General features: G+C 41.8%; 1 protein-coding gene and 1 long non-coding RNA gene across 4 annotated transcripts; one reads left to right on the top strand and one right to left on the bottom strand.

The window, feature by feature from the left end:
• Nucleotides 1-20,608: 20,608 nt before the first annotated feature.
• LOC139826994 (uncharacterized) lies at nt 20,609-28,484 on the bottom strand. Its single transcript, XR_011737165.1, has 3 exons — nt 28,394-28,484; nt 23,104-23,256; nt 20,609-20,860 (listed from the first exon to the last, which is right to left on the bottom strand). It is a non-coding gene; the product is annotated as an uncharacterized lncRNA (long non-coding RNA).
• A 6,089-nt stretch (nt 28,485-34,573) lies between these two features.
• Nucleotides 34,574-67,137, top strand: IRS2 (insulin receptor substrate 2). Of its 3 annotated transcripts, XR_011738596.1 has the most exons (3): nt 34,574-38,560; nt 39,873-40,476; nt 64,699-67,137. XR_011738596.1 is itself a non-coding variant. In XM_065829659.2 (2 exons), exons 1-2 carry the CDS (start codon nt 35,044-35,046, stop codon nt 39,896-39,898), a joined length of 3,543 nt encoding a protein of 1,180 aa, XP_065685731.2. In that variant the 5' UTR covers nt 34,574-35,043; the 3' UTR covers nt 39,899-42,518. The 3 variants fall into 3 exon arrangements, 2 of the variants coding, with proteins under 2 accessions (XP_065685731.2, XP_065685732.2); XM_065829659.2 differs by lacking the exon at nt 64,699-67,137 and having other exon boundaries at nt 39,873-42,518; XM_065829660.2 differs by lacking the exon at nt 39,873-40,476 and having other exon boundaries at nt 34,575-38,560.
• Nucleotides 67,138-72,089: the final 4,952 nt, after the last annotated feature.

Below are 72,089 nucleotides of genomic sequence, written 5' to 3'. Positions count from 1 at the left end.
TATTCTTCTAGTAGAAAACTAGAACAAGTGTTTTTAAAGAAGTACATATTTGCACATCTAGGTTGGTTTTGGAAGAAAGTTGTGAGAAAATCACAAAGGAATACAAATTGAGATTAATTGTGAGATTTTTTAACTTTATGGGAAAAGTATTGCCTGGGATAGGAGAAGAAGGGTTTTATTTGGTATGTGTAGGTGTATGTTCTTAGTGTATTAGCTGACTCCTCTAAGTCTATGGAATTTTCAGCGTAGGTGCTGATTAAGAGCTTAGACTGATGATTACTTTATAAACAGTCATGGCAGTTTAAGATGTTTACATCTGACATGTGGTTTGATGGTGGAACCATCCTCTGGCACAGGTGTTGAGGGATCTTGAGAGGGTTTCCAAGTCACAGGTCTGGTTGGCTTAGTGTCCCTGTGGATGCCTGTGGCGAGGCAGGGGGAAATACACTCTTGGGCTATCCCTGGTGTCTGCTGAGCTCTGGGGGAAAAGACCTTCTGCTGAGGATTAGTAACAAAGCTCAAAGTGGCTAATTGTAAGACCCAGTTAGATCCAGAAATTATCACTTCTAGTACCTCACAAACCAAATTAGATGATAGAGCTTCTGTGCTTCCTCTGTTCTCCTCCCTGGATTACACTGAATTAAAATGTGATGGCATCTGGATCTCATAAGAGTTTAAGAAATTGGCCTGCTGAATGCTAGGCTTGAACTCAAAAACTGTCAAATGTATCTGCAATGAGTATACATGAACCAGGAATAAAATTCTGCGAAAAAATAGTAATACTATTATTAGGTTTGCCATTGGTAAAGTGCATTGATATCTCAGTGGTTATACTGAGCAACCACTGCCTCTAATAGACCACAAAATTGTCGACTGCTAGCTGAAAAGGAGCTTAAAATGCATACTGATTTGCAGTAATTTATTATTGGTCATTCTAGGAAAAAGCATGGCATTAGCTGAATACTTCTGTCGCTAATAAAGTCATACCAAAATGGGATTTCATGAGATTCTGCTATCATTCAAATAATATTAAACATGCTCTTAATAACCTTGCACTGTTAATAACCTTCTACTGTTAATCTCTGTATAATGTGAAACTATGAATTAAGAAGTCTTTTCATGTACAGGGGCAGAACTTCATTTAAAGACCTTGATGGTGTAAGAAGCAGACTAGAATAAATCCATATTGCAAACAGCCAGCTAATGGATGTGGAGATAAAGAAAGACTTGCGAAGACAGAAGCAGTGCAATGTCAAATCTATTTTTTGCACAACGTCCTACAGAAAATATTCCCATTAAAAGCTGGAATGTAGCAGTACATAAGTGGTTTGTGCAAGCTAAAAAATGTAAATAGTAAAAATGATCAATGAGGCTGATAAAATATAATTCCTTTTATTTGGTCAAATGGAAAATGAAGATTAATGGACTCTGATTTATCCCATATTTAACTTTGGAAAACCACTGGTTTGGTAATACTGAATATCCTATTCCATTTTTTTATCAATCTACAAGCCAAGACTTATGCTCACTGTTTGTGCTTATTTTGATTTAACTTCAATTAAATTAAAATCAAATCATGGTATTGGAGAGTTTTATTCTAAATTTTACCTATAACTCTTAAAATTTTATTTTTACGTGCAACAGTCTGATTTATTTTAATAAAGTAGTTGAAATTCAGTGAAATAATAAAGCTTATTCAGCTAACATATGCAGTTGGTGTAGCCCTGCCACACAGCCTGGACAGATCGTAGCTTTGGCAAAAACATTTTTCTGGCAGCAATCCTTTCAGACAAAAAAAAGAAAAAAAAAAAAAGGAAAAAAAAAGGGTTCTCTTTTGTTATTTTTTAGGTGTTGGGTCTGTTTAACACACACACACACATACACACACACACAATTAAAAAACAAACAAACAAACAAACCCCCACAACAACAAACAAACAACAACAACCTAGTTCTGAAATACAAGCATGACTTACAGACCGACGTGATTTAAATATTGTTTATTTCATAATTAGTTAAAAATACAATTTCTTCCTGCAAATGCTGCTGCTCTTGCGTCTTTAGCCCATCCCAGCAACAACACTACTACCACTGTTTTCATAACAAAGTAGTAGAAGAGCACGTACTGTTCAATGCATTTATTTCAAGTCTGACACTCTGCAGGCAGCGCTGTGGAAAGAGAAGACTCACACCCTTCAGCCAAATATTGGCAGGTCATTTTGTCTTGCAGATCCTCAAGCAGGATGGGTGTCCATGCTGTGAAGCACATCGCCTTGTGATCTCTGTGATACCCCAGAGGTCCAGGACATTTTTTACACTGAGGGTGGTGAAACACTGGCCCAGGTTGCCCAGAGAGGTGGTGGATGTCCTATTCCTGGAGACATTCCAGACCAGGCTGGATGGGGCTCTGAGCAACCTGATCTAGTTGCAGATAACCCTGCTCATTGCAGGGGGTTGGACTAGGTGACCTTCGAAGGTTCCTTCTAACCCAAGCTATTCCATGATTCTACTCCTGTTGGCATGGGAATTTCTTTTAGGGAAAGAAGAACCAGCAATGTTGATGATCAGGGGTCTGATGCTCAAGATGGGTTTACAGGCCTCTCCATTCAGCCTGTAGGTGGCCCCTTTCTGTCCCCAGTCCAGTATACATCCATCACTCCTCATAGGCACAGTCTTACAGAGGTTGTTCACACCAGCAGGCAGCCTGGGACATGACTTGGATTGAAGCTGTTTATGTCTGAGGGTATATAAAGCATGTCACAGCGACCAGCCTCTAAAGCCACAGATCTTCCAGCCAGAAGGGGAAACAGGGGAAGTGCAGTCAGACAGGGAATGAGTCAAAGCCAAACAGTGAAAAAACCCTGAATCTGCTTGCTTGCAAATGTTGGAAAGTATGTTATGAATATGGCAGAGAACCTCAAATGGAGGCATTTCAGTCCCTGTTTTTTCCACATTTTTCTCAGTGTCCATCTTAAAACACCTAAAGCCTATACAGCTGATTGCTAGGCACCAATAATTGCAGCAAAATTGAAGAGGAAGTGTACTTCAACCTTATGAAGGCCTAAAATTGCTCCATACTCTGAAAAATCCAGCTGGAAAGTGTGTTACTTGGGGGAAAAAATATCGGAAGACTGTTTTTACTTTTTTCAGTGTCTCCACTCACAACATGTGAGAGGAAGATAATAATACCACCAGGGTGTTTGGAAGATAAATTCATTAATATTTGCAGAGAAATAGAGTGCTGCAATAAGAGTAGCATGGAAAAGCCCATGAGAAAATGAGGGATTCTCTATTCAGTGCAGCATTCGGATGGTGTGCAGTAAATAATGGATGTGGCACACATTGAGAGATGTGTTTAAAAAGAAATATTGAACAACTACCCACTCACTGAGCTCTGTTCTTCTTTTCCTGATGCTGCTCCCTGCACCTCCCATGAAGTAAAAGGAAAATAAATGCTGTCTGACTTCAGAGTAGCTGGGCAGCCTTAATCTCACCTAATTTTAGCCTATAAAATGAGATGTCTAGTCTGTGCTTCCCCTGTAGTCAGTGAAGAGAGATAAGTACCTTAGGAAGCAATTCATCACCCTACCTCTGACACCCGTGCTGTGACGGGGTGATCACCGTTTGGTGGTGTCGATCTCTTTTCCTGGACACACACCGAGGGAGTGCAGAGAAACAACTTGGCTTAGTCCTCCAGCATTGAGATGACTTCAGTGTTTAGATTAATCCCGCCCTAAATCTCAATCTGAATGGTACAGTGTGCCATCCCAGAACAAGTAAATCATTTTAACTGCCTTGTTTTCCTTCTAGTTTTCTGTGAATCATGATCTGTTTCGCGCTGTAAAGGTGCTGAAATTTGCATTGGACTGTCACTGACAGAGATGCCATTCGTGGAGTGGCCAGAGAGTGATGGAGTAACGCCTGGTTAGATGTAGAACAGCTGCTTGTGGTGACTGGTATTGACTGGAGAAGGATCCCTCTCTTTCTCTATGCCACAGTATGTAGAAGGTTCCTTCACAGTACACGTGACTGTTTGAGGAAAGTACATGATTTAGAAACAGGCTGTTTTGCATTAGGAAACAAACATCCTTTCTTACTCTGGGAAAATGGTGTCAATCATTCATATCACAAATCTGACCTTTGTATTGTGCCAGGATGAGAAATAAGATATATTGCACAAACCTGTAAGCAAGTAATGCAGAACCAGTGAAGAAATTTTATTTTGTAGTTAAACGTATTTAATTTTAAATCTAAAATGAAATGGAGAAAGAAAAGCCCAAAGGAAACAAAGTTGGTTGCATTTAGATAAGTGGGGAAAACCAGATTCTTCTGGGCATGATTTTTTAAAAAATTAATTTATTGTCTTTAGGTTATTAAAATGGACATGTGAGAGCTTACCTCAGTATTATGAGTCTTATGATCTTCTGAGCACTGGCCTTCTAGCTTTGAAAGGACTAGAAACTAGCCTGGATTTAAATATTTTTGATTTTCATTAAACCATTTCAGAGCTCAAACCTAGACACTTGTCATTTGTTCTTTTCTTTTTTTGCTGGATTGCTATTACAAGGCTTCTTTTGTAAGCAGAGCTCATGCCCATATTTTTTGATGGTTAAACTGGAAAACTTACTTCGAAAGGACATTTCAGATTCTGTAGGAAAATACAGAATAAAGAGGTTAATTAACAGAATGCTCAACAATCAATCATCTTCAATTAAAATTTAGCTATAGTTAATGCAGTCACAAGTCTGTGTCAGTCTCTGTGCTCCAGGGACAAGTCAAATACATAATGCAAATCCACCCTACTTCTCTTCATAACATTAATATTCATCCTATAAAATTTTCATGGTAGGTGAAGTTCTGCATTTTATTTTCTAACAGCAACTCAAGAGAGCAATATTATGCTGGTCCTTTCATTTGTTTTCTTAATTCACTGAACACTTAGGTTTCTGATCAGGCAGATGCTTTGCCACCTGTGTACACCAAGCACGTCTACTGCATCCTAGAACCAGTGCTGAAAGTAAATCAATAAATAAAAGAGCTGGTCAAAGGAGACCCTATCAAAGGTAACTCCTTGGTGCTCAATGTTCATCATGGCTTTAGAAGCCACCTTAATGAAAGGCAAGGTGGCTTCCAGCTGTCACCTCTGGTATCTCTAGGAGTAGAGGTAGAACTGCTGAACATTTAAATTCCCCACTTTTAGCTGTTGCTAAGACATTGATGGTTTTTACACTTCTGCAGTGACCTGCAGGAAGTGATCACATGTAGATTGGATAAGCAGTCCTGAATTTCAATGGACTGATTTTAATAAATTGCTACTTCAGGTTGTCAAAAAGCTTTACTTGACATTAGTGTTCAGAGATGTTAGAAATGAGTACATGAATACACTTCCAGTGAAAAACTAGCTTAAAGTAGTTTAGATGGCTTTGCACTGCAGTGGGTGAAGAATACTCACATGGTTTGTATTGCCATGGGAGGGATATTGCACAGAGGTGGTGCTAAGCAGGCAGAAAGTGAAAAAAATACTGTGTCTATGTGTTCTGCAGTGAACATTTCTCCATGTCCCAGTGAGCCTAACCGCATCAGATGGTGTGCTGAAGAAACACTTTCTGAATGCTGGAATTTGTTCCATATCTTTCTGAAGGTCTGTGATGGGATGTCCCATCTGTTCAACATCCAAAACGCACAATGGCTCTCTCTGTAGTCCCATCTATTCCCAGGTTTGCGAAAACAGAGATGAAGGCTTCTGTACAACCCTTCCCTTAGCCATTATCTACCTGTACTTATATTACTTCAGTAATTTATTAAATTATTCAATTGATCCCATATGCACAATGCAAACTTCAGCCTATAAACAGACAACTCTTTCTGTGTTTTACCGTGCTAGAGCTAGCAGGGCCCTGACTTGTCACCACTGTAACACTGTCTGCAGAAGGACTCGTATGAGAGCTCTCTAACTTCTGTCAAAATTAGTCTGGATAGTGCAGACCCCCAGAGCTATGTCTATGATAAGCTATGGATAAAAGGTAGAAATAAGGAGCTGAGGATGGACCACTTTTGGCCAGAGCAGCTATTTGAACAACTATCTATGGTTGCAGAGCAGTTTAACGTGGAATGGTTGCACAAAACTAAAGAGGTCTCACAAATACTGGTACCCGGTGACACTAGTTAGGACTACTGGTGTTCCCAATGTCTGATAGCGTCCAGGATGGTTAATGGTCAGTCACCTCACCTGCCATCAACTAGCAAGTGACTGAAAACGAGGCAAAGCTTGGAGATATATAATCTTTGGGGTTTTTCTAAACTTGCCTTTCTTCTTTTTTTTTTTCTTTTTTTCAGTTCAGTTTTAATTTCAATTTTTTAGAGCAAAACAACAAACTAACTGACTAACTATTAGACTTCTAGAGTACATTAGATCAGACTTATTTTAATAACACTGTAGTTACTCGTCAGTCCTGTGTTACCCAATACTCTCTTTCTAAAAGGTTGTTTTGAAAATCAGATACTTTCATCTACTGGCAAGGTCTGGACTGAAGAGAAATGTTGCATTACATGGCTAACTGTAACTGAAATTCACGATGCAGCAGCTATAAATCAAAACTAAGTAAACAATTTTGTTTAGTGTGTAGATGTTTTTCTCCATGCTTCAGGGCCTTAATACTGATTTCTTTTATGCTGACCTTCGCTTTTGTCAATTGACTCTTCTGTCACTATCTGCCAGTTCTGTGTAACCATTCATGCCACATATACCATCCTTTCTGCTGTATTTTCCAGCTAGTCCACAGCGTGTTTCTTTCTCCTCCTCAGTTCTCCTTCTCTGAAGGCCTTGAGGAAACATCTGAATAAAACTCCAAGCTAAAAATAAGTTAACTGCATTTTTTTTTTGTCTCCTGAAAAGATTTAGAGTTTCTATAATATGTTTGTTTAACTTGCTTCCTCTGATTTTCTTTCCTGCTTTTTCCTCTGTTTCAAACTAGTCCATGTTAAGCTGCCTTAGTTTTTATTTAATGAATTAAAATGTTGGGACAGATATGTTGAGGACTTCAAGGAATCTGCGGTGAATTTTGTGAATAGATGTATTATGGGTTTTGAGTGAAAATCAGCTGAACAACAACAGCCTTATTTAATTTGACAGGGATCTCTCCTGAAACAGTCAGAAAATGTTCCAGTTTTCATCATCCTCCCAAACAGAACTACATGAAGCACCTTTTATTTTCCTGTTTTGAGCCAAAATATGTTCTGAGTTGCCAAACAGGAGAATCAGCATACAACTAATATTATTCTAAAGTAGTTTGCTGAGTGACATTTTGAATTATGTATTCCCACTATTGTGCCTAACCCCCTTCCAGTCTCTAATTGTGGGTCCCTTTTTGTGCATGTTAAGTAGTTTTTCATCTTGACTGAATTCTAATTTTAGCTGAACCTTTGCAAACATGTATGCTAATTTTATTAAAAAATAATTTTGCATTCATTTTGAAACTAGAACATGTTTTCAACAAAATGTTTCCCTTTCATAAATATGAAACTTCAACTACTCCTAGGTTTGACACTCAAAAAGTTTTTAATGTTTTATTTTTGAATGTATTTATGACATACGCATTAAATTTATCACTTGCTTTTTGTAGTTTATAGTAGTGTTCTGGTTAACAAGACAAAAATAAGCTAAAAAATATATGTATATATTTGTAATACAAGTTACAGAACAGAATACAATACTATACAAATTGAATTTAATTTTTTTATTCCAGACTAATTTAAACGAATCTTTGTGTAAAAATAGTCATAGTTCTTCTTTTATTAATTTATTGGAGCTATCAGCTATATATCCGTTTTAATTTTATGTATTTAAAATGATCTAACCCTACTTCTGATTACACACGTAATAATAGGTATTATTTTAAAATGAAAGGAGCTGCAAAGAAGATAGCTTTTTAATTATTTCTTACCTAGTACTGAAAAGGAAGGACAATGAAATACAAATGATCACTTGAAGATTTAGGCGCTTAGTCATTAAATGACTGAAAGCATAAATGAAGTAACTAATTTTAAAGTCAATTTTAAATGTGATTCCTCACTATGCCATCAGCGATCCAGACATACTATGATTTACCAATGAAAAACTCAGCCTCATATTAGGAAAGAGAAGACCTGTGTCATTTGTTGCTACACCTGATTTGCATTGGTTTTCAACAGGGGTAACTTGATGCAAGCTGGATGGAATGCACTGTTTTGAACAGTTCACAAGTTCTCTAACCTTATTAAAGAGATACAACAACAAAAAAAAAAGCTGCTGCTGAATGCATTATCTTTCAATCCGAGTTAAGATATTTAGGTCTTAACTATGGCTACAGTTCTCTTGTAACTAGAATTCATGGTGTTCATCATAGAAAACATAAATTCTGCAGTGTCTTCCCAGTGAAATGGGACAATGTGCTGTAATTTGCCATTTCATGTGTCCTGGTTTTGTAAACGGTGACACATGAAATCAAACAATTATCAGGACCATCAGAAAAATAAGGCTCTGGAATTATATTCTATTAGGGATAAGTTGGATTAATTACCTTAACTGTTTCAAAGAACAATGCAGATGTAAAATGGGTGATAGCACAACCTGAGAATTGTGATGAGGTTTTTGTGATGGCAGAGGATCCTGACAAGAAGACACAGGCTGGTTCTCCATTCCCATATCTATACTGCCAGTTTTTACAGTGAGGAAAATTAACTCGAACACATGTACTCAAGTAGATTCTTTGTTATAGAAGTTTCTGAGCCACAGAACAAACAGTATTAAGCACAACAATGACTAATAGATGAGAATCTGAACGCTGTTCAGACAGTAAAATAGTAATTAAAAACTATTTAAACATTTTCCCTGTGAAGTAATGGTACCTTTGAGAAATGTATTATTGATTTCATATATTTTGGCCAGCCTTATTCAGGGCCAAAATGACAAGCCTAACTCCTAATTTGGACACTCCTCTCATGAAATTCTGATCTATCAATGCTAAAGAAGTATTCTTCTGGCACCAGATACGTGAGATCGAACTATTATCAATATAATTAGGAACTCAATATTGATCTGAGAGCAGTTTAACAATTGTTAATTGTATAAGCTGATTGCTGACAATTAGCATAAAGCCAGCACACATGCATAAAAGTCAGGCTGAATCCCATTTCATTTTTACTGAGTAGTTCAACAGTTTGATCAAGGGCCCACATCTGATTCAAATCACATCTCTTTCACTGAGTGATACAATGAAGAGAAGGCATAGTATTTGTGATTGTAGAACCACATCATAAATATTCCAAGACTTAGAACATTTAATTATTTGATAATGTTAAAGGTTCTCAAATTGTTTCATTAGAAAGTATAGAGCTTGGGCACACAGTGTCTTTTTAAAAACTGTTCAAAAGGACTTTTAAACACAGGCAGACCAGATTTCTTTGAATACAAAGTCACTAATCAGTCATTCTGTTGAGGTGATTATCTGAGACTGCACTATTCACAAAAGTGGTCATTTTGTTCTGCAATCCATTCACGTCTCCTTCTCTGATCCAGCTGAAACACAACCTTTTCTTTTTGCTAAGATCAGTGTTTAGTGAGATCAGAAAAGTGATCCATGTCACCTTGTGTGGCAGCGTAGCAGGGGCAGGATGCACGTGTGGCCAAGGGCAAGGGGGAAGAATTTGCCCCATCAGTGGCCACAGCTTTTCCAACTGGCTTAAACCAATTGTGATACTGTGCCTTTGATGTGGCAACAGCACCTTTCTCTAACTGTGTCAGGAGTTTCAGACTGACTTTTGATGCATTAGTGAGCTCTTCTCCTAAAGGTAACAGGAACTCTGCCAGAAGAGTCTTCTATTCTCCTTCATAGACTGCCAATCCATTGGACTGAATTGAAGTAAATTAATTGACTGAAACCTACCTGATAGTTCTAAGAAGGTTTGGGTGGCCTTTTTTTTGTTGTTGTTTGGTTGGTTGGTTTGGTTTTTTTGTCTGCTTGTGTTTTAAGGAATGTTGCCACTGATTTTTCAGAAGCGAGGCCTGGTAAGGACCTCTAGCTAAAAATTTCCCAATCTCCTAAATGTGAAAAGAAGAAATATGTGATGTTCCTATCCAGGGAACCAGGGCAGAGAACACTCTAACTTCATAATGAAGGAGGCAGAGGAGGGAGAAACCACCTGAAACACATTAAATACGTCAGTGAAGAGGTGGCCACTATCTAGCCAACAGAGTTACTATGGATGGTCTACAGAACCGTTTTTTTTTTTACAGCAGTGGTAATTTCCCTAGTGTTTCCGAGTCAAAATGTATTGTGTAACGGACATAAGGCTTGTTGTACTTCACATTGTACCAGCTGATCCCTTGGGAAGAAGATACTAACATATCTCCTACTATGTCTCAGATGCACAGTGTCACATTGCTGTGACGACACTGAGAGCCAAGTACCAGACCCACCTTCTGGCTTGGGTATGGCTGCACCAGCTGCAACAGCGGTAGCTGTGCGTACACAGTATCACTTGGAAAAAGTATGGGATATCAGCTGAAAACGCAAAACAGCTGCAAATAAAATAATGCTTTTTAAAAAGAACACAGCTGGGGCAACTCAGAAGAGTATATGGCTCCTGCTGGCTGCCCTGTTCTTCTGGAAGAACTTGTTGCCCCTTTGTAAACCTGAGAGAAGAGGCGCTGTGTCTGCTTGTGAGCTGCCACAGCCTCAAGCTTGACTTGCTGCCTTGAACTGTCATCAATTCCAGTTAACCCTAGTGTGCAGGACTGAGAGCTGGTGCGGTCGGGGAGCAAACACCCTGGTTTGACTGGAGGCATCGTAACCTCCACAGAGAGGGACAGCAGAGGGCTGGGAGCACTACCTGCTCCAATTGTTCCAGCACGAATCACCGGAGGTTTCCTGGTGGCACCCCACTTTAAGGGACCTTTATGCAGTTCACTTGCTGTTCTTCAGGAGTAAAAGAGCCTTTAGCTCAAGTCTTCTGAGGATTAAGTTAGCATTAAAGAGCCTGTGGCTTGGTCTCCAGCATTTTATGTGGCAAACAAATGATATTTATGGTGACCTGGACAATCAAATCGCCTTCACACAGTGATGACAGGTATTTTCTTACCTCCCCTGTCTTTCTCGTTCAGGGCCTTACTAGCACAATATCTCCAATGAATCCTCTTCTTGAGAAGATTGGTATGTCCTCATAAGAAGACCAGTAGTGTAAAAGGTCTGTTTCTTAGTAAATTGCTGGAAAATAAGGCACAGGACAAAATGAAAATTGATATTTTCTAGAAGCTCTCATCTATTTTATCTTCCCTAAAACTTTAATCCACCCTGTTCATATATTACCTTTCCCAGTAATAAGTTTTACCTGAGTTGCCGATTTGCTCTTAATTCAAGACCATACAAATCCATTCTGGTTTGTCTAAGGTTATACTTAGAACCAACCTGTGTATCTATTAAATTGGGGGGGGAGGGAAATTTAAAAAATTCATTGTTATGGTGGGTGTTAGCCCTTGGGATAAGGTAATTCAAACTGGTTTATCTGCACCAGTGCAGGTATGCCCTGCAAACTTAAAGCAAAAGTGGAGGGTGGAGCTTGCACACTAACTGTGCAAGGTGATTGAGGACCTCTACCAAGTCAAGTGATACTCACTTGATCCTGTTCTCGCCACTTACGAGGGATGACATGTGGACTGTTGTGTATGAAGAGGTTGTCACCTGCAGCTATTTGGTCCTCCACCCCTCTCTTTTTCCTTAACCAAGGTTACAACGCCAGTACAGAACATGTGAATGATCCTCAGCCAGTTTACAGCCGACAGTGAGGTCAGCGTAAATTTTTTTGATACAGGTGAACTTAAAACAAACTGTCATGTTTTGGACTGACATGGCAACATGTGGACTTGAATTTGATTCACCTATCTCCTGGTTGGCATGTGGTTTTCTGGTTGGGCAGCTGCCACACAGGTCACGACATTGCTTCTAATGGACTTTGTTTTGCAAACAGCAGCACACTCTGATAATGTTTTAATCTCCTAGATCCTCGATATCCTCTCAGAAGAGGCACCCCTCTGTTTTCCCCCCATTACCTCCTTTAATCTGCCTTAGGTAAACTGGCTTGATTAACACAACCTGCCAATACATGGCTACGGATGACAGTAATTTCAGGCACCACGCAGACTTGGAAGAGGATGCATGTCCACAAGCTAAGACCTTAAACCAGGGAGCAAGAGTGGCCAACCTGGGGCAAGATAAAGCATTTCCCAGACATGGTTCCTGGTTCTCACCTTTACTGCGGGGATGACTAAGTGAAGCTGGTAATGACCACACATTAAAGAACCATGTATCAGTGCTGGTTTATTTTGACAGGCCTAAAAACCTTGGGGTTATGGCTGCTTCCCAAAAAGCCTAGCCCATCTTGCAGTGGAGTGAGTAAACTGAAAAGAGGGGAGAAAGCTAGATCAAAATAGATGGCTGTGAGCAGGAAACATTACAGCCATGCCAGCATAAGCCATTCCTGCTCCTGAGTCAGTCCTGTGTGAGCATGAGTCAAACCCCTTAATTGTGGCAGCACAACCACCGAAGATTCCAGGCTATAGCACCTTACTGGGGCTCCTAAGCAAAGCCTGAAGTAGGAAAAAACCTCTGTATTTAAAAATTAAACAACCGACAGAACTGAGTATTTTACAATAGAAGTAAAGCCAGGTTAACATCTAGAAAAACTGTTACCTTACAGGTACGCTTTAGTGAGGGAAACTATCTGAAGACATTAGTTTAAAAATGGTCACCTTCCTGTATGTCACCTGTTTTACTTTCTCATACTTCACGCTGCTGAAAAATTACGGACGTTCTTAAAGAAAACAAAACAAAACAAAACCATCAAAATGTGCCTGGATACTGGCCTGTCACTCAGTGACAGTAGTCATTTCAGAAATACACACATACAGAGAATTGCATATGTAAAATCGACTCAAGCTAGTATGATGAGCCGAAAACCAAAAAAGAACAGTGTGGAGAAAAAAAAAAGGGATGGAAGAAATATAGTGATTTTAGTAGGCAGGCACTGACTGTGTATTTTCTGTAAAACATGAAGAGATAACCAGCCATTTTTTTTTTTTTTGTGAATGTGGGTCACTTAAGCTCAAACAAGTTTTTCATATTCTCATGATTCTATTTTCTATAGGCAAAACTCAACAGTTCCTAAAATACATGTAAATAAGTGTTATTTACAAAGACAGTCCGGTCATAGATGTAATGAATCCAAATGGATTTAGCCTTAGCTCAGTTCAGTGTTATTTTCCAAGCTCCTCTCTTCACATGCAAGAGTCATGCATTTAGAACAGGCTGCCTGAGGTCATAGACAGGATTTAACGAGTGCAAGCCTGCTTAAGGAGGACGATTTGAACTGAGTGGATACAGAGCCTTATTTATGACACAAACATAATCTGAATGAAATTGGTTTATGTCTTGTTCGTGTTTAAGAGTACTGTGCTACCCTTATGCAATATTTGCATTGGAAAATAAGAGATTGGCATGGGAGTGAATCACTAAAATTATTCACGAGGCGTTACAAGATTTTACAGTGGATCTTTCATAAGGGAATCAGGATGGATACTGTGGCATTGACTTTAAAATAAAATTTGGATGCTATGTGTGAAATTTTGTTAATTTATTTTAGTAAAAAGTCTGTCTCACCATCATTCTGAATTTAAAACAGAAAATCTCTTAGCTTTTGCTCCAGAACACTTGCAACCTATCTATCTGCATCATGGTGTTAGTGCAGGCATTGAACATGGAGAAACAATTTAGGCAGAATGAGAAAGCAGCGTTTGGAGCACATAAGGTCATCTCTTGAATAGGAGGATTTTCTGCTAGCAGCTGGCACTGCTGAATCTTACCAGTGACTGGAAGGCATCATGCCAGAAGCCAGGACTTAAAAAGATCTTCAGGCTGGGGAGAACAAAATTGAAACGGAGAGGAGCTGATCAGCTTTTTTTCTAGTTTTAGAGATAGGTCAGGGAGGTCAGTGAGGCAATGATTGACGGGGCTGGCACTTCTGGGTTTGTCTACAGGGTAAGACTGCACTGAGGTATATTTAATTAGCTTTGAGGCCAGTATAGTTGCTGTATTGCTTATCCATGTTATGTTCCTTCTCGGTACAGGAGGAGGTTTTTCATTTTCAGCCTGCCAGTAATATATTTAAGATAAATGGGAAAACTCATTCTTACTCACTCATAGAAGTGTACACAGGAAAGTCTGCTCTGGTACAAAGTTAGGGCCAAATCCATGCCAGGAAAGATTTGTCAGAACAGACGTCCCAGCAAGCCCTCTTAAAACAGGGAGAGTCTGTATGAGCAAGAAAAGTGCTTTACCTATGAAACACACACCAGTGCAAGAGTGCAAAATAAGCTGTACCACTTTTGTGCCATGAGAAGTGGGTTTCCCCTTGGGCTTTTACCAGTATAAAAAGGACGCAAGACTAAGCACCTCACTGGCTGTTTGTACAGCTGCCAAGGGCACTTGTTACACCAATTCCTATGTCTGTTTAAATTCATATCTACCTTATTTTATACTATGCCATTCTCAAGACTGGTCCTGCCTAAAGCTACCACCATCCACACTAATGCAATGCTGTGTCTGTATCATGGTTACTAATCGTGTTCTTATGCAATAGTGAGCAGACAGAAGAACATAGGTAACACATGGTTTTGCAGAGATACCCTAATGGAGATGATTCTATTGGTTTGGACTTTACTGCGAAAAGGATTAACTACTTTTTTTTTTCAGCTTCAGAGAAACCAACATGCGTCAGCTCTCCTATGCTAAAAACATGGTCAGGATAAGGTGCTTTAATTTTGTACGGAGGTGAATTTTCCAAGGTCAGTCCCAGGCAAGAGAACAGGGCTGACCTTGATGAACTAATCTTGTGGTAAAATTGAAGTATCCAGCACTTGGCTGTGTTTTCAGTTCGATATATCTGACATTTTTGTGATTTTTATGCAAAAAAAAATATACTTTTTAGCAGCAAAGACTTAGTCTTTATAATCTGCTTTTGTGTTATCTCAGAAGCAATGATGTAGTCTACCCTCCACACAGCACAAAGCTTATCAAAGACACCTGAATTCTACACACAACTGAAATTCACTGTGGACATCTGTATCTACGACAAGTCCTCTGAATCAGGGAGCAGTATGTCCAGAGTGTTTCGTTATCCTTGGTGATGCAATTTGCATTTGGAATAATCATGTCTACACAGTACTCTGGAATCACTATGTCTACACAGCTGTTGCAACACTGCTGCTTTGCATTCTTGGAGGATTCCACGGTTTATTGCTTTGCTTCTCTATTTTTTCTTCTTTTCCATGCTGCTCATTGTGAAAGATCCCACCAGAAGGCAGTGGAGTATTTACCACAATTTCTCTCCTTTCATCACAAAGTTCGAAGTGAGCTCTGCTTTCAAAGGACTGTTGGGCATCAGGCAGGAAGCACTGAAGACCATTGAGAGGTTCCTAGTGCTGTTCTCATACCTTTAGGGACAAGGACATGTGCTGAACTGAAGCTGAGCAGAGACAACTGATTAAACTAATGCATGAAATGGTGAGACCCTGCAGTGATGCAGAACAGGGACACCCAGTAATTTCAGCAGGGTTTGGGAATATTAACTTTCAAGAGCCTTAAATGGAGAAATTGCCCCGCAACTGTAAGAATGGAACATGTCAGAAAAATTTCTCTTGGCGTGGTGAAATATACTCATTCATTTTCATCTGAAGGCTCGCTGTTCTCATTTGGTAACCATTTCTGAAGAGGAAAAACGGTCAGGATTATTGTGAAGCAGCTATGTGCAACAATTAAAAAGCTGTCTGGCTTATGTGGGTTGGCAAAGCACAGGCATTTTTTTATGTGTTTAAGTATTTGAAGGTAGCTAATTGTATTTAGGCCATTAACGTGACCTATAAGGCTCTTCTCACTTCAAATTGTACCTAACAGGAGGCAGCATTTTTCTAGGATGTAGCAAAGACAGATGATCACCATGGGAGACTTCCTAATATTAGAATGATGTGATGGGTAGGTCCAAGAAACCTACATTTTTAGAAACTCTAGGCTATTTAATGCTATTTTTTTTTAAGGGCAAATATAGAAAACAATAGTACTATGATTACTCCTGTCTCTCCAAAAGATTTAACAGACCCATATGCCCATGCTTCCCCTGTTCGTGAAGCCTTTCACTGGATGCTTAACTAAAAAAAGGCTCATTTATACCCAACCAAGTAGGGTGATTCTAGACTGTGCATTAACGATACTCCAAAAACAGATGCTTGATTGGCAAAATCTGCCTCGCGTGAGAGTTATTTCCTCTGTGTTATGCAGATTCTTTCACAGCAAACAGAGAAACACTGAGACATTTTGAGTAGTAAAAAGAGTACTGATGATGCACTCCTCCATCTGATCAGGAAGACAATAGTCAGGGATGCCCTACAATTCAAATGTGAAATGAGAGCAGATTTGTGAAAAAAACTGATGCCCTCTTAGGGCAGGAGTAGGGAAACTCATGTACATGAAGGATTTTAATATATCATACTCATGGAACTTACTGAATTCTGCAAAGCTTTTTATATAATCAAGTAACATTACAAAAAAACATTTCAGAAGATACAAGTTAGGGCAAGACAGCAGGGGAAAATACTCTGTGGAACTGTAGAAATACACTATCCCTTTGGGCAGATGAATGAGCTCACGGGAGCTCACACTATGCACATTTTACTTGTTGCTTTGCAACGTGGAATGTGGAAGGACAAACTTGTACCTGCAAACTGTTGTTAAAAGGTGCTACCTCAGTAGATATGTTGTTAAAGAAAGGCTGACAGAGTGTGGGTTTTGTCTTTGAAAAAAAAGCATATTTAGATCTACCTGCACTTTGCCTCCTGCAAAAGCTGTTTCTGTAGGTTCATAATAATTTTTCTCTACTCTCCTCTCAGTCATGCTAAATTTAACATTCTTTCCATTTCTCCACCTTTTTTATCACTTGTGTTGTGTACACAAAATCAGTAAACATGCCATCCCTTGATTTTGTTTCCTTCCTTCGTAGATTGGACAGGTGGTACACCCAGTGTCAGCACCTGTTGCTGTGGTTGCTGTGATGTGGCATGGGTGGGAAAGGTAAATTAAAGACCAGGTAGTCATGCCCAAGAAATAGCCACTCTGCCAAGAATAATAAAATTTTGCCGTTTCCTTAATTGTGCAATATCCATTACAAAATAGAGTACTATCTTTTGCCTGAAGATTTCTTTCTAATACTCATAGGCCAGTATAAAGTCCTCTGTTAAACAAACAGAATTCTGCAGTCACCAAAGATTAAAAAAAAAAAGGCTTAGAATCTCTGTAGGTATTAAAATATTTGCGTATTCAGAATTGGGTGATTTATTTTGTAACAACTCAGTCCAAAGCTGAAGGCATAGTGAAAACAAGCCAGAAAATGTATTCTAGCATTTGTCTATCCTGTATCTGCTGTTCCAATAAACTTGCCTTCTCCTTGTTAGGCCACACAGAGTTGCCACCTTGGATATGTATGACTCTGAGGTAAGTGGTAGAATGGGAAAGACAACAATGACAAAGGGCTGTTCAGCAGATTTCATCTGAGGGTTATTTTACATTTACAAGAAGTAGGACTAAGGTCTTGTACATGGAGGCTCTTTTTAGTGTTCAACTCCAAAGTTAAGTGTTTTACTTCTACTGTGGGTTCTTCAGGAAAGAAAATTCAGTGTCAACTTGCATAAACCAATGGTGTTGTTAGACAGCAGCTATTCAAAGAAGATGATATTAGTATGGCGGTCACATGTTATAGAGTCAGAGATGGATGGGCATCTTGCTATCCACCAGGAGACATTCAAGGACTGCTGTGAATTTGTGGTGAAATCTACCTACAGTCAGCTCAGTTAGAAACATGTTATTTGAGTCAAGGAACCAAAAGTGATCAGATACCATGATGCACATAATAACTCTTAGATGCTCCTAACTATAGAAGGTAGGAACACTCCAGCTAATCCTGGAGGCCAAATACGTGTGCAAAAGTCTTGAAGACTGTGTGTAAAATAGTGATGCATATGTATCTTGTAACCTTTGACAAAGCAACTGTTATGGCAGAAATGCTGTATATTACATATAAAGGAATATGTCTTTATAAGACATGGCCATGAATTAATCCTTAAATGTACTAGTTGTTGCTACACTCATTAGAAGAGGCAGCATGATTATAACCAGATTAGCACGAGGGCTCCAAGTGTAAGTACAGCCAATACCAAGAGAATCAGGAGTCAGCAGCTAGCTGTACAAACAAAAGAATTTCATACTTTATAAGTGCATCAACAAATTCAATCACTTTTGGGGCCTACACCACTCAGACAGGTGGGCAGCCCTTGGCATAATGCTTTATGCTTCAAAAGCTATCAGAGGTACTCAAGAACTTGGCACAGCTGCATAGTTGGTAATGTGATACCTGTTTTAAGACTTGTTGCTTGCTTCAAGTCCTTGGTTGTTAGACATACATTCACAATAAGAACATGGTTAAGCCTCTGTGGTATTCATTTAAAGGCCCATATGCCATGATTTCCTATTTATGATGACACATAGTGAGAAAGTTTTGGCTCGTCCACAGGTTTTGTTGGCATAGCGTGCATAAGAGGGAAACTGGTCAATATTGCAAATGCCTGAAATAATATTTCATTTGAAATATTTTCCAATACCTAGAGCAGACAAGCAAATATCATCAACAGGAAAGCTATTTCCTAACACTGGAATTTCACTTAAACATTTTTTGTAATGTATTGTTATTTCTGGAGGTCTCCTGCTTGATGATCCAAGAAGAATACTCTTTGTTCAAATTACAGGCTTAATAGCTGCCTTAATGATTATCAAAAGTATTTCCCTAAGCTCAGGAGTGAATTTAAAAACCTGTGTTGCAAAAACCAATTTCTTTTGAGGATTTCCTGTATCTTCGTCACTAGAGCAGAATTCTCAAATGCAAAAGAAATTCTTCACCCACTAGCTGAAATCTTTTTGAAGCAATCTGTGTACCCAGCTGGCTATTTGCACCAAGTCAGCTATTGAAATATTTGCCAAATTGACTGATAAGTTAAGACAAGTTATTTGAAATCAGCTGTAATGTATCCCTTCAGGTAGCTCTCTTATGGATCATCTATGCCATTATGGTTTTACTGTAGAAGGAATCAAATCCGTGTTTTGAACACATTTTAAATACTTAAGAACTTAAAAGATTAACATTTTCAAGTGTAGTAAAAATAAAAAATAACTTCTAGATACAGCAAAAAGAGATTAATTTAGTTAATAGTTACCTGAATTAGAGAATGCTGTCTTGATTTATTTAGTCTGATGCATTTGACATACAGTAACCCTAAATATCTACTTATAATCATTACTTCCATGTAAAGCTGGTAAGAACTTTAAGTTCTTTCATCAAATTTAACTAAAAGTAATTTTAAAAAGCCCTTGTAGAATCATAGTCCAGCTTGCACTTTCGGTAAAGAAAATGAATGGTTTTAAATAATTTTTGTATCTTGAAGATTCAGAGGCTCAGCTGCTTCTTTTCCTCCTTATATAACCAACTATTTATTTTCAGTCAGGAAAGAAAAATGCAGTATGGGTGGCCAGATGTAGAATTCTGCAGTGCAAAGTACTGGATCAGGACTAATCACCCTGGGCTCCTCTTATTGTCTGTGAAAAGGAAAAAAAAAAAAAAAAAAGAGAGGAAAAAGCACTTTGAACCATGATTTACACCATCCTAATGTAGACATCTAAACTAGGTCAGATTCACTGAGCTCTGAAATGTCTGCTTTTCTCTATGGACAGAGGCATGGTCACCTCAGGGAATCACTAGCTTAGATGTGGATAACTATGTTATCAAGTAAGGTGGGATGATTTCCACCCCATGTAACTTTTGTGACCAAGAACAAATATCTATAAAGAAAGAAACATTTCCTCTATAAAAAGGCTTCTAATACAATGATATGCACAAAAGCTCACATTCCCTACAATGCCCTAGATCCTCTAAAACTTATAAATTTCTATCACAAAGGAAAATGTTATAATACTGCATTATCCTTCATTCTCACTCACGAAAGCGATTGCTCACTGAACTTAAAACTAACACTTGCCAAGAAGTACACAGCAGTGATTTAAAGATATGCATGCAGAATTCAGTGCTGATTAGTATGTGTATTATTAGTGCATAAAGCAGTACCTCAGTATATTAGTGTGTATATGCATATATGTGTATATACACGCTAATAGAATGTTTAAAAGACAATTATAGACAATAACGGTAGTTAAAGACTGAAAGCCAACAGTCATATCAGTTAATAAATTTTATACATTAATAAATGCAGTTTATGAGTATACAAACTAAATATATCTATGAAAATGTAGGGATAAAGACAATACGAACTTGTCTTTGTTTTATTCAGGACAATAGAAATCCTAGTGATGACACAGTTCCATTGCTAACTGTGGAAAAGAAAAAACATTCATTGATTATTTATGTTTTGCATTTAGAAAGGAAAACAGACTGCACTGCTGAAGTATCACCTATTTTGCCATGCCCTTAATGGATGGTAAAGAGCACCCATGATTTTTTTTAATTGGCAGGACCTGATACCTTGATTTAAAGCCTTTAAAAAGAATCTTGTGTTGCTCCTCATTGGCAAAAAGCTTCGGCATATTGGAGAAGTCCAAGATGCCTGGAAAAATCTGTGTTGATATTTCAACAGCGTAAACGGGATGACCAGGGTAACTGTAGATGAATTAACTTGACCTTGGTTCCATGTAAAAGAATGTCCACAAGAATGTCCACCCTGTCCATAAGGAAATAAAAAAAATTGTAACAATTACTGCCAGTCAACATGACTTTATGCAAAACAGGTTAAGTTAAACAAACTGCATAGTACTTTTACGAGATAAGAATTTTGATTATTTGATTTGTTTAATAAAGGTAACTATGTTGACAAAACAAAGTCTTTCAGACTCCTATTACGCATTGATACCATGTGACACCCTGATTAAAATATTAGCACCAGAACAAACCCAAAAGAACATATATTAAATGAGACTAAACTTAGAAATTAAATGTATAATTGTAAAACTTACAAAGTATTGTCAGTGTGGTGCTACAGAGATCCTTTCTTGTCTGAGACACTGTTATTCAATGTTTTTACATACGGCATCAGAAAAAAACGCTAAAAAAATGTAAATTAATATAGTAATATTTCTAGTAATACACATGACAAAAGAAGGAGAGAAGTTATGAGGGCAGATTACAAACAGCATGTGATCTAGATGACTTTCTAGCTAAGCAGAAACAGTATGGATATTAATATTGCCAATTAAAGGTTATCTATTTTGGGAGAAGGACATATAGATTACACTCGCAGGACTGAGGAGTGCAATGGCTCTAAAAAAATTGGAAGATAAGGGTTGATGGTCAATTTTTTTAGTGTAAAATAGCATTAAGTTGGTTAATGTGATCCACAGTTTTACTCTGGAAGAAGTCAGAAATGGGTATGGTGGTCAGAACAAATTAAGCTTTCCATAGAGAAAGGCAGAAACAACGAAAGCTACAACCCTACAAACACACATTACTCTGTTTTGGACTACACAAACAGAGCAATTTCTCTGGAATGTATCACAAACACAGTGGATGGAGAAATGGCTAGCAGAGGTTATGTACATCTGCATAAATAAGGCGCAGAAGAACAGCAGGGAGTCTTTCCTCACTGTGTTTAGGGAAACAAGACTTTGGCTACATTATTTGTAAATAAGATTGCACAACTTTGCTAGTTCTTGTGGTGCTTTTGTTTTTGTTTGGGTTTTTTTTTTATTTTAGTAAGTGCAAAACAAGTCTCAAGAGTGAATCAAGAAGCTTGAGACAGTGCTGAAATTTTTGAGATGTTTAATGGGGAACCCTGTCCTGACAGTGTCCTGCTTATTCTTCTGTCTCCTGATACCCAAGGATTTGCTGTGTAAGAGGTGAGACAGTCCCCTCCAGAGCAGTCATTGGCATAGGAAGACAGAGCCATAGCTCCACTCCTTTCCCCAATTCCCACCCTCTTCCTCCGGTCTCTCTTCTCCAGGAGCATCAGAGAAATGAACACTAATTTTCCACTCTTCTTGTTGATTTTTTTTTTGCTTCCTGGAATGCTTTAAAAGATGGTACAGAAACTCCATAGGTCTCACCACACTCTTAGAGTTTGGAAAGGAGAAAGTATATACAAAAGCAGTTTGACGCTGACCTGATAAGCTCCAGCAGACCGCATGCAGCCAGCCCCAGCACCCTGACCTCTTGTTCTTCTCCAGTCTCCAAGGCTAGGGTTTCAGATGGAAAACAGGGGGCAGGAAAAGGGGCCACTCAGTGTTTAATTTCTGTATGGAGCCAAACCTTAAGTGTGAAGAAACTGCCTGGGGTTTGCTAAGCTGCTAGGGTTAGGCAGGCTGCTTTAGTGAAGCAGGGGTGAAGCTGAAGAGAAGTAAGTGGGGAGGCGCATATCTGTTGGTATTACTCAGTGCCTGTGGATTAGACAGTAGTAATGGCTGATAACGCAATGGGGAACCGGACTGGTGCATCAGGTCATGTTGTGAGGCAGCAACAACCCTCACACCGCCCTGGAACACCAGCAGATACCACACAAACCTAAGGGTGCGAAGTATCTTTGGTGACTCACTACCTGCAGCCTTTACTCTCTGATGTGACATATGATCCTGTATCTGATCAGTAAGACAAGGGATTTGTCAATTGGTGCATCAAGTACATCAGTTCACGGAGCAGAAGAGCCTGCAGCAAAAATCTGTGAAGTGTGGGCCAAATGGAGAGAAGTGCCCGGCAGGAGCAAGTGTACAAATATCATGGTTAGTGCAGGAGGCTGGGCAGACTGGGAACTGAGAGGCAAATGTGGGGCAGAACTGGTATCAGATCTGGGAGACTGCAGGAGTCAAAACAAATAAATTAACCTAATCTAACAATCACTGACATTTTTATGGAATGTGCTGATCAATATAGATGAAAAGGGATAAAATGTATAGATTATAAATAAAGCACTGGTACCTCTGCCCCTCAGCATCTTCAGCACCATATGAAGGATACTCTGGGCTTCTGTTTTTAATCCCCCTTCTAAATAGCTTGTAATTCTGCTCTTTCTAAAACAATGACCCAGCTGCTGGTGTCTTCCTTCTTCCTCTACCATCACGAACAGACCATCTGTGAGAAGGGAGAGCAAAAAACTGAAATGCCTCAATTTTGTTCCCCTCCCAGGCTTCCCTTGCTGGCTTCCCACAGCTGCCACGCAGCACTCAGACAGCAATGAGCAACTTCAAGGTACACACATCTCCCAGTTTTCTATTTACAGCAAAATCATCAGGGTTTTTCCCCGTAACACCCAAGCAATCGAATGCATATATTCATCTTAGCCATCTAAAAAAGAGGAGGTGTGAGCTAGTTCTACAGAGTTCCCTTACAGCAGACGGAGAGGTGCAGTTATCTCCTTGTCACACCTGTTTTAGGCCATCGTTTTGCGATCATTAATACCAGAGCTGCACATGAATGAACACAATAGACATTAAACATAACTTCAATGTTTATTTTAACACATAATACTGAGTCCATGCTGGCATTAGGGTTTTATGCTTCCACAGAAGCTCTAAAGATGCCCTAATTGGCATGGAGGTGAGTGGATGGTGTCTGGCTGGGCATAAACTTCCCAGTGCAAAATCAATGTCTTAACTCTTTGTAAAAAAAATGAATCACTAGTTGCAATTGTACAAATCAACACCTACATCATACAGCTACATATCACCTCCTCCAGTATCAACAGGAATATAAACCCAGGTTCACTATATTGTGAATAAAGTCACTATTAGGCTTCAGATCTACCTGAAGGAAGGATTAATAACTCTCTTTTCATCACTTTCAGAGGAACTCTAGGGGCTAAAATGCATTAGTCATCCAATTTTTAGACAGCTGTTGTTAGCTGAGATGACGACCACCTCACCAAATATACAGGCAGATTCAATTCAGCTGAGTTTAGAGCATCTCTTCACTTATCCCATCACTTATGGATATAACTTAATGGTCACTTGAGACCTGCATAGGAAGACTCAAATATTATAATCTAGTTCAATCACAAGTTGTTTGTGCTGCAGAGGACATCAGATCACTGAAATCTCTATAGTTTGATTTAAAATCCATGCTGCTATAACAAATACAACTTGAATTGTGAATATATATTCTTAAGTTACTTGTTAAGCCTTAAAATGTATCCAAGAAAATCAATACAATGGAATGTGCTACTTGAGAAAAAATAGGCCTTGTGGACTGTTATAATTTTTCTATAGACTTCTCTTCTGGAAATACAGAGTATAGCTGCTGCATATATGTCAAATACAAGTAGTCTATACAGTATTAAGAAAGTGTATTCTCTTGAGCTGTTTATAATGAGGGACAGAATTTAATTTACTGAAACTAATGAACTGGAGGCAAAATATTGTCAGTTCTGTGGGTTTGTTTTCAAAAAGAAGGGAGCCTCATCAATTGTTGCGTGTTCCCGAGTCTTACTGAAACAACTCAGGAGGGAACTGTTCGTAAGATGTAAGATTTTAAGATTGTTTTAAATCCTCAAAATCCAACTGGAAACAAGATACTTGTTTAAAGTAATATGTTAATTTGATGTGTATGTGCAGCATGGTTACAAAGTTGAACCTGCACGTGGAAGAGCAAATCAAAATTAATCACAGACAGCCTCCAAAAGTAAGAAATGGAACAACCGACTTTCTTTTTCCCCAACTGAAAGTGAAAAAGCAACACGCAATGAAATTAGGTTGTAAAATTATTTCAATATTATCAGGCTAAAGGATTGGTAATGTAAAAAAACCTGAGTGTGAACATTTTGGGGAGTGTGATTTTTAACTTGTTGGTATTTCTTTAAATACAGCCAACACAGGAGGGTGGCAGACAACTGTAGTTTTAAAACTTGATTATCCTGCACGAATATCTAGATCACTTACCCACTGGCATTTTTCAGCAAATGTTCAATTAACAACTTGACAGCCAACCATTGACTTTAAAACTATCTGATCTTTCCACAATCAATAAATTGCATCTGTGCAATTTATACCATTGCAATACACTTACATGTTTAGCACATTCATTGTGCTTACACCTTTCTAAACAAAGCAAAGAAGGTAATTTTGTCACAAAGAAGCAGACCATCTCGGGAAATTGTTTTAGGGGAAACTGTTGGGCAGATATATCAACTGGGAAAGGTAAACCAAGGACCAAACTATGGTGCAGCCCAGGGATTTTTCACCAGGTCCAAGTTAGTTAAGACACAAGAAGTTTTGGTTAGCAAACAAACTCAGAATGCTTTCTACCAAAAATGAAAGGTCCTTTCAGCTCACTGGATGGTGTAAGAAAAAGACACCCCTAGAAAGCTTCGTTTCTGGGGCTTCTTCCAGGTCATCAGAGAAGTCCAGGTGAAGAAACGGTTTGCTTTTGTTTGGTCACTATAAGGTGGTGGTCTGAATCTTAGCTCACCCATCCACTTCCATGACAGCTGCTTTTGAGAGATGACAGCAACTCTTGCAACATCTGTGTTTGGAGTTATACACCTCTAAAAAAATCTACTTCTATAGCCTTGAAAGATTTTAAAAGCCAGCAAGTCCCTAGCCAAAACCAGTTAGATTTCCCATCATGTCACAGAAAGAAGATGCATCCTGAACTTCCAACACACAGTCTACCTCTTCTTGTTAGATGATCTGAATAGACTAAGGAGCAATCCAAGGGACATTTCACATTCCCTGAGGGTCTTGGGGAAAATATTTGAAATCTTCTTTGTTGCATATCAATAAAGACACTGGGAAGAAAATAAAGACAAAGTGAAGAACAGAACTGAAAGATGAGATCATAAAAAACAGAAGCATGTAGGAATAAAGTTAGGCACCCAGAAACATTTCCTTCTTGTCTGATTAAATGTAAAAGATGAAATTAAAAACATGTTCATTTGCCATGATTACCTCATTCTCTCCTGTTACAAACGCTGTTTCTTTGCTTAATCAGCAGTTTAACTGAAAGCACACTCTTCACTTGTATTCGATTCTGTGGTCTCCCACTTCAGTAATGAAAATGCAATGTTCACATGAATATTTTATTAACATTAAGTGACCATTTTGTTTTGCATCCATGAGCAACCAGCAGAACATGCATGAATCTTTTTTTTCCCCTTTTGTGGGAATTACTTGACAGTAATTTTTTTAGCAAGTTATTATTATTATTTAGACACATAAATTGCCTCAAACCATGGTATTGTTTGCTACAACAAGGATCTTGCAAATACCCACTCCTCCTTTTTCTGCCCCACAACACAGCCATCAGTGGCAGATCCTGTGGTGTTTGAGCCATGATGCCCACCAACTGGGAGGTTTCATTCAACCTCTCCTGTAGGCATACCAAACTGCATAAATTTCTAGTGCCAACAGCTTTGTAGTCGCTTTGTTGTCATGTTTAGCATTCCTGAAATCAATAGTTGCATCTCAGCTGTGTGTCTGAAAAAAACACACTTCCAAAAAATATATATTGAAAAAGAAACTTCCACCTTTTCCTTCAGCACACGTGGTGCCTTTTGTGCCTTTCCCCCATTCACGTGAGCCCAACAAAACATGGAAGGTTGATGTTTTTCGGCCCTTTAAATGCTGAGCATGCCTGCAGTGCCCATCAGTCAGGCCACGGGCGAGCTTAAGCCGCCACCTGTCAGACACACCGATCACCCGACTGCAGAATCGCCTTTCTCCCACTTGGCTCCCCACGTCGGCAACCTTCCTCAATTCATTGTGTATGTACAATATATACATTAAACAAAACAGAAGGAGGCCCACCATTAATTACTCATCTACACAATGTCTAGCACAATGGGAGCCTGAGGCTCCAGTGAGTTTCCCAGACGCTGTCTAAATAATGCAGACAGATGATAATTCTCCTTGAAAGCAGCCAGGCTGTTCCGAGGGTAAGCCTTCCTCATTTTATTCACATAAAACTTCCACTGAAGGGCTACACTGGAGAAGAACAGATGAGATTTTCCTCTGTAGAGACTCTGTTTCCCCAACTGTCTCTTTATCTTCCCGGTGGTCTTGTGCCTGCACAACATAGGCCACCAAATGTTCTGCATGAGTAAGAATTCCACCAGTAGCTTATCGCAAACATTAAGTGACAATTCATGATTGTAATTCTATCGTCTTTATTTTACACAATCAAATAAACAGCCAGAAAAAGACCAAAAAAAAAGACTTTTTTTTTTTTTCCCCACCTTCCAGCAGTAATAATCCTGGGGCTATTTATAAGGTTTATATATCATAGAAATTCAATAAAACAGTACTGGAAGTAAACATGAGATCATCTAGACTATCACACTGCCCTGAGTCAGGACAACTGTACTTGTGTTATTCCCAATAAATATTTGCGCAGCTTAAAATGCTCCAGTGATGCGGACTCTATAAAAATCCCTTGACTGTCTACTCCAGGACTGTATTACCCCTGCTGTTAGCAAAATCATCCTGATGTCAAGATAAATGACAGAGGAAGTTAAGCTCCCTCCTAAAGTTTAAAAGAAAAAAAAGGCTAGAGGAAAAAGGGTTACTACCTAAAGCAGATGCAAAGGCCATCTGAAACAAAGACAAATAGCCAAAGGAATTGTAGGGCAGAGGGAAAAGCTGAATGCCTGGGATTGTTTTGCTGGGAAACAGCTTCCAAGAGCAGTAAGAAAAAAACCGAACGAGAGGCTGGAGTAACCTGCCTAGGGAAAGAAATAAATGAATAGATTTTCAAACAGATTGCTACCTGGAAAGAAACAAGAGTGGGTGAAAGCAGATCACAAAAACCCCGCTTCTGATGGAGTCCCACTGCGTTTGGACAAATAGGCCTTTGCAAATTTCCTGTAAATATTGAATCAAAGAAATATTGAATTGTATCTTTGGTCTCTTCTGGGAAAGAAATACCCTGAAAGACCCTAGATCTTGGCTGTCCAGGCAGGTCAGAAAGGTACCTTACAAAAGCGCCTTAAAAAAATAAAATAAAAATAATAAAATGAGCATTGTTTTCAATGATTCTTCGATATTCACATGTTCTTCTCATAAGCAAGTGAGGCTTACACTATTGTTTGAAAATAGTTGGCTCTACTGATTCATGAACCCTTTTTATCGTAAACCAGTATTTGTTAAATTCTATCAGGCTTTTTTTTAGATTCCTGATGACTCCAGAAGGAATGAAAGGCAGTATTTCCACCCCCAAAAAACCAAACCAAACCAAACCGAGAAAAAACCAACATGATTTAATAACTATCAGTTGATACCCGCCTCTCGGAAGAGCCCCTAAACGTGGGCGGGAGCTTTTGCTTCCCCGGCTCCCAGCGCCTCCGTGTCCCTTTCCCGCCGCTCGGGGTCCAGCGCGCACCGGCAGGGGGCAGCACGCACGGGCGCCGCGCCCGCCCCTGTGGCCACTAGGAGTGGAGCGGGGGGGAAGGGGGGAAGGTTTGGGGGGAACCCCGGGGCTCCCCCCGCGATTGCAGGGGGCGCTGCGCCTTCTCCGTGGCCGCCGACGAGGCGGGAATGTGAAAAAAAAAAAAAAGTAAAAAAATCCCAAACCAAAATAAAACCCGCAACCCAAAGCAACAACAACAACAACAACAACAAAAGATGTTCCAGGAAGAAAATCCTGCTGATTGCGACGCGCTGACGCATCTCAACCCCAGCGCGTAATCTTCGCATCAGTGGGGCGGGAGCGGGGCAGGAGCTGGTACCGCCCCCCACTCCCCCTCTCCCGGGATTGCCCCCGGGGAGGGTGAACAACAGCACTGATTACCACGCGAGACGGGAAACGCGCGCAACCCAGCGGAGGAGCGCGCTCCCCTTGCCGGGCGGCCATGTGGGGGGGATAAGAGACCCGAGGACCGCCCCCCCGCCTGGGCTGAGCCCCAGAGCCCGAAGCACCGGCCCCCTGGGGACACGCTGGTGAATCGAGGAGCGCTTCCAAACCCGCGTTCCCAAACCTGCCTTTTTTGGGGTACACCTGTCACCTGGGGAAGAACTGATTCCCTGTTCACACCACGGGAACTTTGCTCGGTGTCTTCTCCAAAATATTCCCAACATATCTACCTGCTTGTGGACTACAGGGTTCTGACCTCGGCATTTGAAATTTTAAGGAAGAAATAATCTAAACTTAGAAAAATATCCACCTCTTGGACAAAAAGTAACAAACTGGAAATAAGGCATACTTCAGATTTTCCTCAGCTTTATTCCCCTCACATATAAAAATATACAAGCTAGTAACATCTACATTGCTTCAGTACATATATAAAAAAAATTAGGAAAAGTATTATTAGCTTTTAAGAATTACTGAATATTCACAGAGTTGCATAACTGGAACCCCAGTTTATTTAATCTGGAATTTTCTGGAAATCTGTGGGCGCAATATTCGCTCAGGCGACTAATCTTTACTTGAAAAAGAAGTATTTTCAGAGTCTAAGATTTCTCAATATCTTTCCCTCAGGTACAAAGCCACTCATAAGTGTTTTCACAGCACCAGGGGAAAAAAAAAAAAAAGGCAGAAAATTGGCAGCCACTGTATCCCTTCGCATTACTCTTGCTATAGGAGGGGGGGAAACATGTTAGGAGTTACTAATGAGTAGTGTCAACAAGCTGTTTTATAAAACTAACCTGGAAAGATGGCCTCTCCTCCCTTCCAAATAATACAGACTTCACAACTGGTAGTAGCACAGTCATGGTACATTAGCACTCAAAGGAGCTGAGAAAGGTTAGAGAGAAAGAAGCTGATGGGAGTTCACGTCCTCTTACAGTAAGGTTATGAAATGTATAACCAGAATGACACTGTATCAGAAGTATGCAAATAAATGTGCGAGGGAATAAACTGACTTCACCTGTTTGTGTAGAAGTTCAAGGACATCAAAATATAAATCACTCTATTTTGTTGGAACAGATAACTGTACTCTTGATAGTATAAGAAAGTGTTGCTGACGCACATAATCTTTCTCTACGCTTTTTTCCCATGGCTCCACTACCATCAGCTCTGTGATCCTGGCAACAGGTAGAAGGCAACAGCCAAGCCAAACATCAAGCACATCCCTTTCAACTGTTACTCCTTATCCTGAAATGGAAAGATATTTCAAAATAAGGCTCAGACTAAGAACAAACAGAAATGTATTTTTAAAGGATGTGACAAATTTTGAAATTCAGCCTGCTCATGCATCCAGCCTCTCAGAAAGTGTTTAGAGAGCAGCCTCGCTGTGACTTTGGGCAGTATTTAAATACAGCTACATATTCATAGGGCCTGGTGCTCCAATCCCCCTAATATGGAAAACAAACAAACACACAAACAAACAAGTGTACATTGGTTTTGTAGAATCAAGCCTCCACATTAAACTAAAAGCAGTTGCATGCCTCTAGAGGTAATACTTTTATCTGACCATATAACTACTATTGTGGCAAACAGACTTCCCAAGCTGAATTCAGTGATAGCTTGAGAAGTTCACTGCCTGCAAAACATACTGTTGATGGCCACCGTTTATCATATATCCATGCAGTTCAGTAACCAAAACACAGAGTTTAAATAGATTAATACATAAATGAAATGATCACGCTTTTCTTTTTTAAATTTTTACATATAGCAAAGGAACCCCAAGTACTTGAAGCATGGAAATGTGAAACCAGTAGGAATCTGTGCCGGAAATACTCTATTTGCAGTATTTAAACCAAACTTCATCGTTTTCATAAGCAAGTTCTATAATTTTCTAGGCATGTCTCTGCCACGTTAGGGTAGATACAGGTAAAATTTTACAACTTGACGTAACTGATAGAAAATGCCCCTCACAAAATTAGCATATTTTGATAAATCTGACCATTACCCAGCAGCACAGTTTATTTTTCTTGGAGGTATGCTGGCAAAAGCATCATTTAGTGAGCAGGAAAGATGCTAATATTAGCACTATTCTGTTGGTCTACTTCATATATTAGCAAAGCATTCCCAGGAGAGACCTCAAACTAGAAGGTAAGTGTGGCAAAACAGGTGGGGCAGGGCGAAACGACAGGAGGTAAGGAATGGGAGAGGTAAAACGAGATCATTTTTTCTTTCATCATAATGGAATTATTCTACAGACATGATTTAAGCAAACATCCTTTGGAAAACTTGTTGCAGTTACTCGAGATGCTATTTGTCCACCCCTATGTTCTGTCTGAGATTACTTGGTGGAACAAGACAGCCCGTGCTGTGCTTCAACCATCCAAATTCAAAGCCCGCTGTTATCACTGAAAACCCACTTATTTCAAAAATTAAAGCTAATATGCTCCACACAACGCATAGGAAGAGCTGAAACGTAAGACATACCAGCCTGTAGAAACAGTGACCTGTAGCTGAGAGGTGGGATGGATGACTGGTGTTAGTACATTTACTTTAATTAAATGCCCCTGTAATTAAATTGAAATGACCAGGACATTTTTCCAGAAGGGATATAGTTTTGAAAACAAATTCCAAAGAGTTCAGAGAAAACTCTGAATGAGACAGATCACCTATGTAAGCTGGGGTCATTTGTTCTGGAATGCTGGTCATGAAACAATAGTACTTGTTAACCTGAATTTTACACACACCCGAGTGTCATTTCTTGTGCTCTGTACCCAAGTTATACATTAAAAAACAAATCCCAAAAGTAATTATGGAAAAATAATACTTGTTATGAATGGGGCACTGCTAAAAATGAACTGCTAAAAATGTTCCTTATATCAATGCCAACACAGAAATAAAAAGTATGAACTTCAACCTTGAATTCTAGTCTGTCCTAATGTCTTTATCGTAGAAATTGTTTAAAAACTCAGTTCTGCTATAGCCAGTACATCTAAATGTGTATTGCCTGCACAGTCCTGAATAACATACATAGAAATATCAAGTAGATTAATTAATATTAATTTTTTTTACATGTCAGATCTCAGAATGCCTGCTTACGGTTACCAAATCTATTTCATAAACACTGGGGAAAAACTTCCCAGATTTCCAAGGAGTTTTCAGACAAATGGCTCTTCTTGGTGTTTATGTGCCCAGAACGCTCAGCGTAGCAAGAAATTGTTCAGATAACTAACTCTCCTTATGTCTTCAGTAGTGCGAGTACAGCAGATAGTCTGGCCCACTGCAGTTACAGGCAGAAAAATCAGCTATTCCTAAGTTTTCATATGAAACTTGCCTCACTGAGATCTGTTACACAATCATTACATACAACCTAAATTTACAATTCCCGTCCAATTCTTTGCTTTTTTTTTTTTTTTTTTCTTCCAGATACAGCCATCGATAAGCATTACCAGGCCAGCAAAGATTGTGTGCACCGTTTCCTGCGGGGAGCTGCTCAGGCACAGAGGTCACAGGTACCTTGCCCAAGGTTGCCCGCTGGATCAGTTGCAAGTCGCAGAAGCGCTTTTCTTGCTCCTGCTGAGATGTCGGTGCCTCAGATCTCCGGTTACTTCTCTTCCCTCCCGCCTTCCCCCCTTTTAAAAAAGAAAACAAAAACAAACCCAACACCATCACCACAACAACAAAAAATAAAACTAGGTACCCACTGCCTTATATGTAAATATTTCCCGGTTAAGACGGAGAGGTTGGTTGTTCAAAAGTGGCTTTATTGCAGCGTACCGGTATTTACAGTGGTCTTTTCCTGTGACACCCCCCTCGCCTTCCTCCCTGTTACAGCTGTTGATTTCTAAATGGGTTATTATGACCCAAACCGCGGGGAATTTCGGGCAGGCGGGAGCGCAGCGGAGCCGGGCGGCGGCCGCAGTACGTGCGGGCTGCGGGAGGCCCCGCCGCCGCCTGGAACACGGGGAGCGCCCGCCCCCAGCCCCCGCCACGGCCCCGCACGGCGGCAGCTGGAAGCACCGCATCACTTTTGTCCTTTATTTCGTTTTTCTTTTTTTTCTCTCTCGGCTTTATGAGCAAACCCGGCTGCTTCAGGTTCGTCTCAGGCTGACAAATGAAAGCGTGTCCGCCCGGCATTCAAGGGAGAGAATGGCAAGGGCGGAGGGATGTTTGCGTGACCCCAGCCTCACTTTTCCTGTCGAGCACGTGCACAGGGAGGCTCCCCCCGTCGCTCCCGAGCGGGAGGAGATGTGTCTGCGGCTACACACAGCCCGGGCTGGATGCTTTTCAAGCACAGCCTTTTCCCTTCATCTCCCGACCTTTATCATCACTGCCCTCCCAGCGCTGCGCGCTTCATCAGGAGCCGCGGCTGCCCTCACCGGAGCGGAGATAGGCGGGCATCCCCAGCCCCCTCCCGGGCCCCCTGCGCTCCCCCTTCCCTTCCCCCTCTCCAGCCGCACACGGGAAAATGGGGACTTGTGAGCATCCCCCCCTCCCGCCACACCGCCCACCCCGGCCGGGGCCTCATCCCGCCCCGCGGCAGTGAGTCGCGCCCCCTCCCCTCCGCCATTCACCTCCCCTCGTCGGCGGGGAGAGAAAGGCGCCCATTGATCCCCGGGTACGGCCGGCCCGGTGACGAACGCGTGGGTCCCCCGGTAAACAAGCAAGCCCCCGCCCCGCGGGAGGGACGCGCGGGGACTCCGCACACCGCAGGCGGCAGCGGGGAGCAGGCAGGCCGGTGGAGGGAGGCGGGGACCGCGCTCCCCCCTCCGCGGCTCATGGCCTCGCCGTGCTGTGATCCCCCGCCCGGGGTCGTTTCCAGAGGAAGCGCGGACGCTGCTTTTATTCACCGCTAAAGCGAAACGCCCTGATAAATTATTTAATTAAAATCGAGTCAGAGTGCACCCCTGCCCCATTCTGACCCCCAGGTGGCATTTCGTCGCTGCACGTAAATAGGCGCTGTGGGCGGCGGGAACAGCCGGACCCCGAGGGCGAGCGGCAGGGGGGTAGACGAGGGGACGGTGACTCCCCGAGTGTTTGGAGACGGGGGAAGAGAAATGGTGGTGCGTGAGGTGGGGAGGGCCGTGGGGGCGCACTGCGTGCCGCGTGGGCAGGGGCTGACACACCGGGCGGAGGAGTGTGCGCACGGCAGCGGAGGGGCCGGGAGCCGCCGCTCCTGCGTGTGCGCTGAGGCTGACGCACACGCGCGTGTGCGTGGGTGTGCGGGGGGTGGCGGGCACGCACGCAGGCCCGTAAGCTCCGCTCCTGGGGGCAGGCGGGGCGGCAGCACCTGATGGCCGCGGCGAGATACGCCGATGCCGCGCCTCCCCCCCCCATCCCTCCCGTCGGTGCTGTGATGGATGACGCGGGTCAGCACAGGGCCTCGCCGGCTTCACCGGCTCTCCCCGCCGTACCCGCGCCCCCGGCATCCTCGGGGCTGTGTGCGCGCAGCGACCGAGGCGGGTCCCGCGGCGCCTGAGAGGGGCGCGAGGTTGCAGGCGGGAAGGCGCGCGCCGCGGAGGGGCGGGAGGGGGAAGGGGGACGAGACTCCCACCGCCCAACGGCGGGGCGCCGCCTCGCACCCGAAGTCCCGCCCCGCCGTCCCATTGGCGGGCGGAGACGTCCTTCGCGAGGCTCGCCGGCCAATGCGGGGCGGTGCCGGCAGCGGCCGCGCCCCGCCCCGTCTCGGTGTGTGAGCGTCTCGGTAAGGCGGCGGTCACGTGTTGTTTTGCTCTTTAGTTGGGGCACTCGGTGCGCGATGTGTTACTTACGGCGAAACTCCCGCCGGCGCCGGCAGCAGCCGCGGCGGCAGCAGCAGCGACAGCAGCAGCGGCCGGGAAGCGGCAGCGGCGTCGCCGGTACCCGAGCCAGGGAGGACACCGGGCGGCCGCCGGCAGCACCCGCTGCCTAGAGGCGACGACGGAGGACCCCGCTGCGGCTCCGGGCAGCCGCGCTCTCTCTGCCGAGGAATAACTTTATTTGACCCGCTTCCTCGCCATTCTCCTTTTCCCGCGGCGCTTGGTCTCCAGCCCCGCTCGTCGTCGGCGGCAGCAAGAGGAGCCGGGCGGTGCGCCCGCCGCGGTGCCGGGGATGGCGAGCCCCGCCGTGCTGGGGCTGCTGCCCCCCGTGAGCTCCCCGCCCGGCCCCAACCTGAACAACAACAACAACAACAACCAGGGCGTGAGGAAGTGCGGGTACCTGCGCAAGCAGAAGCATGGCCACAAGCGCTTCTTCGTGCTCCGGGGCCCGGCCGGCGGGGAGGAGGCGGCGGGCGCGGGGGGCGCCCGGCTGGAGTACTACGAGAGCGAGAAGAAATGGAGGAACAAGTCCGGGGCGCCCAAGCGGGTGATCGCCCTGGACTCCTGCCTCAACATCAACAAGCGGGCGGACGCCAAGCACAAGTACCTCATCGCCCTCTACACCAAGGACGAGTACTTTGCCGTGGCTGCCGAGAACGAGCAGGAGCAGGAGGGCTGGTACCGGGCTCTTACCGACCTGCTCAACGAGGGCAAGGCGGCCTGCCAGGGATCCCCCCACCGCCACCTCGCCTCCCCCTTCTCTGCCTCCTGCAGCGCGGCTGCCGCTTCCCTGGCAGCCGCCGGCGAAGACCTCAACTACGGGCTGATCACCCCCGCCAGCGCTGCCTACCGGGAGGTCTGGCAGGTGACGCTGAAGCCCAAGGGCTTGGGACAGAGCAAAAACCTCACCGGTGTCCACCGGCTCTGTCTGTCGGCCCGCACTATCGGGTTCGTGCGCCTCAACTGCGAGCTGCCCTCGGTCACGCTGCAGCTGATGAACATTCGCCGCTGCGGCCACTCCGACAGTTTCTTCTTCATCGAGGTGGGGCGCTCGGCGGCCACCGGCCCCGGCGAGCTCTGGATGCAGGCGGACGACTCGGTGGTGGCCCAGAACATCCACGAGACCATTCTGGAAGCCATGAAGGCGCTGAAGGAGCTGTCCGAGTTCCGGCCCCGAAGCAAAAGCCAGTCCTCCTCTTCCTCCTCCTCCGGGGGAGCCGCCGGTCCCGGCGGCAGCGGCGCCTCCGCTACCCACCCCATCACCGTGCCCGGCCGCCGGCACCACCACCTGGTCAACCTGCCTCCCAGCCAAACCGGCCTTCTCCGCCGCTCCCGCACCGACAGCCTCGCCGCTGGCACCAAGTGCACGCCGTGTCGGGTGCGGACGGCCAGCGAGGGCGACGGCTGCCGGGTGGGCTCGGTGGTCGGCAGCCCCATGAGCCCCGGCCCCGTGCGGACCCCCCTCAGCCGTTCGCACACGCTTAGCAGCGGCGGCGGCCGGCAAGCGGGGAAGCTGCTGCCGGTGCTAGCCGGCGGCGGCGGCTTGCAGAACAGCCGCTCCATGTCCATGCCCGCCTCCCACTCGCCCCCCTCCGCCACCAGCCCCATCAGCCTCTCCTCCAGCAGCGGCCTCGGCTCCGAGCCTGCCCACCCGCATCACCCGCAGCGCCCGTCCAGCGGCAGCGCCTCCATCTCCGGCTCCCCCAGCGACGCCGGCTTCATGTCCTTCGACGAGTACGGCTCCAGCCCGGGTGGCGACCTGCGGCCCTTCTCCTCCTCTTCCACCGCTAGCAACCGCAGCAACACCCCCGAGTCGGTGGCCGAGACCCCCCCGGTGCGGGACCCCGGGGGCGGCACCGACCTCTACGGCTACATGGCGATGGAGCGGCCCCCGAGCGGCCGCCTCTGCTACCGGCCCTGCCCCGACGCGGGGGCCGACAGGGGCCATCGGAAGCGGACCTACTCCCTGACCACCCCGTGCCGGCAGCGGCCCGCCCCGCCGCAGGTCTCTTCCGCCTCCCTCGACGAGTACACGCTGATGCGCGCCACCTTCTCCGGCAGCGCCGGCCGCCTCTTCCCCTCCGGCCAAGCCGGGGCTTCCCCCAAAGTGACCTACACTCCCTACCCCGAGGACTACGGGGACATTGAGATCGGTTCCCACCGCAGCTCTGGCAGCAGCAGCACCAACCTGGGGCCACCGACCGCGGCGGGGGGAGGAGGAGGAGGAGGAGGAGGAGATGATGGCTACATGCCCATGACCCCTGGTGTGGCTGCAGCCTTAGGGCAGGGAAGCAGGGGTGGAGATGACTACATGCCCATGAGCCCCACCAGCGTATCTGCCCCGAAACAGATCTTGCAGCCCCGGCTAGGGGTGGGTGGTGGGTCCCCCGGGAATGGGAGCAGCTACAAGACCAGCTCACCTGGGGAGAGCTCCCCTGATGATAGCGGGTACATGCGAATGTGGTGCAGCTCCAAGCTGTCCGTGGAGAGCTCAGACGGGAGGCTGAGTAACGGTGACTACATCAATATGTCTCCTCGGGACCCCCAGCATGGGCCCCAGGCTCCCTCCCTCACGCCCCCTGACTTCTTTTTTGCTCCTTTGGGGCATGGGTCCAGTGAGCCCCCCAAGCCTGGCTGCTATTCCTACAGCTCCTTACCCCGCTCGTACAAGAGCCAGGGCCTGGTGAAGGACAGCGACCAGTACGTCTTCATGAACTCCCCAGGGAGGATGATCCCGGAGGAGGCAGTGTGCGGAGCGGGCCAGTCCCCCGCCGGCACTTTTGCCCCCTCTAGCCACACGGTGCCTTCGCCCCTGCGGCACAGCCGGACCGAGAGCTTCCTGAGCCAGCGGTGCCAGCGGGCGGCCCGGCCCAGCCGCCTCTCTCTGGAGACCTTGCGGACGATGCTGCCTAGCATGAATGAGCACCCTCTGCCGCCTGAGCCCAAGAGCCCTGGAGAATACATCAACATTGACTTTGGGGATGCTGCCGTCTATTCTCCCCCCTCGCTGCCCACTGACAGCCCAGCCTCCTCCCTGGGCTCAGGCACAGGGCAGAGGCGCTCTCCTCTCTCTGACTACATGAACATTGACTTTGGGTCGCAGTCACCGTCACAGTCGGGCACAGTCTCTGTGGGCTCCCTGGAAGCGCTCTCGCCAGGCTCTTCCTCCAGCACCAGCCAGCCTGATGGGCGCTACATGAAGACGACTGTGGGGGTGGCCTGTTTGTCCAGCCTGTCCGATGGTGGGGATTACACCGAGATGACCTTTGGCATGGCCACCACCCCACCCCAACCTATCGTTCAGAAGCCAGAAAGTGCCCGGGTCACCAGCCCAACAGCTGGCGTGAAGAGGCTCACTCTCTCTGGGGTGGAGGCTTTCATTCTTTCCAGCCCTCCCCCAGACCCGAACCGGGGGGCCAAGGTCATCCGGGCAGATCCCCAGGGGCGCAGGAGGCACAGCTCGGAAACTTTCTCCTCCACCACCACTGTGACCCCTGTGTCCCCCTCCTTTGCACACAACCCAAAACGGCACAACTCAGCCTCGGTGGAGAACGTGTCCCTCAGGAAAAGTGAAGGCCTGGAGGAGGAGCAGGGGAGCAGCCCCATGTGCCGGGAGACCTCGGCTGGCTTCCAGAATGGCCTCAACTACATCGCCATCGACGTGGTGGACGGCACCCTGGCAAACTGTGACAAAGCCACGTTGAAAGCCAGGCACGTCCTGAATGGGGGCATCAAGGGAGTGGAGATGAGTGCCTATGCCAGCATAGACTTTCTGTCTCACAACATGAAAGAAGCAAGTGCTGTGAAAGGTGAGTAGCTACATTTGACAGTGCCTGCCACGCGTGCTTGTGCCTGGTGTTTGTTTCTCACCACGGGGTTGTGTTTTGTCCGGTAGAGCACTCTTCCCTCCTCGCTTTCTTAAAAATCCTTTTTTATCTCCCAACATGTCCTATAATAAACAGTCTTGGAGGAACTCACCGGCTCTTACATGTATGAGAAAAAGTTTTGGGATATTTCTTAACATTTGAATTCTGCTGTACTATCATTAGGCATGTATGCTTCTGGGTACCCCAGAAGAGGCTTATGTTTACACAGTTACTATGTTTGGGCTGTACTTCAGGGTTTTCTTATGTAAGATTTTGGAATGTTTGGAAAATGTGACCAAAATAGTTTATGTTAATGCAGCTTCTAAATGCTATCTAAAAATGTAAAATGATTGAGTTAAAAAACAGGATTGCTGGACTGAGGACGTCAGATTACAAAAAAGTCCTTGGCTGTCTATCAGGGAAAGTCAGTTATACCAAAATGAGAAGGATAAATTTAATATCTTGATTTTGAAATGTCTTATCTCTTGCAAAAGTTTAACAGTAAATCATGGTGAGCATGGAATGTGAATTAAAACAAGAATCTTTCCAGAAGTCACTATATGCATGAGCTGTTGCATGTTGTATCGCACATTTCACTTAAAGGCCTACCCTATGGCGGTGTGTAACTACGCTCCAGCTGGCGGCTCAGTCCCAGCGTGAATGACCAGTTGGTTGGCTTGTTTTCCTATGGATTCCAAATGCTGGGTGTTCAAAGACAAAAACAAATGGAAGAAATCTGAAATCTGAGAGAGAATTCATGTTTTGATTATGTAGCTGTTCCTTTGTTGGGGTGCTAGTTATGCTGGTGTTTTTTTAAAAGAAACAAACAAAAGAAACAAAGAAATGGGTCACCCCCCCCCCATTTAGTAACCCGCCTCCTCTTAACAAGTGAGAGTTTGTGCACAAGTAGGGGCTGGTTGAGGAGGGCACAGGACAGCCAGTCTGTCAGGGATTAAAAGTTAATGATGAGAGGCCGTAGGGATTCTCTTTGCTCTTGAATTTATGCAAGACATGGTACTTTAAACCCATATGCGTACGTAGTTGTGATATATGTTTGTGGGTCTAGCTAGGTGAAATGCCACACCACGCAAAACTGGTTGCTCAGAGGTGAATAGGTGTATTCACAGCGCTGATAGAGGTCGTCAATCATAAGCAAACAGTAGCAGTTTGTAAGAACCACTAGCAGGTTTTTTTTTCTTCTGTTTTCTTAGTAGCTAGTTGATCTTGAAGAAGAACATATTTTTTCTTTTGATAGGAAGTACAGGAAGATGGAAAAGATGAGAGATCCACCGTTTGCAGAGCAAGCTTTGAACCTAATTAAGACGAGAGGATTGTTGAATGAAATGCCAAAGTTTGAAAGGATGAACGCTTATTCTGAATGACGGGAAGGGTTGAGGGCAGAGCGTTATTTGGCTGTTTTGCTGGGGTCCTTTTCAGTATCCCTGCGGCTGGACCTGGACTGGTGGGGACGCGGCGGTCAGTGCTCTCCTTCTCCCCATCAAGCTGTCCTTCCCACCCCTGGCTTTGCAAACTGATGTATTTTTTTTCACAGAAAAGAGTTATTCTCGAGCCACCTACAGCCCCAACTGCAAAAGCAAGCCCCATGTTGGGAAGGAGCTGTTTTATTTCCACAACATTCCCCAAACTGCTGACCCTGAGGCGGGGCTGGGGAGGGGGGGCGGGCAGGGGGAGGGGAGCGAGCACCGGTTACTCAGAAAAGCTGGAGTGGATGGGAGTGCAGTCGCCATCCAGGCGAAGAGCTGGAATGGAAGAGACAGAAAAGCAGGGGGAACCGACTGCGTCTCCTTCCCATCCAGTAAACAAAAGGATAACGCGATAAACGCAGTCGTGTTAATTTGGTACGCGGCGTACAGAGGGGAGGGTTCACTCCTGCTACAGATTTGTCGAAGGGTGTTTGTAGGCTTACTCGAATATTTGATTGGCGCGCGTATTTATTTTTCCTCTTCCTCATAAGCTCTTAAATGCAGATCGTATTGAGAAAAGCAGTGGGGAAGCTCATTGAGATTTAATCTCTCTGTAGGAGGCAAGGCTGTCTTCTCCAGCACCCTCCTTCCCTGGGAAATGCACGGGCAGGGTTGGGGGGCTTGGGAATGAATTTCGCCAACATTGGGCCAAGGTGGTAAGGAAAAAAATGCAGACAAGCATCATCAGTCAGCAGTGTGCAGGGTTAAGTGCCAAAACCAGGGTTTCAGGTTAGTTGCGCTTGTGGCGGATAAACTGGAAAAGTCATAGCATGGGAAAAGAGAAATATGTCAAAAAATCAAACCAGGTCGTTAACTTTCGCAGATTTCCTAGTTTCTCTTTTGGTTTTCGTTGGGATTTCACAACTGAGGTTTGTTTACAGAACGACTTCTGCAACTCTTCAAGAGATCACAAAGCATTGTGCCAGTGTTTTTGAATTTCAAACATTGTGAGTTGGGAGACTGCTCAGAATTTCATGTTCTACAGAGAAAGACATATGCAAGTTAAAGAAAACTGTATTTTGAGCATAAGGAAGATTATTTTAGCACAGTAGTAGTTCAGGTAGATGTGGGAGAATCTGATTTTGTAAAAATTATTGGTTTGCACAAGTGATAGCTTATATATAATCAGCATTGTTTACTTAGTTGTTTGCACTTTTCAGATTTTGTTTCTAACTATATTAGCACAGCGAGAAGCTTAGTTTCTTCAAAACTTCTTGGAAAACTGAGAGGTTTCTAGCAATTTTAGACCAATGGACAATCCATATATATTACATATTTAGAACAGAGGAATCTCAGAGATACAGGGTATACAAATGAGCTGCTTGTGTTTACCTTCACAGTAAGTTAATATTTCGATTTCTGGAAAATACATGTAAAAAAAAACAGTTGGAATTCTTCCTGAAGGTCTGTAGCAGTAGATGTGTTTCCATGTGGATAAGTATTTTAAGGGAAATTATCTGTGGTGTTTAGACGTGGCTGGTTCTCACGTGTCGCTTGTGTCTCTGCTGCCAGTAACTTGTAGGGAGTGCTGTGCTTTTGTAAATCTCTGTCCATGTTACCCTGTGGTGGCAAGAGCAAGCGAGTGCATCTACAGCTGCTGTCAAAACGGAAAAATTAAAAGGTTGCTTGACGTTATCGTTTTGTTTAGTTTTATTGTGTTCTGAAAGTGTGCAAATATTTAAGAATTGGTGAAATACTTGCCTTCATCTAACATGTAAATAAAATTAACTGTTACTGGTTGGTTAAAAGTTGTTACTTGCTGATAATTAGCCTTTTTTCTTAAATTATGACCACTTTTTTTGCTTAAAAACGTATGAACTGTGTATGGTTTTCATTATTTATGGAGACTTGTACACTTGTTTTTCTCATATAGTGTAAGTTAATTATTCCAGTATATTTATGACAGGTTACTCCCAATAATGATGTGACTTTTTATGGTGGATCTTAGTTCTGTTGAAGTCAAATGGGAGTTTTGTTTATATTTTGGTGGGGTTAAGATTTTACTCTTTGTGCATCATCCTGAAATTCTTAAGTTAAATTCCCATTAAAATTAGTGAGTGTGTAATAGGTAGTTTTGCTTAATGGAAAACACCAGACTTGGGTGGATTGTCTTTAATTTTATTTCCTTTTCCGTTAACAAAATGCTCTGTAACTTGTAAATGTTTCTAGTAGTTGGTCTCATTTTCTGAAATTGAACAGATACTATGTGTAATGGTGCAAAAAAACCTGAAGGTTGTTTTCCTCCTGTGCTAGTTTCTTTTGTCTTGATTTACTTAAAGAAGTCAACATCTGTCATGCATCTACTTAAGATCATAATAAGGTGATTTTTGATAATAATAACCCACTGCCTTGTCAATTAGCTCTTTTGTGAGGGTTTTATGATTGCACCTTAACAATAAAAAGCCTATCTTGAGAAATCTCTTCCTGTGTCTTTCTAATGGCATTTTAGATTACTGAAGACATAACACTTGTTTCCTTTTTCTGTGGGATTACTTTGCACAGTGAATTATATTATTAACGTTTTTTCTTCCCCTCTAATATGCCAACTGCTATGAAGTATTTGTTCTCAGAGCAACATCAGAATATTTGTCTTGTAGAAATCTTGTATTCGTTTTTAAATGACTTCTTAAAAATATTAAAAACCCTCTATGTTTTGTTAGAAATCTGTACCTCTTTTATAGTCTTTTTTGAATAAATTAGTTGTAAGTGCGGTAGCTTCTCTTCCTGATAAGATATGTGAGAACATAAAAATTAAAGCAGAAAGAACTGAACTGCTTTTAATACCTTACGTAGTTTACTTTTTTACCTCTTAACGTCAACTTTTTTAGTCTAAGTGTATCTCTTGCTACCTCTAGAAATGTACTTTTTGTTTCTCAGACTATGTTTTACAGGTGATCAAACCAAGATGGTTAGCAGGGCCATTTGTGAAACACAAAATGTAAACTGAAGTTATCTAAGATTAAATTATGTCTTTGATATTTTAAATTATGTTGATTACACGGATGTCAGCTTTTTACAGGCAGATAGAATATTAAAATGCGTATAATGTATTAGACTTTTATTTTCCTTTATACTTTAAATTGTATTTAGCTATGCTGCTCATAGAAAGAATGTCATGGTTACTTTGAGTCATGTAAGATAAATTGTTATAGACCAAGTTGAATGGTGGGTTTGTTCTAAAATGAACCAGTACAGTCATTGCTCAAGGCAGAGGAAATGCTTAGGTTGATGATTGCTTCTGATTACTTGATTTCTTTCAAGATAGCTACACAGACTAACGTTCGCTTGTAAGTTAAATGGATAAAGGAATGTTTGAACAGAAAGAGCATTAGGACATATTTTAGATGGTGGCTTTTTTCTGTTTTGTTTAATAAGGAGAGAATGACATGCTTTTCTTTACACTTGATTTACTATTTTTTTAAATAGCATTAATTACACTGGAATGCTGAAGTGGTTTAAAAGCTGAACACAGCAAGCATCCACAGAAAAATTAAAATAGTGTATGTAATCTAACTTTCCTTCCCATTCAGCAGTTAAATGGCAACACAAGTCCCTCCAGGTATTTTCTGTTTATATCACGTTTTGTCTAAAGCACCGTTAATGTGTTTCTTTTTGAAGTAATAATCATATAAACAAACGGCTATACCTGGGGCATTTTTTTTTCCCCAATTTGTTCAAGTATAGTGTATTTTCATCCTGGTTGTCCACATGTTTTCTCTTTGTGTCCAGGTGTGTTGTGTATTAGTAATGTTATACTTCAGCAGAGTTTGTGAAAGTTTTAACATTATGTTGGCACAGCGTGTGTGACAGTAATTCTTAAGTGAGTATAAGCGACTGATTTGATGCATTAGGGTGTATAATTATGAGGGTTTCACAACTCTTTGTTTTTTTGTTGTCATTTCTTACCATGCTTGCTTAGACGTAATCTACGCATACAAGGAAATGGGGTAGCATCCCTTGAGTTTTTAGAAGACAACATAGTGACCCCGAAGTTCAGATATGTTTTGTTTGTGTGTCTGTTGCCTGGCATGTAGTTACTTTTAAAGCTTTTGTGTGTATGTGTAAGGGTTCAAGAGTGGCAGCCTTGAAAACCCACGTTCAGCTGAGCAGTCCCCTTGTTGATGGTTGTTGGAAAGGCTGGTTCTCTCCTGCAGCCTTCTAAAAGGAAAGCTTTTCTTGAGGCTTTCTTTTTTTCTCTTTTAAACGCTTGTGTTTGTCTCAGCTGCCTTTATCCAGCATGCGGGCATCTTGGGCGAGTCAGTCCTCCAGGTGCTCTCAAGAACAAGCAGCAGTAAACAGAGCTGGCAAGGATGACTCCGCCACCTCTTAAATAAGGGTTATATGCTAGCATGGATTTTCCCCTGCATCTCTGTCAGCTGTAGAGGAAACCTGGATTATTGGTTTAGATTGTGTTTGCAGTTTCCCCACTAATTTAGGTAGGATGGACCCCTTAGTTTTAGGTTTGTGCTTATATTTAAAGCAAGCTTTTAAGGCCTTGGGCAAGTTTGATTCAAAGCACAGAGAAATCAATGTAAAGATTGCTTACATCCTTATATAGGCTCACCTAAAATACACGCTTCACAGAGTGCTGAAGTGCTAACATGTAAAATAACATTTGAAGCTCATTCAAAGACAGCAGCACTGTGTAGTCTCCTCTGTGTTGCCAGTTAGACAGTAATGAATAACTTTCCTGAAGAATAGGTGTGATCACAGCAACTAGTTGGTAAGTGCATGCATGTTTGCATGGACTTGTGCTATTGCTTGGTAGCTGAGGTGAAAAACGGGCCACTCAGCTAGCAGTGGTTAGAAAAGATGCCCAGTCTGATTGTAAGAAATCTATTTGGAAATCGATTTAAAAGACCAAAAGCAGTACTCAAAATTCTGTTACCTATCCAGGATTTTTCTTTTTTTTTTTTTTTCTCTCCCAAAACCATTGTTCTCAAGTTTTTACCAGTGATAATGGCCCCAAGTTGTGTACAGGTGTATAAAAACCAATAATAATGAAAATCCAGTTGTTGTGCACAGTGACAGGCAGTACAGTTTGTAAAGAAGTACATTACAAGTTAACAGCAAGGAAACACTTTCAAAACCAAACATCTTTGATGCTAGGGTGATTTTTTTTTTTTTTTTCCTTTGTTTTCGAATCCAGATTTACCTGCCCTGGTTAAATAAAAATTACTTTTAGAGTGTATTCTTATTTTAGTAATGCAATCACAGAAATAATTAAAACAAACCCCAAGCCCCAGACCTAAGCCCCCACCTCCAATCCTAACATCTACGCTGCAGAAGGGTAATGCAATAGCTTTGTTCCATAGATTAGGAATGATTCAGTGTTTTGTTTACATTATTTGTCAATCTCATCAGCATCCTAGAGGAGAACACTTCCTTCCTGGCAGATGGCAGCCCCAGGGCCATGCACCTGCCATGACAAGCACTACCGCACTAGTAATCTACCCCAGCACTGCCGCTGACAAGAGGCTAATGATCGGAGACTGTCTGCCTGACAGCCTAAACAAAATAGGAACATGTTTGTCCTTCAGCCAGGGTCCCAGAAATCTTAGGAAGGGCAGTCGGGGTGGCAATACTGAGGAATTACAATGGCTCGGTGTCGATGGGAGGAAGGCCGGCGCAGTGCCTCTGGCCTGCTCTCCCTGGGAGCCGAGGCCACATGTACTTGCACAGGGGTCTGTCTCGTGCTGTTAAATGGGGCCAAAGCGGTGTCTTAGAGTTATCTCGTTAATTGCTTATGATGGTGCGTTTGCTTGCATAATGCGTTTCTCTTTCAGTCGTTTGATTTGTAATATTATATGTTTTTGTTATGTCGTTACACCGGGATCACTTAATTTCTCTTACGCGTTCATGTGTGTTTGTTTTTCTTGTTCGAAAGGAGTGTGGGCGATGTTTCTAGGGGACGCTACCCAAGGCGAGAGTGTCTTTGAAGTAGGCCAGGATGTTCTTTGCTAAATTTAAAAACTACCCAAATATTACCCAGAGTTTGTAGAGCATTAAGCAGGATTACATGACGCACGGATTAGACATTGTTGAGCAGCTTGTTTTTGTTTGAAGGGGTCAGAAATGGAGGCACTGGGGCTTTAGTGTGATGCCAAAATAGCAAACTTGCTGATACCAGAAACAGCAGAAGTTTCTTAGAAACAGTAGAGAACAGTGGAGAATTTTCCAAGCTTTTCCGAGTGATGCTTCAGTAAAATGTGTTTGATATGTGCTGTGATGATGAGTGTAAAGTGTGAAACTTATTGTTCCATTGGGTCTCAATTTCCAAATCTGTTTCACAGGCAGTTTAAAGTAGACTAAGCACAATACTCGAAGTGTGGCTTGAGGCAGAGAACTTTGCTTCTCTTCAGTCAAAAGACAAATCAATAAATCCTTCCAGTAACAGTGGTAAAATCATGTCAACAAAATAAAATCTAAGCCATTTTAGACTTGCCTCTTGTCCTCCCAGACAATATATTATTCTAAAATAGTGTTGAAGACAGTCCTGATGTCCAGTTTAACTCGTCATTAAATCGGGAAACATTGTGAAATTAGTGCATGGAATGAGAATTCAGAAGATTTTTTTTTTTTTAAATATTTTTTTCTTTGAATCTAGTGTTTTCCTCATTGGAAGTCAAAAGACTGATTGAACAAGACATCTGACAGTCTTTTTGGGGAGAGTTAGGCTGAACTCATATATAGGAGACAGAGTAGTGTTCCCCGAGTCATAAAATGTCCTGAGTTGGAAGTGACCCGCAAGGATCATCGAGTGTTGAACACTTACTCAAGAACAAGAAAACAATAATGATGCTGGCTTAGTCTGTCTTCACTGGTGGACATAACTGAGGCTATAGAAAGTTATTTGCAATAACTAGTAATGCTACATTCTAGCATTATCTAAAAGAAGAATAGTGTTAACAAATCGATGCAAACCTCATGGGTTTGCTAGTTAGTGCAAAACCCCTTTACATCACCAAGCTGACTCCTTCAACTACCGTGGTCTCTCAAGTGCTTGAATTATTAAGAAGTTATGGTGTGAATTTCTTCTGCAGTCATTTTACCAGCTTCTCCGATTCTAATTTTTTCAAACTCCAGCGAGTTGTTTTAATTTGCTTGAAAAGGCAGACCTAATGTCAGGTGATGTGTCCAAACAAAATTTTCACAGATACCAAAATAGTCAAGTTGTGAGGGAATTATGAGATTTGGATCTGGAAGGTTGAGGTAGAATTCTTCTTCAAGGCAGTTGCACTTGTTTGGGTTGTAGCATCATTCATTTTTACAACATGAACATTTGGAAAAATTCACAGGAGGGTGGACCTGAATCTTTTACAACAGGTGTCAGTCCTGGGCAAAAAGTTTATGCCAAAATTAATGAGGTACAAGCATAATAACACTGGCTCTTTAACATAAGTGAAAGAAAAGTTACATGTTTGTTGTAACAATCTTGTACAGAAGCTTGATAAAAATTTGTAATGGTGATTAATATTCAAGTTGTTTGTGAACTATGAGAAGTCACTTTATAATAAAATTATTATTAGTTTTGATCTAGCATAAAACTTGGAACATTTATGTTTGGATTTGGAATCAAACTTTCATAACTTAAAGCAGGGGTATTTAATTCACTCAATGATTAAGTTACATAATTAGTGCTTAGGACTTTTGACAATAGTTATAGAGAAGTGACTATGTGGAGGAGCATTAGGAAAATAAATAATAAATAAAATCCTGAGGCACACAATACTTGACAGAATTGGCCATAAACCTGAAATGGTTAGTTCTCAGGACTTCCTAATCCTAATAGTCTAGTAGTTGCTCTCAGAAATATCAACAAGAGATTCTAACATGCACCAAAACCAGCGCTTTCATTTGGATATCTACAGGAATGTAACTTATTACACTGTTCTTTTTTAATCTTTGAATGTCAAATGAAAGTCCTGTCAAGATCAGCTTTTCACTTGTGTATTTTAAAAAAATAGTAGATTCTAAATAAATAAATTGGTAGTATTCAGTTGTTGAATGTCCACAAATAGGATGGTTTCCAGATACAAATGTACTGATGTATTTCAGCATTATAAGTGATTTCTAGTCCAGGTCCTCTCTTAATTTCGTTCCATTAGTATGAATGTTCAAGTGACAGTAAACTAAAAGCTTTGTAAGGTATGGTAACATCTGTTATTTAAACACAAAACAAGCAAAAGGATTAAAACCCACAACTTGATAGTAGTGAAATAGCTGGACTCTCTTGTTATTGATTTTTAGTAGAACTAGAATTCAGCCCTCAGGAAATAAATTGATGGACTTCTATTTTAATAAATGTATGCTAGCCTATGCGAGGGAGTGGAAACGATAGATCCTGAGATAGTGCAGCCTGAGCGAGCAGGGTCAGGCTGGTGAGCCTGAATGTGGGGGAGCTGGGAATGGGCTGTGCAGGGTGTTCAGAGACCCCGCTGCTATTCTGTGGAGTCTTTACCAGAGGTCACTGAGAAAATCTCCTCTGAGTCTGAAATCATGCGCAAAGTCTTCAGGCTGCTTCATTTGTCATGAATAAGGCAAGCGTTAACTGGCCATGCTAGTTTTGTGGATGTTATGTTGTCATATGAGGAGAAGATACTACAACATGTGTGATTCCTTTCCCTCCTCAGTAGATGTTTTCCATTTTGTTTGTGTGTTTTCCATTTTGTTTGTACTCATAGATTGGCTGGTGTAGCTTTTCCAGTGTTTCAACCATACTATTAAAAAAAAAAAACATCTTGAGAATTATTTACATGATATTTTTGGTCACATAGATTGAGACTTGTATTCTACTTACTTTTACTTTGCCAAATGGTATGACTCTATTGATTTTCACTAATAACTTCTATGTTGTTATAGTGCAGCTTGCTCTGTGTCCTTCCTTAAGCGTAGGAGAAGCAGAATGCTGGAGTTAAAAAAACAACAAACAACAACAAAAACAACAACAACAACAACAACAACAAAGACAAAACAACAACAACAACAACAAAAACCCCAACAACAACAAAAAACAAAAAACCCCCAAAAAATAAAAGTGCTGGGACTTTATAACATGTACCCAGGAAACACTGAGCTCTTTTGAGGGTTGATGTGTATGAGACAACGTTAGACTTTCCACCCGAGTGGAATGAAGTGTGTGTGTCTCATCCTTAGTCAGGTATCTTAACTCTGAAGATGTTTTAAGTATTTCCTGTTAGTTTGCTTTAGATCCCAGCCCCGTTAATTGGGTACTGATTTTTTCACTTGCCTTCTTGAGGCATTTTACTTTACATTTTGTAAAGGGCTACCTGAGCAGCCGACTTTTCTTCATTCCACTCTGGAGGCAAAGTTCTATTAAGTTCTGCTGAAGGTGCCAAAATAGTAGACCAACAAGTCTGTTATTGAAACTATATCTTGAATTCTTATTTGCTTTTTTTGTTTGTTTGTTTTGGTTAATAATGTAAACCCGTTATTATTTTTTTTTGACTGTGAAGTGGGTTTATGTTACTCATATTGGTGTAGCTGCAGGTTTGTGTGTGTGTACCTGACTAGAATCTTTATCTTGCTTCTGTAGTCTTAAGAAACATTTCACATTTTGCTATGTCTCCAAATACATTACCTTGTTATTTGCATCAGATATAAACAAAGAAAATTCTTACCTGGAAAAGGGGAATAAAGTGCATTTGATACATAAAGGTCTGTTGTCTCATCAGTTAAAAAAAGCACCATGCTGAAAGAATTATATTTGTTATTTGTCAGTTTATCCAGGAACAGGAAACACTTGTCCAAGTTCCGTGATCTAATTTAAGAAAAACATTGGAAATAAGTGATACCCATATCAGCACAGGATATAGCATTGTGGGGCTATGACTGTAACTGTCGTAATGAACAGCATTGCCATCTGTCTTCTAAGTCTGAATTTCAGTTCCTTCAACTTTTCTGCTTAAGTAATGTGGTAACTTTTAATTTGACAGAGGTTTCCAAGATTTTTCATAGCAGCAATGTGATATTAATAGGGAGGCTTGGAACAATTTCTCTTCTTTCTCATGTATTGTCTGAGGTCCCTTTTTGGGCCATTTGTGACCACGTAATATCTTTCTGGAATAGTTATAATTAATTACTTCAATTAATTTTTCCAATGTACTTTAATTAAAAATAGCTAGTGGAAATAAGGACTTCTGATAAAGTAGTCCATAGGCTGTAATTTGGAAAGCTGTGATGTGGAGGAACCAGGCACAGCCTGTCATGCTGGGCTTATTTTACGTGTGTTTTATGGAAATGGTTAAGTGACTTTGCCCAAGTCCTGTTCCTGTTCTACAGGAAAGTGCATCTGTGGTCTGTTGTCTCAAGCATAGGTGGGATCTGGCTTTTTTGCTTTACTTCTTTGATGACAGTTGGAGAGGCAAGAGGCATTGTCAAATTGTCGTGCCTTTTATTAGTGCTTCAGCTTGGTCTGTTTTTCTTCCTCGTAAACAGGCATCTTGTGATTGCTGCAGAAAAGTTTTGGTAGGATTGTTCAGCGCAGACAGGATTGTTTGTGATTTGGCCTGTTGGACACGGGACTATAAGTAATAGGCAGAAATATCCTCGTCTGAGGCCACACGACTCGAAAGTCTCAGGGCACCTTAACGTAGGTGTTCTGAGTGAAGCTGCTTGATTCCCGCTGCATCACGGATTCCAGTGCAAGTGTCTCCAGTACACACCAAGGGTCCGTGTTCCTGGTTTAGATTTCCATATATGTGGTGGTTTGTTGTTTTTTTTTTGGTGGGTTTTTTTTTTTTTTTTTTTAATTGAGCAAATATTCCTGCACTTTATGTAGAACTGAGAGGTTTGGCTCAGTTTCTAAACACCTGATTTGCACCTTATTAGGAGCCTATTGGAACAGTCCTCTTAAAATAAGGACCCGCCTTCCATAAGTAGTCACTGGAAGGATACAAGTGCCTTTTATGTATGGAAGAAGCTGGTCGAAGACAGACTTGGAGATGGGTACAGACCTCTTTGTCTTCCCTGACTACAGAGAGAACCTATACGCTTGGCATAAATGGAACATCTAACATCTAGAGGTCTGTGGTTTGGTGAGATTGAACTGTGTGGAGTCTATTTTAAGCAGAAGGTCTAGAAATGAGACTGATATTCATATGTGGATCAGCTGGCGTAGCTAACAAAGTATTCCTGCCTGACCTAGACTGTGCTCTCTACTTAGTTGATGATGTATTGTACTTGTTCAGTAAATGTGAAATTAAAAGGGATTTGTGTTTTCTCTTGCTATGCAGCTGCTGCATTGTTGGCTGAACGCTTTTCAGTGTATTTCCTGGTCAATCACAATACATGAAATACTGAGCGATATCGGGGCCTGAGCACTTGGAAGTAAACCTGGCCTTTTAAAGGTGCAGACGCCTCAGGGGAAATACTGATATTTTGCAAGGTATTTCTTCATGAGCGTTGTCTGCGATCTTTCCTTTCTGTTCTTCACGGAGCATCCTTCTAGCACAGCATCTTACCTTTATAAAGTCTTAACCTACTGCACAGTATGCTACAGGAACTTACAGTTCCTTAATGTGATAGCCCAAAGTGTTCGTCACACCTATTTGAGATGTCCTAAGCAGCTTTAAGAGCGGGGATGCTGGCAATGGGAGAAAAGACACACATATCTTCGTGTACTGGAAAGCCTCTCTGAAGTCTAGGGGAATTCTCTGCTGAGTATTGTGGGATTAGAGCTGAGGTCTTATGTATCCAGTTTTGGGTGACAAAGATGGTTTTAAATCTGTTTTATAGAAACACTCGTGGCAGCACAATACAATTTCAAAAAGATGAGTCCCAATCCTACAGTTGTGTGCTCAGATATACTGATATAAGTAAAACATTTTTTTTTAAATGCTGTATTATACACTGACAACCTTTTTAAGAAAATTAAGCATCATCAGTTGTTTATAAATATGTTTACCCAGCAACAAATCAGGGGAGTGGAAAACAAAACAAAGACACTTGTGTGAGAGTACTTGTGAGATGAGGAAAAAAGAACCAAACTAGAACTGATGAGACTGTAGAGTGCAGCTCTGTTTGTATAAATATTTACTGAGAGCTCTTCTAATTACAGAAGAATCTTGCTCTGGAGTTAGCAATATTGCACATAAATGGTGCTAATTTTTTTGATCTGTATTTTCTGAAGTCTGTTTGAAGTTTTGAGAAAAGTGCTGTGAAAGCACACTGCTCTGACAGCATAGTATTTTTCTTTTTATTTTTTTTTTTCTTGGGGAAGGGAACATTTTGTATTGCACATCTCATGGCTGGAAAACAATGAAATAAGTGCTGTTTTCTAAGCTGAGAGTTACTGCACGTCTCAGGTATATTCTTGCTTGTTCCTTAGGGTAGGTAGAACTTTGTATTTTGCATTCTCCTTCTTTAGCTACATTAGCATCTCTTTGGTCTTGCAGAGCTAATGAATGTGCACTTGCTTCACTTTAGGTCTGCAGTAAGTTATTGGATGCGGAGGATTCAAGGCACATTCACTGGCACTGGGAACAATCTCATTTTAGTACAACCTGTGTTTCTTGCTTGAAAAAGAAAGTAAAATGTAATACGAGTAAGACAGAGGAGGTAATTGCTCTGTATGCTTTCTGCTATCACAAGTTATTTTATGACCAACTTCCAGTTTTTAAACTGATGTTCTCAGAAGATAGGTTTTAACCATCAGAAGTACTTCTCTAAACAGTAAACTTTTTGCCTATGTTTTCCAGTGGAGTAGCGGTTAGCCTTCAGGACTGATACGTGGATGATATTTTTGATGCCCATGTGGTAAAATACTTCCTCTCCTTTCACATCTTAGCTTAGTATTAGATTCTGTATGCGATACAATCCATATCAGCTTCAGAAAGAGAAGTTAATCCATCTTGAGGTTAAATTCAGAGCAGGAAGTTACAGGTGCCTGTGTATGTTGCAAAAATGCAACATAATGTTCTTTTTTCTAGGATTTCTCAGAACTGCAGTTGATGCAAGGGAGAATGCAATCCAGTTTGTAAATAAGAAATCTACAAATACGTTCTTTGAAACATCATTTTTTTTTGGTTATTGGTGGTTTGTCTGTTTATTGAAGGAATAGTAGGAAATGTCTGTTGGGGGATTGTGTTAGAGTGGCTGTTTTCAAGGATACTTATTGGTTTGCTGTAGAGTGGTAAGTATTAAGGCTGAAGTGGACAAAGGTGTTGAAATCATCAGGGAAAGGGCATCTTGCTAAATATGTGAATCTGGCTTTCAGACAGTAACCACTGTGCCAAGCATAGCTATGGGTTGCAAGCCTACAGTCCCAAGGAGGTTAATGAGAGCTTGGCTCATGGTGGTTAACGAGCTGGCTAGGAGTACTGTTCTAAACATTATCTGGAGAGATGATTGTGTACCAGAGGAAAGGGTAAGATGTTTTAATCATTCTCTGTGGAGGTGTTGTAAAGTATTTGCTTAAGCTCAAACTTTTTTGGTTCTGAGCAGGATCTGTCTCCCAAATCTCATGTATGAACTGTGGGACCAGGACGCTTTCCAAGCCCTGGGTTCATTGCATGGACGCTCCCATCACCTTCTGACTGTGTGGAAGGTGACGGACAAAGGCCCAGGTCTGCATCACCTCCCAGTCTCCATCCTGTCTCCTGATACTCATCTAGGGGGGAAACCCTGCCTCAGGCAGGGAAGGTTCTCTGGTGGCTTCCCATAATAATTTTGCTTACAGCTCAGGATTTCAGGGTGTTGTGGTTTAACCCCATCTGGCAACTGAGCACTGCACATCTGCTCACTCAGTCCCCCGCAGTGGGATGGGGAAGAGAATTGGGAGGGTAAAAGTGAGGAAACTTGTGGGTTAAGATACAGTTTAACAGGTAAAGCAAAACAAGGAATTACTTCACCACTGCTCATGGGCAGACAGGTGTTCAGCCATCCCCAGGAAACAGGGCTCCATCACACGTCATTGTTACTTTGGAAGACAAACACCATCACTCCCAACTTAGATGATTATAAAACATCAACTGTAATACTACAGTGAGCAGGAATAGATCTGTGAATATTCTTGACTAATGATAAGCTAAACTTGTAATTCAAACAGTAATAGTTTTCCTACAGAAATATTTTTAAGGCTTAAAAAAAATTATTCACAGAAATAGGTAGCTTCTCATCTTTTGGTTGTGTAGTGCACCCATGACAGTGTACTGACCCTGGTGTTTGGGTGTCACAAGCGGAGTAAGTACCCAGGTGTGTTGCAAACGAAGTGAAGGAACATGCTCAGGGGTGATGCAATGAGCAATAACTTACTCTGCTTGGAGGAAAACCTTCTGGTTACAGCTTGAGTGGCAGCCAGGAGCTATGTCCCTGAAATGTGATGAACTGGTAATGCTCTGCTTTGGTTTTAGCTCACCGCCATTGTGAAATGTTTGGAAATGGTCTGGTAGTATGAGGAAGTCTACCTTTTCACAAGGGTTTGTTGTAATAGCTTTTTCTCAAAAATTTCATCTTCCAAATTCTTTCTGCAGTGTTGTTTCCAAGCACTTTTCTGGAGTGGTTTCATTTTTTTTATGTGTTGCTAACAGGAGCATTACATTTGATAAGTCATAATCACAATTCTATTCAGTTAATTTTCTGTGGTTAGCAGAAAAATATATTGTGCTTGTGTGCAGGTACAATGCCTGGCACTATAGGCTCCCTTAATAGAGGTTTCCAACAACAGCAATATAAAAACACCAAAGCTTACAGAATAAAAAAAGCCTTTAATATAAGGAGGCCCTGGATTTATTCATGGAAATATTTTACCTTTTTTTTTTTTTTTAAACCAAGTTTTTGTATATAGAAGCTTGAATTATTGTTGAAGGGGAATTAATAAATGAAAGAGGTTAAGGGCTTAACCTGATTCGTGCTTCTGTACTAACAACTCTGAACTACAAGGCATAGCTTTAAAAGAACAGGTGTACTACTATATGCAACAAGATTAATAGCTCAAGTGAAATATGTAACTGTTTAATGACTCAGTAACGATCTTCAGAAGATACAAGATTGAGAAATAAACTGTTCTTTTTTTCTTTTTTTTTTTCTAAGCAGTGTTCCCCAAAACACATCAGCTTGTTCTTCTTTCAGCCTGAAAAAAGGATCCTAACCTGGTCTCATGGAAGAAAACTCTTTAAACTTGGACAGAACTAACTTCAAAAAACCCCATAGGAAAAAAAAAAAAAATCTTTGCGTAAACCTACTGGGAAAAGTTTGATTAAAATGAGAATAAATTGTAGGAGCTATCTGTGTCAAATATTGAAAAAAAGATAATACCTCTTTTTCTCCTTTTGTTTTTATTTTTTTTAATTTAGTCCTAAAAAGGAGACTTTAAGTAAATGATCAAAATGAAGCAGGGAGCTTTGTTAAGAAATACTGGACATCTGTGGGTACCTTTTTCTCTTGTAGGGAATTTTGTCCCTTGCCTCTACTGCAGTCCATATATACAGTGTAACTGATTTCCCATCAAAGTGTTGGGAAACCTTTTCAGGTAGCATAGAGCACAGTTTTTCTTTCCCCAAGAATCCTGCAGAAAGTTTTGGTCAGGTATTCAGAACAGGTGTTGGCCAGATGTTCAGAAGAAGCAGAAGGAGATAATTCGTCTTGCATGTTCAGGTGTGAAACTCCTGTTTACAGGATACTAAAGGTTTCTGTGGAGGGCAACAAGTTGCAGGAGGTCCTTGATGGGTAAATCATTAGATGACAGGTAAAAATTTGGGCAAGTATCTCTGTATGCTTGTTCTGCTTTTTATAGTCTTGCTTAAGCAACTGCATTTGACCCACTGTCACGCAGACAAAGCTGGGCCAGAGCAGTATTAGGCTGTGTCAGTACAGCTGTTTTGTGCTTTATTGCTCATTTCATTAATTGGTTTTGGGGAGGCTTTGGTGGTGGGGATGGTGTCTTTTTGTCATGCAACGTGAAGTCTGCAACTTCTTGCCTAGCTTCATTTCCCTCATTCTTCTATTACTGACTGAATCACACCAACAGTGGTGAGAACACAAAAGATTTCTAGAAGAACATTGACAAAAATTGCAAATTGCCCTTTAAAGTCTTTTTCTTACATACCATGAGATGCTCAGAGTTGCAAACGAGGGTGTAACAGCAACAGAAAGCAGTAGGGAAAAGGTTGACCTCCCATGCATGCCAGGTTGTTCCCCTTAGCCCTTCCCAGCTTTCCTTTTCTGTCCTTTAACTCCCCATGTGTCTCTTCTGTGAGAAGCAGCATCTCTCTGGACATATCTCCTGACCTGGAAGTCCAAAAGCTGCAGCAGCCAGCCTGACATTTAGTGTGTGATGGTGCAGTGCATTTAGATGCCAAGTTAGATGCATGAATTAATGTGTGAAATGCCAGGGTTGTTTCGGTCTCCTTGGTAAGCAGTCCAAAAGTCAGTTTGTAAAACAGGCAGGTAGTTGACTGTGAAAGATGAGGAGAACCTTGTGTTTTAAAACATGCTGCTCTCTGGAAGATAAATGTCTTCCTCTAGGATGGAGGAATGCTCCAATCTCCGTAAAGACTTTGTAAATCTGAAACCTCTTTTGATATTTGGTGCCTAAACCTGTTGGACAGTGATGGAGGCAGGGATGAGTCTTTCAAAGAGTGCCTGGGTGAAGTGTTTCTGTTTCCGGGTCCACAATATTTACCTGGCTAGAGCACTCAACCAGAACTGACCAGTATCCAGTACCTTTCTGACTGAAAAAAAGAAAACAACTCAGTCTTCTTTCCACACTCCCCATTTCTAGCCCATCTAAGCCATATATTCTTTGGTAGAGTGCTCTTGTTCTTTCTTGTTGAAGCTGTTTCATGGAATATTTAGGTATCCACTGTAGTGGAAAGGGAGAGTGAATATGACTTCCCACAACCTTCATGAGTCCTTATCCCTATTGCCATGAATATTTAAATTTTTAATATGAATAATTCTTCAATTTAATCACTGGAAATGACTGCATTTTCTCCCAAGTGAGAGAGAGAAAAAGCATGCTTTTAAGCTATTTGAGAGTACTCTTAACATTGTGCGTTGAGGCATGTTGATGGAGATAACCCAGTGGCTTAGAAGAAGCTATTGGATTTTAGTATTGACCACTGGTATCTAGAATGGCAGTCAGGTTCTCACTTGCAGATCTAACCAGAAGTCTGATTATGCTTTTTTTTATTTTCCTCCTTGTTACCTGCCTAATATAGGTCCACTAACACAGACGGCATTTCAGTTCGCAGTTTGTGAAAATATCAAGCTCTACTTATGAGAGCTCTTTTTTCTTGTCAGACCTTATTGCCCTTGCTGATGACTACTGATGTGTATTAGAAGAGGCACAAATATGCCTTGGATATCCCAGCTGAGCAAGCTTCCCAGCATTTGCAAAGGTGTGTAAAAGAATATGGTCTCTGCTCCTAAAATGAATAACAAGTCATATACCTCACACACTTCAAGATCTTTCATAACTCATATTCGTCTGAGCCTGACATGAAATAGGGCAGAAGAATTGTTGCTTAGAAGCGCCTGTTTCTTCTCCTTTACTATGAGGAACTAGAGTGACTAGTTCCTCGTGGGGTGAGTAGGTCAGAGATGTGAAGATGCACATTGGCGATGGCAGAAGTTTGCTGAGTATTGCCTAGTGTATGCTGCAGGGGCAGACGCACTAATTCAGTTGTTTTTGTTGAGTCTCCGAAGATGGGGTTGGTAGGTAGTTCAGTGTATTAGTCACCAGTACCTTTCTCCTCACCCTTCATCACTTGTAAAGGCAAGCGTGTCGTTTTACAAAAATTCTGTCTCTTAAGAAACTTCCAGCCTCCCTTTATGTCCAGAGTGGTGTTGCTGGAGTTCGCTCATTGCTGTCAGTCTGTTCCTGGGAAGAGCTGCATTCTCTCCTTGGTGTGATAGAAGGAGCTGTAAAAATGAAGCCAACGGCCTAATTGAGGCCACGTTTGCAGTGCTGAGTTTTGAATCTGCTCTGGTAAAGGAATGGTGTGATGATTGTAAGGTGGGAGGCAATTACAGTTGCATGGTAATGGTCATCAGACAATAATGTTCCACTATGGTTAAATCCTGTACCTGTGAACTGTTGAGTGGCTCTTTATCTGACTGCCACAGACTAATCTTTCAGTGGCAAATTCTATACAGTTTCCACAAGGGCTAGTAGTTTAAACTAAAGGAGGTAAGATTCAGGCTGGACATAAGGAAGACAATTTTTATAATGAGGGTGGTGAAACACTGGCCCAGGTTGCCAGGAGAGGTGGTAGATGCCCCATCCCTGGAGACATTCCAGGCCAGGCTGGACAGGGCTCTGAGCAACCTGATCTAGTTGCAGATGTCCCTGCTCATTGCAGGGGGGTGGACTAGATGGCCTTTGAAGGTCCATTCCAACCCAAACTGTTCTATGATTCTACATCTGCTTCTCTATGTTTGTTTCTGTCCCTCTTACAAACTCCCAGTGAGAGACCAACAGGACCAAACTTCCCCCTCCCCCGCCCAGCATTTTGTTTGCTTAGAGAAAGCATATCGGTTTTGTTTGTTTTCATGGAATATTTTTGAACAGTTGTATATGCAACTTGCAAGGGAGAGGATAACTGAACAGATTTCAGACAGTACTGTGTTGAGTTTTTTGTCTAATTTGTTTTATCCCTAATAATGGGATTAAATCACATCTATACAAACTTGTTTAATAGTACACAGTGGCTGTAGCTCTGAAATTAAGAGGTATAATGGCAACTGTATTAAATTAATCCTGGAAAAATGAGCATGTCTAGTTTCTTTATTTTAAATTTGAAGTGCCTATTTTTATTATAATTGATATGGGAATTGTATTTCTGGACCAGCACTTTAGCTATAAATTCATTATAATGACATTTGTAAGTTGAATCCTTTATTTTCCACATAATTACATTTTAATGTTTAGTTATTCGTACTACAAGATCTATAAGAACCTTGACAAAATGATATGAAACACAAATTATGTCAGATTCTGAAATCAACTAAGCGTAGCTCTCATCTTCATTTATTACTTCTACCATAGACTTGGCTGCATAAACTCTAGTGTAAGATTGCATGTAAAATAAGTGCTAGTCGTGTAAATACATGGTATCAAATACATATTAATTTGATTTTAGTAGCTTTGGATAAAAGTTGACACTCACTATGAATTGTAAAGATTTGTTCATGCCATTATATAAACATTTTAGCCTCTCGCATGTGCTAGGACAAATCGAAAATATATATATACTTTCACGTGCTGATATGCAGCATCTTTTTTCCACATAATCTAGTGCTTTGTTCTCACTTTAGAAGATAGTATCTTTCTCTACGATTATCTTAATGCAATTGAAGATGTTATGATTTCTTAGCTATTTGACACAAGAGGAAAAGTACTACAAGGTTCATTTTAATATAGATAACTGTGGCTGCAAAACTTCTACTTTACTCCCTAAAAGAAATTCAGTGATTTTTTTGTTTGTTTGTTTTTATCAGTCATGAAGAATCTGTGTTGACCTGATACTAAAGTCATGAAACAAAAGAGAAGTACCTAAATAACAGTGCATGCTGTTTCTTAGTGGACTAACATACCAAAAGAGCATAGTTACTTGGGGCAGCATGTCTCTAATTCTAATCAACCATTATTCATTTTAAAAAATAATAACATGGCCTTTTAGTTTCATGGTTTAACTTGTTTTTCTCATCAAACACAGAAGCATTTTACTTTGGGTGGATACTATTCATGGGCTTTGTAAACTACTGGAGCATACTGCTTTATCTTTTCCTGCGAAGTGTTGGTGAGCGAATGTTTCAGCTCTGATCGAAACCTTTTCTGGTGATGATGGCCAAGCTCAGCTTTATTTGGTGTGAGCATTCCTGCTGAGCAGAGCTCAGATTCTCTGGAATTACTTGTGGAGAGGCATAGCTCAACTCATGAGTTGTTCTGTTATCTTTAGCAGGGTTGCCTATGTACTTAATGTTACATATAGTATTCATTAAATTGCTTAATGAGAGTTGGAACCAGGTCAGGATTTGACTCCTACTGTGCACCTCACAGGTAGCAACCCAGGGAGCAGCAGGCTGCATTCACGTTGGGATGCTTGGCCAAATTTGTGAGCTTACAGTGCATGTGTGCATCCTACAATCCCTCCCACAAAGAAACACTCGGAGGCTGCGGTTCAGACCATCTCCTGTTGCTGTCAGTGCCAGGTCACCACGGGTTTGTCACCATCAGGACCTGTGCGGTCCCTCTGCACCCTGAGCCTCTGCCATTTGCATCCCTGCTCCGTTTGTTTGCTGATGCTGACAGCTCTGGGTGTGGGAAGGGTGCTATTGGGGTGCAGGGCTGCCACCTGTGCAGGTGCCTGTGAGGCATGGTGGGGTTAGGAGGATGGTGCAACCAGTGGGGCAGGGGGAACACTTGCCTTTTCTGGCTGGCCAGTTGCCTCGCCCAAGGCTGCACTTCTCCTCCTGGGTGGGATCTCCCCATGGGTGGGATTCATTTCCTTGGGCTCCACTGTCTAATGGCCCAGTGCCCACAGGAGGACGTGATCCCTTATGAGGAAAGGCTAAGGGAACTGAGTCTCTTTAGTTTGGAGAAGAGGAGATTGAGGGGTGATTTCATTAATGTTTAGAAACATGTAAAGGTTGATTGTCACAAGGATGGAGCCAGGCTCTTCTCGGTGACAACCATTGATAAGACAAGGGTCAATGGATACAAACTGGAACACAGGAGATTCCACTTAAATATGAGAAGAAACTTCTCAGTGAGGGTGTCAGAGCACTGGAACAGGCTGCCCAGGGAAGTTGTGGAATCTCCTTCTCTGGAGACGTTCAAAACCTGCCTGGACACATTCCTGAGTAACCTCATCCAGGTGTTCCTGCTCCGGCAGGGGGATTGGACCAGATGATCTTTTGAGGTCCCTTCCAATCCCTTACATTCTGTGATTCTGCGATTCTTTAACCTCCAGATTCGATTGTATCAATAGGACTGCTTTTCCAGGAGAAGTTAGTTAGCAGCACTCAGGGGCTTAATCAATTTGGCAGGCAGCGAGCGTGGGGAGGGGAAACAAAGGGACAAAGCCACCGAGTGATCTGGCTGGAGTTGGGGCAGGAGCCTGTGGCGGAGCTGCGGGTTCTGTGTCTGATGCCTGATCTGCTCTGGTGATGGTGCTGCCAGTGGAATAAATTTACTGTTTCTGAATCACCAGCAACGTGTTGTGCCATGAGCCACATGTGTAGCTGTTCCTGTCTGTGTGCTTGTTAGCAGATGAGAATTGTTTTTAGGAATTAAGAAAATTTTCATTCATTGCTTGCTGACTTTGAAAATCTATAAGCAAACTAGATCTCCTTTAATTGGCTAACCATTGTATTCTCTTCACAGTATATTTAACAAGTCTTTGAGTATTTGGTAGTTTCCTAGGAATGTGTGTGTTTATTATCTGATTTGTTCCCTGAGAAGCACTGGTGGAATCAAGTGACTTAAGTAGTTTTAGAAACTCAGGAGTGATCAGGGATGCTTTTCTTAACAAAGCCCAAAACCACAACGAAACCTCAATATTGACACAATGCTGCACTTCGTATTTTGCTCTGTGTGTGCCCATGGGGAGTGAAGTTATCAAAGAACATACTCATGTCCTGTAGGAATTTTATTTAGTTCCTGAATAAAGACAGTGTATACTGGTGTGACTTGCTGTGTAAGCACAGTGTTGACCTGAGACTTGAAATAAGTAAAAGATACTAATCATTAAAGTAAAAATTAACAGTGATATTGATGTTTGGTTGGTTGATTGGGTTGGTTTTTTTTTTTTGTTGTTTGTTTTTCCTTGCAAGTAGGTTTCTTCTGAAGCTGGCATTGCTATTATGTAGATCAAGTGGTAGCTGTAGTTATTCTTCCTTTCTCGATTCAAAGCTTATTTGAATCCTGATTCAAAGCTTATTGAAGTCAAAGGAAATTGTTTAATTATTGAAGACTGTGTTTGGGTTAGATTTTGACTTACAGGTCAGCATTGTAGACTCATTGGATTATGTGTTTGTTGTGTCTTAAGCTCTTAGTCCTGCACCCACAGTCCCATCATACACCTACAGAACCATCTGAACCACATTTGGAAGTGTGTTGAAGCATCGGCCACTTCATCTGCTCCAGTTTAATTTTGGCTGGCAAGTGCCTGTTGTGCTGTAAGAGCAACAGCAGGTTTACTCGGTTGCTAATAACCCTCCCTGATGACCGCCCAAGGCTGACACACGTCTGGAACCGTACTTGTTTGTGTCCTTTGTGCATACAAAAAAATCTTCTTCCTGTGATTTCCCTAGCTGAACACTTTTTTTTTTTTAAACCTTATTTGGCCTTCACTATCACGTGGCTTCTTTCAGGAACCTACATTTAGTTGTTGGGTTGGTTTCCATTTGGAGGAGGAAAGCAATAGCAGAGAGTCAGCCTCTGTCTTTAAATACTCACTTCTTTGCCTACATGATGTATTTATTCTGCTTCATTAAACAAAGTGTTTTGTTGGGTGGCTCTTGCTCAAACGAGGGATCTCAGCTCCCTTCTGAGAACCATCCATCCTGCCATGTGCTCTCCCATGCAGCCATGCTGGACGGTGATGACTGCTAGTGCAGTTGTTTACTTTTGATTCCAAACTCTAGATCTGAAGTGTACAAGAACCTCTTAGGGCACACTGTCATGTTATGGGATCTTCATCATCTGTGCCAGCTGAATTTACAGCTCCTTGACAGCAAAAAAGAGGAATCTTGCTGTCCCTCCACGCTTTCCATGTCCTCCTCCTTCCATCTCGGCTTTCCTACTGCTCCCTCAGCTCCTTTTTCCTCCTGTATGCACCTGAGCGATTATTGCCCTTTTGTCCCACTGGCAGTTTTGGGGCTTCCTTCATTGCATCGTAACCCAGTGGAAGTTCTTAATTTGAAACACACACACGAACACGCACACCCCACACCCAAACAACAAAAGCTCTTGTTCCCAAGTTTCAATGGATAGAGTTGACTTAGTATCTGATCAGAAAAGTGTCAGCGAATAGCCATGGGTGGGGGCAATGAGGTACTCTCCTTTTGGTCGTGGCAAGCCATTAGTTCATCTCAAGCTGTGTGATGAAATGAAATCCTAAGGATCTGGTCATATAGCGTCTCCAACGATTGCAGCAGGACTAATTCCTTAAGTAAACCTTAGGTCTGAGAGATTCAGCAGCACTTTAGCAATTCTTGCATCTGTGTCAAGATATGTCAGCCTTTGGTTTTGTGTAAACTTGAAGGAAAAGGCTTTCTTTAGGTTTATCAGAGGCTTACGTGTACTGAAACATGCACGGATAAGCACTATGCTTACTTTGGCATCCAGATTTCATATACAATTTATTTTGCTTTTATGGTCCCAAGGGAATTAAAACTATACAGGAATATTTCCTGTATCCATACAGACAAAATTCATGGGTTATGTCCTTTACAGACTTTTTCTAAGTAACAATGTTAGTTCCTAAAGTGTTCCAAATAACTTCAATTTTTAGGATAATACATCATCAAACTAAAATTTTCATTTAACTTGTAAGCTTGGAGACAGCTACATACAACAAAAAAACCCTGTTATAAACTATCAAATTAACTAGACGCTATTAATAGCACTTAATGTGAAAGTAGTATTGCAGCCTGACATTGTATTGGGATGTACCACTTAGTTGGCACCTTTTGAAATCAGGTGTCAATGTTTTGTCATGCAAAATATAGCGTCTTGGTGTTTTAATCACTAGTGTTTGTGCATTGCTGCTTTTCAAATATTATATCGAGCAGGAAAAATCTATACAATAAGCAACATATTAAGGAAATTCTGATTTTTAATGACTGCGTTAGCAAACCATCTTAATGTTGTGAATCACTATAATAATGTCCCTTTATGGTAGTGGCGTGTACTATGTGTTAATTTTTTGCAGTGAAAAAACAGGAAAGGAGTCAGCTGCATTCTTTAAAGTAAGATGGGTCACTTTGTAACCGTTTCGATTTACTGCATAATTCACCTTGACTGTTTAAGGCAGCTTTGTAGTCGGTTATCTGGAGAACATTCCCTCTATTTGCCTGTCTACCCACTTTTGTACTTCTGGAATAATAGTTGTTTAGTAATTCAGATAACTAAGTTAGAGGAAGGTTTTTTAGCTACTTCTCTTCTGTTTTTAGAAGACTCTTTCCCTCAAGACAATATAGTCTAAAAAAACTGGTTTTTAATATCTGATAATGGACAGCTTTTGATAATGCCCAGACAACTGAAAAACAATTGAGTTTGTACCTGCTTTCTGCAACCCCTCTTCCTTTCCACTGATACAACAATGGTCACAGCTTGAACTCTGGGGGATTTTGTGTTGGGTTTTCTAATCACTTCTGTCTCCCATGGTTTGCTGGTTTGAAGAGCCACATCTGGAAAGTTCTACAAAAAAGAGGTGGTATTGGATTGGGGAGTACTTCCTTCATTGCTTCTGCAATACCTTATGATGTATACAAATATAAAAGCAGTTAGTACGTACTTTGCCATGAAAACCTGTACTGAATAATCACTTAATGGTAATTTTTGTGTTTAAATCATTGATATGATTTTTGTTGCAGCTTTTACTGACTTTGTTTCATTTTTATTTTCAGAGTGAAGGAGTTAGTTTTCTCACCATGACCTCAAACAACAGAGTACAACATTCAACAAAGCTGCTCAGCATATACCTTTTTGTTTTGTTTTGTTAGGATTTTTTTTTGGTAACTGAAGCTGCTTAAGGTTTACTTTTTGTTGTTGTTCTTGTTGGTCCAGACAGTTACTTAACTTTCTAACTGTTGTGGACTAAACTGCGCAACAGATCTGGGAGGAAGGGAAAGCAACCTGCCTAACTCATTACCTGTCCATGGCATCTACGGTATCATTTTGCTGCTGTTTTGACAGAACTTGGAGATGCTCTTTGGATTGTGGGAACTTTTCTGCCAGCCTCTTTAACTAACGGCCGATGCCTTCATTTCCTTTTGTTTTTCTGCAAAGATGGACTGTATTTATTCTTCGGCATATTAGAGGATTCTGTAACACCTGCTGAAGCAGTAGGATCTGGTATTTACTGGCATAATTTCAAGCCTACCACAGTACTACCTCAGTTCAAAGTAAAGCCGGATTTGCGGTGTTGGTGTACGACAGGACCTCCTTGATCTCGATGCTGGGTGTCTCTCGAGAACGGTTGTCAGCCTTACTGAACTCGCAATGCGTACAGCTGCTGCTGCTGGGTTGTCAATCACTAGCCGCAGGGGTTTACTTCTCAGACAAAGCCGAACCAGGGCACTGAAATGTATAAAACAGGATGAAACTCTGTGGATCGGACTTGGACGGCGGATTCAGAGTAGTTTAAAAAAACACATATTAAAAAAGTGTAACTGAAGCATAGTAAGTTAAAAACATCAAACTCTATTGGGGGTATCTCTCTGTACCTTTGATACACTTGTTTAATCCTCTCTATGTAGGTGTTTATGTAGGTACTTCAGATTGCAAAAGCCTTTTCTCGTATTTACAAGCTCACTTTTGTCAGCTAACCCTGTTCTTAGCTGCGTTTCTTGTAACCAAAAATCCACATAGGCATGCTAGGAATGCAGGGATGATAATGGGTGTTGGGCAGATTCAAGCGCTAATATTAACACAGTATTATCTTGCCATTTAGAAAGTCCTGATATTTGCCTTCTACCAGGAAAGCATCGTTGCAGCTGGGGGCATTATTACAGGGAAGAACCACCGTTGCAGTCACTTATCCTGAGTTCTTCTCAAGGCAACCTGTGCATCACATTTCCAGTAACCTGAAAATCCGAGTGGTGTGGTGGCCACTGTCACAGGTGTCACATAGACTAGCAGAATGTCATGCCACCTTGTTTCTCCTTTGATAAATTTATCAAAAGGTTCATATACATATAAAGGGTACCACCCCAGTGCCTGCTTTGATAGACATGTAAGTATTACTAAGTTATTTGAGTTACGTGAGACTTTTTTTTTAATCATTGTGCTAGGTGGAACCTGTACTTCACTATAATTATAACAATGCATTCTTTTGGGATATTTTTTTCCTGAGGAAGACGAGAGTCAATGTCTTAAAAATATACTGAAAGGCAATGCGGTCTTCCTGCTTACGTGCTGAATTTTTAGAACTGAGGATTGTATTACAAGACAAAGATGAATGTAAACTAATTCCTTCCCTACCCCATGAAACACTTCATTTTTCAGTGTGATTTTTGGGGTCTTAAATCACAGCAATGCATAGGCTAATACAATATTGGATCTAAAATCATTTTAAATATCTAATCTGTCTGGTTTAGTTTAGTGTTGTTTGGGTTTTTTTAAGTAATAATACAATAAATGGTTCTAGGACATTCTAAAATGCTGCTTGTTCAAGTCTGGAACTAGGAAAAAACAAACAAACAAAACCCCAACCTTTGACATTTTCTGTCTGAACCCCCTCATAGCACTGAGTGTGGTACCTGCTGAATTCAATGTTTTAAGCTTCTATTCTGAAGTAGCCCTCTATACCAATCAAGAAATCATGCCACTAAAACAAACAGCTAAAATGCATACAGCAACTTCAAAACAAAAACTTGACAATATAGTAAATTCTTCTCTATCCTGTATATTTCACAAAGGCATATGCAATACTTACATTCTTAATTTAGTTTACAGAATGGAACCAAAATGTATAAATGTTATGTTTGCTAAAATTTCACAATGTATATTGGGTCTTTGTACATTTTGCCTGACTTACCTTAAATTTAAAATATTTTTTGCTATATAACCTTAACAGTTATTAAGCAGTGTTTTCTTTTTGGGTACGTATTGTTTCTGGATATCAAGATGTTAAATATATTTCTTGCTATTGTGATATGACAAGAGACTTAACTTATCTTGCTGTGTCTTCCAATGTACACGCTGTATATAAGGATAAATGTGATGCTGCTGGAGACCAGAATAAACGGAACTAGAGTAGTGTATTGTATTTAGTCTGTATTGATCATGGATGCTCTCCTTAATAGCCATATGCAATAAAATACATTATTTATGAAAGGAGTAAAGTATTTGCGTGCCTGTTTTCTCTAGGGGTGGAGTGTTTTTTTTGATTATTTACATAAAATCGGTTTATTCTCTCTCTTAAATGGAAACACACTTTCTCTGAATAAATCTTCCTGCACTGCACATACTTAGCTGCTTTCCTTTTAACTTGTGTAACACTCTGGAAGATAACTAAGTAATTTTAGATCTTGTTTAAGAATAAAAAGTTCGGTATTATAATGTTTGTATACTTGAGGAAATAAAGAGGAGCAGAATTTGGTCTTGACTTTTAATTCCAGTTTTAAGAGTGAGTGGAAGGCTATGGGAGTCCTGACAACCTGTTTAGTGGGAACAGACTTGCCCTCTCCGTGATGTAAAGTTCACAATGTGAATGGGAATCTAATGCTCTCTGTGAGTATCTATCTTAATCTGCTGGCTTGTGTGCAGAGACTGCAGGGTGCTGTCACAGACACCCTGGGGTCACCATAGCCTGATCTGCTCCTGGTCAGTAGGAATGTCCATTATACTTGTGTAAACTACCCTTTTTCAATGTTCTTTGCACCCAGATCACTGACTCATGACAGTGATTGTGTTGATGAGGGCAGGGGCTGACAACAGGAGGTCCATGAAGAGCTTGATGTCTCTTTCACAGCAGGGTTTGGCTGAGATCTCTCTTGCTTAAGCTGAGCAGTGTCTGAGTGACATGTCTTTGTTGATCACATGCAAAGCCTGCTCACGCAGGTGGAGACAGGGATTCTGTATACCACATTTAAAGTAATTTAGAATTAAATCCTGTCTTGGGACATGTATGTTAAATTCTCCTGGCCACATCTGCCACTAAAAGTGGACTGGTACTTTCATGGTTACTGTTCTGGGGGTGGTTGAAGGACCATACTCATACAACTTTATCTTAAAACGACAAAACCTGGCTCATTGTAACAAGCTCAGGTTGTTCTCTGAAAGTGGCCTGAATGGAAAACAATCCTGTCTGTTGCTGCAGTAAGATTGTCCTGTTGCTGCTGGAGTGTCCGGATAAGCCACAGACATAAATCACAGATAATGTATGTGCTGCCTAAGAGAGAACATACAGTTCCCTCTCTCATCTGTCCTGACTGTCTTAGCTGCAGGCTTAGCTAGGAGAGACAAAATGGAACATGGCAGATCTTACAGTGCCTATATCTTTGGAAAGAAAGAGCATTGCTTTAGTCTTTAAAATCGCTCTGGAGAAATACTTGCACCTATACAAAAGCATCTTCCTTTCTGGTGGCAACAGGGTGTGTGAGTGGTACCCTGCGATACCATGGAAGAAGAGTGTGTTTGATAAGACATCTGCAAGTCCAGTTACAGATTCTCTGGTGAGTTCAATTTCTGTTAATCAGAGCGTAAAGGAAACTTTTGGATACTAAGCCCACCCACAGCACAGTTGGGTGGGATGTTGGCTGCTTCCATACAGAGCAACATTTGCACTGACCTTGGAGTGTTGCTCCTAAGTTCTCATCCAGTGACTATCCTTCTCAAGGATGTCAGATCAGTCCATGGCTTCTTCCTCAGGAACCTTGGTTTACTTTTTGTGGTACAGGGTTCAGAGAAGGGTTGATAAATGTCCAGGTGTCACCTCAGCATGGAATGAGGTTGCCTTGAGCATATATCTCTGCCTGGAGCTTAGAAGCATTCCCAAAGTCTCTAGTTCAGGGTGGCTCTGGAGACCACTACAAAGGTGTTATTTTCAATAGCTTTAAAATAATGAACAGAGGACAAGCAAGTTGCTGCCTTCAACATCTGTTCCTACTGTTCAACTGGCTTTCTCAAAAAGAGTAAGAAGAAAGAGTATTTGCCATGCTAATCTGATCCCACTTGTGAGTATTCTGAGTGAGGAAATGCAACTTGAAGTCTGCTCTTGGGAGAACCATTACTGAATAGTGGAAAGGGAACAAATTTGGCCAGAGATGCGAGACTTCATGCTCTGTGGGAGGCAAATCACCAAATCCTTCAGTATATTACTACTGCTTCAGTTGTTCCCAGAGAGCTCTTCCACATTGAGTAACTTCAGCCAGCTGTTACAGAGACATCCAGATACACTGCAAGACTCATCTGACTTCCACTGAGTCTCTGAAAGGGTCTGTAAACAGAGGTTATATTTAATGAATGGGTTGTTTGCTTTATAGGAACCCTAAGTATTTAACTTCCAGTTGATGATAGGTATTTCTAATTTAAGGGTACATTTTGTGACATTCAGGGGCAATCTGACTTCCAAGAACAGGACTCCTGAAGCACCTCAATGGCCTACCAACATAATAGGGACAGAAAATGTCACCATACACTTTTGAAACTACAGATCCCTTTAAAAAACAAACCAAACCAAATTAGATATTATTTTGATGTGTCAAAACTATAAATCAGACTTAACATACATTTTACAATATTTGAAGTAGGGATGGGTTAACTATGGCCCGTGGGATGGATATGGTACATAACGTTGCTCCATATAAGACATGGCCTCATGATTTTTCATATTATTAGGCAACATAGTGTCATGTGTTAAATGTGTGGCTGCCAAAAGTTTTTTAAAAGTCTGCTTGGTCCTCAGTATTTCTTTACAGGACGTTCTCTTCTCTTCTCTTCTCTTCTCTTCTCTTCTCTTCTCTTCTCTTCTCTTCTCTTCTCTTCTCTTCTCTTCTCTTCTCTTCTCTTCTCTTCTCTTCTCTTCTCTTCTCTTCTCTTCTCTTCTCTTCTCTTCTCTCCTCTCCTCTCCTCTCCTCTCCTCTCCTCTCCTCTCCTCTCCTCTCCTCTCCTCTCCTCTCCTCTCCTCTCCTCTCCTCTCCTCTCCTCTCCTCTCCTCTCCTCTCCTCTCCTCTCCTCTCCTCTCCTCTCCTCTCCTCTCCTCTCCTCTCCTCTCCTCTCCTCTCCTCTCCTCTCCTCTTTTTCCCCTCTGCTTAAAGTGAGTAATAAACACAATCACAAAAATGCTTTAGTAACTACTAAACTGCATGTAGAATGTGTGTCTAGAAAGTGGGGAACACTGCTGTCAAAATACTACTGCCAAAATACTAGCTCTTACGTAAGGAAGTGGATATAAACATCAGGCTGTGTTCCCATATTGTAAACGGAGGAGGCAGAGGGGGGAATTAGACACACCTTGAAACATCCATTGCTACGAATACGAGGGCTCTAGATAAAGGAACAGGATTTTCTCACTTAGAAGCATGCTTGCTGCAGATAGGCCAGTCAAACTGAACTCCTGCATTTGACAGGAATTAAACATGAATATATTACTCTCTTTCAACCTTTGAAACTTCTGCTGCTGTTCCTAAAAATAGTTTTGCTTCTCATTAAGTAAAGATCCTGTTTGAAAATGTGGGTGTATCCAACAATGCAGTTATTCCTTCCCCATTCATTCACTAGCCTGAGTAAGCTATATTGCAGAGGTGATCTTCCAAGCCTACCGTTCTATCTCAGACAAACTCTGACATGGAAACTTTGCCCTAGCAAGAGGGTCCAGACTTAGATCTTATAATACAACTTCAATTTTCCCAAAGAAAGTGAACTGAAGTCTTACTTTAATTCAAAATACCAGATCAAATGGTGGAACTTGAGTATAAAGGGATGAATTTACAACATCACCAACTAGAATATTTTTGTGGGAAAAAGTCTGTCCTTGAAACAGAGAGTTAATACTAACTCATGTCCTAATATTCCTAATTATTTTTAAAAATTTCCTTTCACCTAGGTATAATGGATTTCGGGACAAATTTCTATAGTAAATGAGTGTGGAAAGGTCTCTCTGGTATCCCCTGTGAGACCTCCAAGGTATGGTCTAAATTTGTGATGCTACAACACATTACAACTCTATTTGACAGAACAGTTGCTACTGGAAAAAAATATGATAATTTCTGTAACATTGGCCCTTTACTTGCAATCGACCTGATTCAGAAGCAGATGTTCAAGACAGAGGAACTGGTGAGGCTAGTTGCTTTCAGTTAAAACTCAGATCATTTGCTCAAGAGCGCTTTTATCCAACTGCAGATGAAACTCCTCATTCAACATGATGAACGAAAAAAAAAACCACAAAGCAACACTGAATTAAATTCAACAAAGGCAAGTGTAGGGTCCTGCACCTGGGGAGGATTAACCCCATGTACCAGTACAGGTTCAGGTGGACCTGCTGGAAAGCAGCTTTGCAGAGAAGGACCCGAGAGTCCTGGTAGACAGCAGGTTGACCATGAGTCAACAATGTACCCTTGTGGCCAAGAAGGCCAAGAGTATCCTGGGGTGCATTAGGAAGAGTGTGATCAGCAGGTCAAGGCAGGTTATATTCCCTCTCTGCCCTGGTGAGGCCGCATCTGGAGTATTGCGTCCAGTTCTGGGCTCCCCAGTTTAAGAAGGACAAGGAAATAATGCAGAGACTCCAGAGGAGAGCTACAAAGATTGTTAGGGGACTTGAGCATCTTTCCTATGAGGAAAGGCTGAGAGAGCTGGGTCTCTTCAGCCTGGAGGAGGCTGAGAGAGGATCCTAACACTTTTAAACATCGTCAGGGTAGTTGTCAAGAGGATGGGATCAGACTCTTTTCAGTGATGCCCAGTTACAAGACGAGGGGCAACAGGCACAGACTGAAACATAGGAGATTCAGAAACTTTTTGACTTTGAGGGTCCTAGAGCACTGGAACAGGCTGCCCAGAGAGGTTGTGAAGTCTCCTCTGCAGACATTCAAAACCCACCTGGACACAGGTCTTGTGTCCTGTGTGGTCTGCTCCAGGTGAACCTGCTTTAGCAGGTGGATTGGGCTAGATGATCTCCAGAGGTCCCTTCCAACCACAACTATTCTGTGATTCTGTGACTTCTCTGGCAGTTGTGGGCAGTATCCTTTCATATCAGGGAACACGAGTACTTTCCACGTATCAGGAGAGGACGCGTCTCACATGTCACAGAAGGCTGGCAGTACTCTCTGCGGAGGAGGCTCAGGGCAGAGCAGGGCCT

The sequence above is a fragment of the Patagioenas fasciata genome, chromosome 1 (assembly GCF_037038585.1).
Source record: "Patagioenas fasciata isolate bPatFas1 chromosome 1, bPatFas1.hap1, whole genome shotgun sequence".
Classification (NCBI taxonomy): Eukaryota; Metazoa; Chordata; class Aves; order Columbiformes; family Columbidae; genus Patagioenas; species Patagioenas fasciata.
This window is presented reverse-complemented; position numbering and strand designations above follow the sequence as displayed.

Coding starts and splice junctions, on each gene's coding strand:
- IRS2 (XM_065829659.2), top strand. CDS start 35,044: ATGGCGAGCCCCGCCGTGCTGGGGCTGCTGCCCCCCGTGAGCTCCCCG. Junction 38,561..39,872: donor AGAAGCAAGTGCTGTGAAAG/GTGAGTAGCTAC, acceptor TTCTTTTGATAG/GAAGTACAGGAAGATGGAAA.